This window comes from Aquarana catesbeiana, linkage group LG06 (genome assembly GCF_042186555.1).
Source record: "Aquarana catesbeiana isolate 2022-GZ linkage group LG06, ASM4218655v1, whole genome shotgun sequence".
In the NCBI taxonomy this organism is placed as follows: Eukaryota; Metazoa; Chordata; class Amphibia; order Anura; family Ranidae; genus Aquarana; species Aquarana catesbeiana.
In genome coordinates this window covers 23,494,965-23,551,139 of record NC_133329.1, presented here as the reverse complement: position 1 = coordinate 23,551,139, position 56,175 = coordinate 23,494,965, and the positions used below count along the sequence as shown (strand labels likewise).

At 42.5% G+C, this 56,175-nt stretch overlaps 1 protein-coding gene across 1 annotated transcript; it reads right to left on the bottom strand.

Annotated features, from left to right (window-relative positions):
- Positions 1 to 11,381: 11,381 nt before the first annotated feature.
- On the bottom strand, positions 11,382 to 55,783 carry LOC141148227 (uncharacterized). Its single transcript, XM_073635475.1, has 11 exons — positions 55,673 to 55,783; positions 50,698 to 50,727; positions 47,545 to 47,688; positions 44,053 to 44,312; positions 43,852 to 43,974; positions 39,426 to 39,603; positions 27,261 to 27,413; positions 22,752 to 22,766; positions 19,621 to 20,448; positions 19,385 to 19,516; positions 11,382 to 11,996 (listed from the first exon to the last, which is right to left on the bottom strand). Exons 1-11 carry the CDS (start codon positions 55,734 to 55,736, stop codon positions 11,968 to 11,970), a joined length of 1,956 nt encoding a protein of 651 aa, XP_073491576.1. The 5' UTR covers positions 55,737 to 55,783; the 3' UTR covers positions 11,382 to 11,967.
- Positions 55,784 to 56,175: the final 392 nt, after the last annotated feature.

Genomic DNA, 56,175 nt, shown 5'->3' with positions numbered 1-56,175 from the left:
GAGTTGGTTGGCCCCAAAAAAAAAAAAGAACAAATTCTTCAAATGCTCCTCTTTGTTACTGGTTAATGCAAGGTTAATAGATCTGTTAATAAAATGACTTCTAGCTGTCTTTCTCAATTACCCATGCCATATCCTATGAGTCGTTAACAATATGTATCATCTCAGTGTTCTACTCTGTCATGGATACCATCCCAAATGATATGATGAATGCACTGTATTGTAAACACAACTTCATTATTTCCACTAAAATTAAAAAATGTTGAAAATTAAAAAAAAAAAAAAAAAAGATTGCGGATGGAGTTCAGGGATGTCATTTTAAAAATTAATACTATGCACCTGAAGGGATCCAATTGAGAGGTGGGAGGTGGCATTATTATTATTAAAAGACTATTGCAATTTGTTGCAATTTATTGCAATTTTTTTTGCAATCTGTGTCCCATTGGGGAGATTTCCCTTCAATTGTCTCATAGCCAAAAAAGTGAGAGGAAATCCCTCCAAAGTGGGGGAAATCCCTGGTTGTCACCAGAACTAGAGTCCCCACCAAAGTATTCCTGTTCTGGCTACAACTGAACATTTGTGATTTTTCCTTCACTTTCAAGCTCGTGTTGAATTAGAGAGGGTTAATCTTCCTAACATGGACATAGAAAGAAATTAAAATCTGACAGTGGTTCTAATCCAAATCTAATCTAATCTAAAAAAAAAAATGTGTATTACTAGTTGTCAAAAAAGGTGATTGCATTGTTTTAATGGGCAATTAAAATCCCTTCTAAAATCCTAGGATCACCAGCAGGAGGAAGGAGGTCCTGATTCTTCTATATAGATCTTTAGTTATCACTAGTGGGATCACCAGCAGGAGGAAAGAGGTCCTGATTTCTCTATATTGATCTTTAGTTATCACTAGAGCAGGGGTAGGCAACCTTGGCCTTCCAGCTGTGGTGAAACTACAAATCCCATCATGCCTCTGCCTCTAGAAGTCATGCCTGTGATTGTCAGGGTTTTGCAATGTCTCATGGGACTTGTAGTTTCAAAACAGCTGGAGGGCTTTGGTTGCCTACCCCTGAACTAGAGGGATCACCAGCAGGAGGGAGGAGGTCCTGATTCCTCTATATAGATCTTTTGAACACTAGAGGGGTCACCAGCAGAATTAGGAAGGTCCTGATTCCTCGGTATAGATCTCTAGTTATCATTAAAGGGGTCACCAGCAGGAGGAAGGAGGTCCTGATTCCTCTATATAGATCTTTATATCACTAGAGGGGTCGCCAGCAGGAGGAAAGAGGTCCTATTTCCCCCATATTGATCTTTAGCTTTTACTAGAAGGATCCCCAGGAGAAGGAAGGAGATCCTACGTTAGATGGGTCACCAGCAGGATTAGGGAGGTCCCGCTTCCTCTGTATAGATCTTTAGTCGCTGGAGATATTTCACCAAACCCTGGGCCCCCTTTATTTAACTGTGCATAACACACAAATCACCCTACACCCTCTGGCAGTAGTCGCAATCTACACAATTTAGTCTCCATTCCTCTTCTTTCCAACGCCAGCCTCCCTCTCTCCTGCGCCCTCTGGAACGCCCGCTCTGTCTGCAACAAACTCACTGCTGTTCATGACCTCTTTGTCACTAATTCCTTTAATCTACTTGCTCTCACAGAAACCTGGCTCCACGAATATGACACCCCTTCTCCTGCTTCCCTCTCCCAGGGTGGCCTTCACTGGACCCACTCCCCCAGGCCTAATTGACGCAAGGGAGGTGAAGTGAGATTCCTCCTATCCCCCCAGAGCACCTTCCAGGTTATTTACCCTCCTCCCTCTTTTTCACTCTCATTATTCGAAGCCCACTGTATACGTCTATTCTCTCCTACTTCCCTAAGAATTGCTGTGATCTACCGGCCCCCTGGACCATTATCGACTTACCTTGATGAGTTTTCTGCCTGGCTACCCTACTTTCTCTCTTCGGATATTCCCACAATCCTTCTCGGTGATTTCAACATCCCTGCTAATACAAACACTCCTGCTACTTCTAAACTTCTTAGTCTAACCTCTTCATTTGACCTAAAGCAATGGGTACAGGCTTCTACTCACTCTGATGGCAACACCCTTGACCTTGTATTCTCTTACCTATGCACTCCATGCAACTTCTCAAACAATTCTTTTCCTCTCTCCAACCACCACCTTATTAGTTTCTCTCTCCCCCTGTCTTCCACCACCTTTCCCTCCAATCACCTAACCATCACCCGTAGAAACTTTCGCAACTTCAACTCCTCTCTCCTCTATTCTGCTACCGACCACCTCTATGACAAAATCTCTCCCCTGTCCTGCCCCAACCAAGCCATGTCCATCTACAATAAATCTCTGTCCTCCACCCTGGACAAGCTTGCTCCCCTCACTACACGCAGAATCAGGCCTTGACCCCTACAACCCTGGCAAACAGATGACACTAAAATTCTCAAAAAACGTAGTTGCGCTCTTGAGCGTCTGTGGCACAAGACTAAGTCTCTCAAAGACTTCAACCAATACAAATCTGCCCTCCAAAAATACTATTCTTTCCTCCACACTGCCAAGCAAACCTATTTTACAACTCTTATTAACACCTTCTCATCCAATCCCCGTAAACTCTTCTCTACCTTCAACTCTCTACTTTGTCCTCCACCGCCTCCACCCACTGACTCACTCACTGCCCAGGAAATTGCTAATCACTTCAAAAACAAGATTGATACAATCCGTGATGAAATCTCCACTCTACAGGTATCTCCCCCAGCTAAGACCCCATGTCAACAGGTACAACTGACACTCCCCCTATTCAAATCTGCTACTCCATACGAAGTTGCTAAACTCCTTTCTATCGCCCACCTAACCACCTGTTCCCTGGACCCTATTCCCTCTCAAATGCTACGGTCACCCTCTGACCCCATCCTACACTCTCTAACCCAGATCTTCAATTTCTCCTTCACCTCTGGGGTCTTCCCCGATGCTCTAAAACACTGGTCACTCCCATACTCAAAAAGCCATCCTTGGACCCTACCAATCTTAACAACCTACTCCCTATCTCCTTGCTCCCCTTTTCCTCTAAACTCCTTGAACGCCTGGTTTACAACCAACTGAGTGACCACCTCATTAAAAACAACCTTCTTGTTCCCCTTCAATCTGGATTTCGCCCTCAACACTCCACAGAAACTGCTCTTTTAAAACTCACAAATGACCTACTAACTGCAAAAACCAACAGACACTATTCTGTACTCCTACTTCTGGATCTTTCAGCTGCCTTTGACACGGTTGACCACCCCCTCCTCCTCGAAAAACTTTACTCCCTCGGTCTCCGTGACTGTGCTCTTCAGTGGCTCTCATCCTACCTATCCCAACGCACCTTCAGGGTCACTTACAATTCTACTTCCTCCACTCCTCTTCCTTTCTCTGTTGGGGTCCCCCAAGGTTCTGTTCTTGGACCTCTTTTATTTTCAATCTACACCTCTTCCCTGGGTCAGCTGATAGCCTCTCACGGCTTTCAATATCATTTATATGCTGATGACACACAAATCTATCTCTCCACCCCTCAGCTCACTCCATCAGTCTCTTCACGCATCACTAACTTACTAACCGACATATCTGTATGGATGTCACACCACTTCCTCAAACTCAACTTGTCCAAAACCGAGCTTATAATATTTCCTCCCCCACGTGCCTCTTCCCCTGACTTCTCTGTCAAGAGCAATGGCAAAACCATCCACCCATCCCCACATGTCAGGGTGCTAGGTGTTATCCTGGATTCTGAACTCTCCTTTCAGCCCCACATCCAATCACTTTCCAAAGCTTGCCGCCTCAACCTCCGCAACATCTCTAAACTACGTCCCTTTCTAACCAATGAAAGCACAAAGCTCCTGATTCACTCCCTGGTTATCTCTCGCCTTGACTACTGCAACTCACTCCTCATTGGCTTACCTTTAAATAGACTATCCCCCTTCAGTCCATCATGAATGCGGCTGCCAGACTCATCCACCTTACAAACCGCTCAGTGTCTGCTACCCCTCTCTGCCAATCCCTCCATTGGCTACCACTCGCCCAACAAATTAAATTCAAAATACTAACAATAAGTTACAAAGCCATCCACAACTCTGCCCCCAGCTACATCACTAACCTAGTCTCAAAATACCAACCTAAACGCCATCTCCGTTCCTCCCAAGATTTCCTGCTCTCTAGCTCCCTCATCACCTCCTCCCATATCCACCTCCAGGACTTCTCCCGAGCCACGCCCATCCTCTGGAATTCCCTACCCCAATCTGTCAGACTGTCTCCAAATGTATCCACTTTTAGGCGATCCCTGAAAACTTTCCTCTTCAGAGAAGCCTATCCTGCCTCCATCTAACAACTGCACTATTTTCTCCATTAGCTCATCCCCCACAGCTATTACCCTTTTGTATAACTTGACCCTCCCTCCTAGATTGTAAGCTCTAACGAGCAGGGCCCTCTGATTCCTCCTGTATTGAATTGTATTGTACTTGTACTGTCTGCCCTAATGTTGTAAAGCGCTGCATAAACTGTCGGCGCTATTTAAATCCTGTATAATAATAATTATAATAATAATAGTTATCATTAGAGGAGTCACCGGCAGGAGGAAGGAGGTCCTAATTCCTCTATATAGATGTTTATATCACTAGAGGAGTCACCAAAAGGAGGAAGGAGGTCCTATTTCCTCCATATTGATCTTTAGCTTTTACTAGAAGGATCCCCAGGAGAAGGAAGGAGATCCTAAGTTGTGCAGTACAATGCTGGTATGTACTGTGTATTACTGTAAAAATGCACAATCACAATGCCTTCAGGAACATTTGCCTTAGTTTTGCAGTGAGATGTTAAAGTCTTTGTTTTTTTTTCTGTTTTGATACCCATCCACATGCAGTGAAAGTTTCATGCTTGAAGTGGTAAGAGGGGTCAGTCCCCTAGTGGTAGTGCCCTGTTATACGGGGGTACAGGGATGTACCTTGATTGACCTTGATGGGGAAGTGTTGATTAGAGAACTGGTGTAGTTTTCTCTTGTCATTGTCAGATGTCCCCACTGCCCTTTGGAATAGCCCTGGCATTGGGAGTCTGCCTGGGGTTGCCAGGAAAACTTGCCCCTGTCAGCCAGGGAATCTTCTGGGAAGGGTATAAGTAGGTAAGAAAAACTGATAAAGTTACATTCACAGTTGCCCCTGTGGGACCAGGGTCCTAGATAATTTTCATTTCCTGAAGGGAATCGCCTCTCTCAAGTATTTAAAAAAAAAAGATTCAGCAAGTGCATTGTTGGTGTTGTTTGCACCTGCTCAGGTGGCAGGATTTGATAATTCCCCTACCGTGCAATCCGAGAATTGAAAAGGGCGCTATACTGTGGTAGGCAGTGCATGCTTGGCTTATTTGTCTAACACATGCAACATTCATTATAAAAAATTGAAATACAGTACATTGCCTGCCAGAATATGGTGCCTGCCCTATGAACAGCAAGGCTGGGGGTTATCGCTGCCTGTCTATGTAGCATTTTGGGATGTGTAGTTGACCAAACATGGATAAAGGAATGATTTGCACAGCTTCACCCACTGTTCTAAAATAAGGAATATACCCCAATATTTAGTGGATATGCAGTGGAAATGTGAAGGAATCTTCTGTTGTAACCCCTTGGAGTACAGCTCTGGAGTCCCTTTAACTGGGTCTTTATGTCTGGGGGCAGGAATTACTTCGCAATCATACCTTAGTCAGTCTGTCATAGTAGTCACATGATTGGGTTCCAGTCCTGCCAGCTCCTGATCATTACTAGAGACCGGGAGCTGTCTTTGACAGCTCGATCACTGTGCTGGGAGCACATGGTGAGAACGCTTTCAGCACAGAAATTTCTGCCACCCATGGACACATATGTGCAGCACATGGGCATTAAAGTCCATCATCTTTGATGTTACATATACATTATATGGACGGCAAGAGGCTAAGGAGCCTCTACAGCCCTGATGTCCAACCTGCTGCCCGAGCATTCATCCCCTTGGTTAATGATGTGCAGCCCTCAGACCTCAGCAGTCTGCAGTGGAAACATTGTTTAGGGTAATAGCATTGATCTCTACTAGACTCATGTAAGATGTTTCCAGTCTCATATTGTCTTCTGCAGCATATCTCCAGCCAAAAATGAATCCTGTCCACACTCTCTGATCCTCATTTCCTTTATTATGCCTGGTTCACACCTGTGCATTTTTTAGTGCATTTTCAGTTTTTCAGAAACACACTACAGTCCATTTAACCACTTCAGCCCCGGAAGAATTTACCCCCTTCCTGACCAGATCACTTTTTTCTATTCGGCACTGCGTCGTTTAACTGACAATTGCGCGGTCGTGTGACATGGCTCCCAAACAAAATTGGCGTCCTTTTCTTCCCATAAATAGAGCTTTCTTTTGGTGGTATTTGATCACCTCTGCGGTTTTTATTTTTTGCGCTATAAAAAAAATAGCTACAATTTTGAAAAAAAACACAGTTTTTTTTACTTTTTGCTATAATAAATATCCCCAAAAAATAAATATTTTTTTTTTCCCCTCAGTTTAGGCCGATACGTATTCTTCAACATATTTTTGGTAAAAAAAAATCTCAATAAACATTTATTGATTGGTTTGCACAAAAGTTATAGTTACATAGTTACATAGTAGGTGAGGTTGAAAAAAGATGCAAGTCCATCAAGTCCAACCTATGTGTGATTATAGCGTCTACAAAATGGGGGATAGTTTTATGGCATTTTTATAAATTTTTTTTTATACTAGTAATGTCGGCGATCAGCGATTTTTATCATGACTGCGACGACATGGTGGACACATCGGACAATTTTGACACATTTTTGGGATCATTGGCGTTAATACAGCGATCAATGCAATAAAATTGCATTGATTACTGTAAAAATGTTAATGGCAGTGTAGGGGTTAATCACTTGGTGGCACTGTAGGGGTTAAGTGTGTCCTAGGGAGTGATTCTAACTGTAGGGGGGGCTGTGTGTGACATGTCACTGATCACTGCTCCCGATTACAGGGAGCTGTGATCAGTGTCATTGTCATTAGGCAGAACGGGGAGATGCTTGTTTACATCAGCATCTCCCCGTTCCTCCTCACCGTAAGACGATCGCGGGTATGCCCGCGGACATTGAGTCACGGAGCTCCCGGCGGGTGCCAGCAAGCCGCCTCTCAAAGGGCAACGTACAGATACGTTAATCTGCCTGTACATGCCCTTCTGCCGCAGTATATCTGCGTGAGGCGGTCGGGAAGCGGTTAACATGGTTTCCTATGGGTCACATTCACATCTGTGCATTTTTAGAAAGGGCCAGGGGCATTTCTCTGGTTTTTTATACCATAGATTTCAATTGATTAAAAATGTGTATTGAAAAACGCAAAATGCACCTAGAATATGCAAACTTCAACTTGCATAGGTGTGAACCAAGCCTTAGGTCTGAAGTTTCTGACAGTCATCTCAAGCATTACGAATATTGAACATTGTGTCTGGCCCTATGATGATGTCAGCGGTTGGCTTTGAAGCCCCCTTTTGCTCCTAAGTTGACTACCACTGCTCTACAGTAGTCTCCAGTGTAAACCATAAGGTGATCTTTTGCAATTGAAACTTTAAATTTCTCCACATACTAACCTGGATTGGGTGACTGTCATCTGATGTTTATGGGGCCTTCATATGTATGGTAAAACCATCATTTTATATTTGTTTCTGTCTTCCAGGCACTGCTGAACCAACAACAAAACTTTAAATTTCGCTATTGTCTTCCTGCTGCTTTACACTTATGCCATTTTTCTGTATCATCATTATATATGTGTATATTGATGGAACATTTTGAGAGTAGTGTAACCATACATATGCGTACTGCTTGGCTCTTGAAGAAGAGGACATACCCCGAAAGCTTGTGCTGAAAAAATTGTATGCTAGTGCAAATAAAAAACATATCACAGACAGTACTTGTAACTGTAATTGTTTCTGCCGCAATGTCATTAATATGGCTACAAACACCTCATACATGTAGCCTGTCCTCAAGTACCCGCAACATGCCGTCTTTGCAGGTTTTCCTTTATCTTGCACAGGTGCTTTAAATTAGAGTCAATGGCTTGGTATTCCCAAATTCCCAAGAAATTCCAAAAACATGGCCTGTTGGGGGTCTTCGAGGACAGGTTTGAGAACCACTGCTTTATATTACCAAACCAGCATCTTCAAAGGCTACATATGGCCTGATTATACGGCCAAAGGCTCCGCTAATGGGCAAGTATCGGGGGTGGTGGCTGTGGGTGCATTGTTTGTCTCCTCCCAAAAAAAAAAAAACTACCACCAGCCGCCACTGCTTATGAACTTTTCCAAAATGTGACCTAAGTCACAGGTATTACTGTATATACAGTATAAGTCAGTTTGTGCGGTATGTGGCAATAAACCACTTGCCGCCTGCCATATAGCAATATGACAGTGGAAAAGTGGCTTAGTTATCCTGATCTGATGTCATATGACATAATCGGGATAACAAGCCGGCGCACGCCTGTGGAGGTGCGCATCGTTGCGATCGGGGGTACTGTGTGTCAGTCTGACACACCACAACTCCGATCGTGGTATGGAGCCTCTGACAGAGGCTTCTTACCACGTGATCAGCTGTGACCAATCACAGCTGATCATCGTATGAACCAGGAAGTGCCGGTAAACGGCTTTCTTCACGCTGACAGGGAGAGCCGATCGGTGATTTAGACATGAATGGCTGTGCGTTGAGTTATTTTTAGGGGACAGCAAATTTACACTGTTATACAAGCTGTACACTCACTACTTTACATTGTAGCAAAGTGTCATTTCTTCAGTGTTGTCAATATTCCTATCGCACACGTTCCCAGAAAGTATGGCTCTTGAAATGGTGGTGCTGTAGCGATTACCAGTCCTGGAAACATCAAGCAAGTGTACATATTCGCCAGCACACCATGGACCAACACTTCCGCCAAAAAGTTTTTTTTTATTGAGAGAGATCACATCACTCCCTCCTTTCATTTCTCTTTTTATTTTAGAGTGAATTGGAATTATGTTCTTTTTGACAGCCCAGTTGACATAACAATGCGCATCTTATTTTTCTCTTACAGTAGCTTTATGATTTAATTATATGATGAATATGATGTCAATTTAGTCCCTTTTTGCTTTTGTGGGTTTACTTGTTAATTTTGGCAACTTATTAAAATAATTGTGATGTACCCATACCTCCCAACTTTTTGAGATGGGAACGAGGGACACCTATTATCAAAAGTATGTAAGAATAGGACACACCACCTGTCACGCTCTTAAATGAGAGTTATGCAAAAAAAATTGGTTAAGCCCACAAGTGTTTTTTTTTATTTTTTTTTTACCACTACTATTCTTTTATACTGGCTTTTGAAATTTACAAATGCAGCAATTTAGAAATTGAATGAAAGGTTTAGCACTGGGAAACACTTTGTTTTTAAAGATAAAATGCATTTTATATACAACTATATAGATGAGGAGGACAGAGGGACAGAGGGACTTTGTTGCAAATTGGGGACAGTCCCTTGAAATCAGGGACAGTTGGGAGCTATGCCTTCCTCTTCACATAGGTTGGTAGATGGTGAGCAAAGAATCAGAGGCCTGGCTACATTTTACACTCAGGATATACCACAGCTGAATTAATTTGTGCCTCTAATTAAGAAGGCCAGCTCAGGGTGTGTTTGATTTTGTTTTTTATTCTGACTTGCAAGTGTGCCTAGTGAAAGATAGATCAAAAGCACTACATGGTAAACTGATTTTGCAGGGTAATGGCCAAACACATTATTCATATATATATAAAAAAAGGAAACAAAAAATTGTATTTCTCTAAATGGCCCAGAATCCTAGATGCCTACTAACCCTTCCAAAATTTCATGGTGGTCTGGCAGTCCCAGATATCCTGAAATACTATCAGGCCGCTCCCTTGGGGAAGGTGATAGACTGGTGCAGACATGGTGCCTTCAAACTCTGGACTCAACATGAACAACAATACAGTTCTGTCCCTCAAATGAGGGCACCTTGGTGCTATGCAGCCCTTCATATGATTCTTAAGACACACCGAATCATTGGTATCACCCTTCACATCTGTTCACAGACCATTCTCCCTTATTTCCCATCCTGGGCAATCCGAACTTCCCCCTGGGTCTAGAAGATAGGGCGTTTTACAGATTATCCTCTGCAGGCTGTTTTCAGGACCCTCAATTTCGGCCTTGATGCACTCAATGGGGCCTTTTGGCCTGGATTTCTGGAAAGCCCTGCAATTGCATAATTTCTTTCGCACATTAGGCCCTCTGACACAGTTTTGGCGCCCACACTGACATCGTTTGAGAGATATTGCATGGACAGCAATGCCCAACCCCACTCCCTTTCTAAAATGTACTCGCTCTTGGTGGCCCCACCGGACGACCTCACTCTACCTTGCATCTGTAAATGGAAGGCTGATCTTGATAGGACCTTCCCACCCAACCAGGTTCGAAGAATTATCCAATTCGCTCTGAAGTCATCCGTATGCACTTGCATCCAAGAGAGCAACTTCAAGTTGCTTACTAGATGGTATCGCACACCTTCAGTTGTGTGCCAATATTCCCCTGAAGCTTTGAATCATTGTTGGAGGTGCTGAGAGGCACGGGGGTCATTCCACCATACTTACTGGTCATTTCCAAGATTGTTCCATTTCTAGAGGGAGGTGTGAAGAATTGCCCAAAAGTTTACAGACTATGCAGTTCCAGAGGACCCTGCCTCCTTTCTTCTCCATTGCTTGGATATCCCTGTTAAAGTTTATAAGAAGTCGGTCCTTTGTCACTTACTGCTGGCAAAGCCTGCATTGCACTACGATGGAGAGACCCGAACCCTCCTCCCATCTCGCGATGGCTTCATCAAGTGGAGGATGTCAACAGAATAGAGAACCTGATGTTGACTGCTCAAGGTAGACGAGAACGGTACTAAAAAACATGGCTCCACTGGAACATGTTTGTATACTCTGATGAGGACATGGCCTTAATGGATGACCACTCTGGGGAGTGACTGTTCCTAGACCCACAACTGGCTCTGCTTATACTGGCCCAGCAATTTTCCTTCTTCCACCCTCCTTTTTTTTTTTCTTCTTAGTTCCCAGTTTTCCTCCATGTCCCTGACCCTTTCCCACTCTCTATTTATTATATAAAATGCTGTGTTCCCCCCGCATCTAGCCCTACATTTCCATCAGCATATGTTCTGTTCCTTGTTCATTATCATTTCTGGTATGGGGTACTTTGACCCTGCTGCTTACGCATCTTGTGGCATGTGATATTGCCGTTGAACATGTTTGGATGCGGTATGTTGGACACTATCCTGGTAAATAAAGAATTTGAAAAAAAAATGTTATTTGTCAAAAACACAACTTTTTTTTTTTTTAATTTGAATTAATGCAACAGTGTCAGATCAGTTTAGGACCTAAAATTAAAAAGGCAAAACATTCTCCCTATACATGTTTTTGTAATTCAGGGTGGAGTTTTCCTAAATAAAAATGGCAGCAAAGAATGGCTGATTTTGAAGGGCCCAAAAATGATTTATTAAATTTTTTATCAATAACAAAACATTTATCCCCTATACCAACACCGACACAAAATAAATGAACAAACAAAAATTATGAAGTAGATTGCAGTGTAAGGAGGTGTTTACAAAATCAAACAATATTTAGACAAGAACAATTTCCCATCACACAGAAATGCAAATTTGCAAAGCAATTGAAATGGTAAGTGTTGACAGTGAATGAACAAAAGGATGTGCAAAAATTAGCAAATTTATTTGGCTATTAAGCAGCGTTCAAACAAATAAATGTGCCTGTACTGTAAAGCAGTGACAAAAATCAAATTGGCGCTTATATAACACAGGACCCAGTGGAAGGAAGGAAAACAACGCATGCATATAGGAGCAAAAGTAGAACTTTGCTCTTCATGAAGTATTATTTTTCTTCTTTTTATTCTCTGGGACACCTCTTCAACTTCCCTAAAACAGAGAGCATATATAAATGGAAATGTAAAAGAATAAAAAATTTTATTTTTGATCTACATATGTAAAAAAATATGTTCTTATTCATTATTTGAATTTTTATAATTATTATGGTTGCTGCTGCTCCTAATGCCGGGTACAACTGCGGACCTGCTTTGTAATTTGTAATAATTGCTTACACGCTTCTGAAAAAAGCTTTGATAAGTTCCAGAAGGCCCAAGTGCAGAGCCTCTTTGGTTGTGGTGTATATGCACATAGGCTTTAGTAAATTGACCCCACTATCATGTTTATAAGGGTCCTTTCAGATGAGCTGTCTGATCAGGTCCACCTGTCAGTTTTTCAGGCAGACCTGATTGGACCTTGCAGTCTCCTCTATGGAGCGGTGGATGTCAGTGGATACCCGCCGCCATCTGGTCTGATCCTGTCTGCAAAAATTAGACGGATGGTGATCCTATTTTCAATCCAGCTGGTGGATCGTATCGGAATGGGTTTGATGGAAACAGACAGGCGGTCCATTTACGTCTGATTTCCCCATGGAGGAGAGCGAGACTGTGTCCATGTTTGCTCTGCACAGTGAGTGGACACGGGCCTGTCATCCACCTGCTCAGAGGAGATCAGCAGAGCGATCCCCCACCGAGCAAGTGGAATCTGCAACACAGAGGTGCCCATGAAAAGGGTTTGGAGGGTATATTACCATGCTTAGCATAACCTTTGCAGGAGCCACTTGGTATATTGGGTTCTTTGTTTTTTGGCCTTGAATCTGAGAACAACCTTGTCCCCTCTGACATACCTATATAACCGCTTGCCGACCAGCCGCTGCAGTTGTACTGCGGCAACATGGCTCGGCTGCGCGAATCACTGTCATGTTACATTGGTAACATATTAGGCCACTAGGGGGCGCGTGTGCACCGGCGCTCGCGATCACCGCTGGGCTCCCGCGATCGCTCGGGGCACACCGAGAACCGGGATCTGTGTGTGTAAACACACAGTTTCAGGTTCTCTGAGGGGAGAACAGACAGGTCGTCTGTTCATACAGAGTATGAACAATGATCTGTCATCTCGCCTGCACAGTCCCCTCCCCCCTTCAGTTAGAACACACAATAGGGAACATATTAACCCCTTGATCACCCCCTAGTGGTTAACCCATTTACTGACAGTGACATTTTTACAGTAATCAATGCATTTTTATTGCACTGATCGCTGTAAAAATGCCAATGGTCCCAAAAATGTGTCAAAATTGTCCGATGTGTCCGCCATAATGTTGCAGTCCTGATAAAAATCACAAAATGACATAAAACTATTCCCTATTTTGTAGACGCTATAACTTTTGCGAAAGCCAATCAATATACGCTTATTGTGATTTTCTTTACCAAAAATATGTAGAAGAATACATATCGGCCTAAACTTAGGAAAATTTTTTTTATATATTTTGGGGGGATATTTATTATAGCAAAAAGTAAAATATATTAAGTTTTTTTTCAAAATTGTCGCTCTTTTTTGTTTATAGCGCAAAAAATAAAAACTGCAGAGGTGATCAAATACCACCAAAAGAAAGCTCTATTTGTGAGGAAAAAAATGATCAAAATTTAATTTGGGTACAACGTTGCATGACTGCGCAATTGTCATTCAAATTGTAACAGCGCTGAAAGCTGAAAATTGGTCTGGGGAGAAAGGGGGTGAAAATGCCCGGTATTGAAGTGGTTAATGTTACGGAGGAGGTCTTCTTGTGTTAGTATTATTTCTCTCCCTCTGGTGTGTGTGGCGTGATGTAACGTGTATCGCAATTAATGTTTTCATGAGTGGGTGCCCGATGCATGCGTTTACGTTCACATATGTGGGGGGAATCAAAAAGTTTTTTGGGATGGGGATTTTTTGTTCTTGGGTGTAACTATATTTTTTTGCAAAAAAAAAAATCTTTTTACTTGTTTTTGTCCCCTATGTAATGATTTTAGGTGACAGGTTCCCTAAAAGACCCTGCATGTCTCCTCTGGGATCCACTGAATGTATTGCAATGCAGATCACATTGCAAAAACATCTTCTCCTGGCTAAACTAGCTGAGGACATGAGATCCTGACCGGGAAGTGAAGCCAGAGATGTTACTTTCTGGGTCACAACAAGAAGGGGAGGAGTGCCAGCCGCTGGCACCTGCCATCTTGCTCCTGGGACCGCAGATGGGCAAGCGGAGCCCGGAAAGCATGTCAGGGCACGGTGGTGGGGGCCTGTACTGGAGGTAGGCGTCTGCCTGTCACTTTTACACACAACCCCGGTGACCTGGCAGCGAAAGGGTTAAGTGAAAATTGTCACAAAAAAACTTTCGAGAGCACAAATATAAATATCTGACTAGTCAAGTAAGTGGGTGTAAGTGCATGTAAACTATGTGAGTATATTGTCACAAATTAAAGGTAATTGACTATCAAAACATAAATGAACAGGTAGAAAAATCAGCTTGGTCACAGTGAGCTAAGCAAAGCATTACTAGGTTATTGCAGCCTAGATCAGGATGCAGTACCAAATGAGAAAACTAAACCCAGCAATAAACAGTGTCAGCAGCAAACAGTATTAGCAATAATGACTAATCCCATAGTAACTCCTCTGCAACCAGTTGTCTATCGCCACTTCAGAGTGCACTCTATATAGATAGTTGTTTATCTATGTATGTCTCTAGCCACTTAAAGACCAGCCTCGTTTTGGATTTTAGGTGTTTACAAGTTTAAAACAGGTTTTTTTGCTAGAAAATTACTTAGAACCCCCAAACATTATATATTGTTTTTTTTCTAACATCCTAGAGAATACAATAGCGGTCATTGCAATACTTTTTTTTGCACCGTATTTGCGCAGCGGTCTTCTAAGCGCACTTTTTTTGGAAAAAATTCACTTTTTTGAAAAAAAAAATAAGACAACAGTAAAGTTAGCCCAATTTTTTTTTATATTGTGAAATATAATGTTACGCCAAGTAAAATGATACCCAACATGTCACGCTTCAAAATTGCGCCCGCTCGTGGAATAGCGTCAAACTTTTACCTTTAAAAATCTCCATAGGCGACGTTTAAAAAATTCTACAGATTGCATGTTTTGCGTTACAGAGGAGGTCTAGGGCTAGAATTATTGCTCTCACTCTACCGTTCGCGGCGATACCTCACATGTGTGGTTTGACCACCGTTTTCTTATGCGGGCGCTACTCACGTATGCGTTCGCTTCTGCGTGCGAGCTCGTCGGGACAGGGCGCTTTAAAAAATTTTTTTTTTTTTTTTAATTATTTATTTTATTTTATTTTATTTATTTTTTCACTGTTTTTAAAAAAAAAAAAATTTGGATCACTTTTATTCCTATTACAAGGAATGTAAACATCCCTTGTAATAGAAAAAAGCATGACAGGTCCTCTTAAATATGAGATCTGGGGGGTCAAAAAGTCCTCAGATCTCATATTTAGACTAAAATGCAAAAAAAAAAAAAAAAAAAAAAAAAAGTCGTTTAAAAAAATGACACTGAAAAAATTTGTGCCTTTAAGAGAGAGAGTGGGCGGAGCCGTCGTAATGACGTCGCTCCGGCCGTCACATGGTATGGAGACGGGTGGGCGCCATCTTGGCCTCACTTGTCTCCATACCTCGGCAGGGAAAGGACCCGATCGCCTCCGCCGCTACCGACGGCTCCGGTAAGCGGCGGAGGGTGCGGGAGAGCGGCGGGAGGGGGGGTGGCACCTCTCCCGCCGCCGATAACGGTGATATCGCGGTGAACCCGCCGCTGAGACCACCATTATCTTGTACAGAATCGCTCACTGTAAAGATGGATATCTCGGTTGTGGCAGCAGCTGCTGCCGTTACCGAGATATCCATCTTCAAAAAAATGACGTATATATACAGTGAGCGGGGCTGAAGTGGCTAGAGAGGTACCTCTGGCTGTTAGTGAATAAGGCAAAGTCCCTGTGAAGCAGCTAGTTGGTAGGTGGTTCATAGCTCTAAACCTTAAGCTAATGGTGGGGCCCAGTCTTTAAGGTGGTGTACATGAGTATAGCCCTTTTTAATTCTACATGCAGTGATAGAAGCCACTGAACAAATGGACAATCTTTCTATAGTCTCATTCTCTGCTAGCAGCGGTAAATCATTTGCAGCAGTGGCCTCTTAGCAGTCCCAGTGATAATGTAATTCTAAGTCTAGGTTCTCAGCTATCAGCAACCTTGGCAAATCTACACCTGGGAAACTCCAGTTACTGCACACAAGAACAGCAGTACACACTCTCCAGTCCCCTCGCAGCAAAAGCAAGTCCCCTGATTGACAGCCCGGTAAAAAAGCTCCTTTCTGCTTGTAGTCTCCCCGGCTGGCCTGAGGTATATAGTGTTAATTGATTTGGTATGATGGTGCAATGGGAGCACAGAGAGCAACTGCAGCACAGTGTCCTAACTTGCTCTCTCTTTCTTTCTCTAGCCAAGTACCTGGCTACTGTCAGGGCTGTGTTCTTAGGAGCTCTCTTCTCAGTGCTAAGGCTGCTCAGCTGTCAGATGAATGTCAGTACTCATTGTTTCCACAGTGGCTCACCTGGTTATCATTGCCTACTCATCAGTCCAGCCTACAGCCAGCCTCTTCCAGCTATTTAAACTGCCTTGTTCATTCCTTTTACGTGCTTTCGCCTTGGTCAACATATCCTGTGTGTCTCTGCTGAGTTCCTGTTAACCACTTGCCGACCGCCGCACACCGATGTACGTCGGCACAATGGCAGCGATGGGCAAAAGGGCGTACCTGTACGTCCCCTTTAATTGGCGGGGCTAGCAGGCGCGTACCCGCCGCGTACAGTGTGACTGTGCCCACGGGACCGGCGGACTCTATGTCTACCGGTCTCCCGGAGATCGTGTCGCAGAGCCGCAGAGCCGCAGAATGGGGATATGCCTATGTAAACAAGGCATTTCCCCGTTCTGCCTAGTGACATGACAGAGATCACTGCTCCCTGTCATCGGGAGCAGTGATTGCTATCATGTGAGTTGAAGCCCGTTCCCCGCCATAGTTAGAATCACTCCCTAGGACACACTTAACCCCTTGATCGCTCCCTAGTGGTTAACCCCTTCACTGCCAGTGTAATGTACACAGTAATCAGTGCATTTTAATAGCACTGATCGATGTATAAATGACAATGGTCCCAAAATAGTGTCAAAAGTGTCCGATGTGTCCGCCATAATGTCGCAGTCAAGATAAATATAGCAGATCGCCGCCATTACTAATAAAAAAAATTGATAATAAAAATGAGATAAAACTATCCCCTATTTTTGTAGACTCTATAACCAATCAATATACACTTATTGTGACTTTTTTTTACCAAAAATATGTAGAAGAATACATATCGGCCTAAACTGAGGGGAAAAAAAATTAGATATTTTTGGGGGATATTTATTATAGCAAAAAGAAAAAATATTGCTTTTTTTCAAAATTGTCGCTCTTTTTTTGTTTATAGTGTAAAAAATAAAAACCGCAGAGGTGATCAAATACTGCCAAAAGAAAGCTCTATTTGTGGGAAAAAAAGGACGTCAATTTCATTTGGGTGCAACGTTGCACAACTGCGCAATTGTTAGTTAAAGCAACGCAGTGCCGAATCACAAAAAGTGCTCTGGTCCAGGGCTGAAGCTGTTAAAGACTTTGCCCGGCTAAAGTCCCTTATGGTTCCTGATCCTGATCTTTGGCTTCCGATTATGCTGATCCCTGGCGTCCTGATCACCGGGTCTGATTATCCATTTTGGCTTCCAAACCCTGGCTTACAGTATGTTTTTGACAACGTTCCTGATCTGTACTTTTTTTTACTATTAGGTGTGATTTTCACTGCATTTTCTGTCTCAGTCTGACTCATGGTTCCTGATAGCTACATACATGGGATATCTATGGTAGCTTTTGTTTCGATATGTGAGTACTGTGCTACCCATATTTTATACTATTATTAGGCATGAGCCGAACACCCCCCGATTCGGTTCGCATCCAGAACATGCAAACAGGCAAAAAATTTGTTCGAACACGCGAACACCATCAAAGTCTATGGGACGCGAACATGAATAATCAAAAGTGCTAATTTTAAAGGCTTATATGCAAGTTATTGTCATAAAAAGTGTTTGGGGACCTGGGTACTGCCCCAGGGGACAGGTATCAATGCAAAAAGAAGTTTTAAAAACTAACGTTTTTTTGGGAGCAGTAATTTTAATAATGCTTAAAGTGAAACAATAAAAGCGTAATATTCCTTTAAATTTCATACCTGGGGGGTGTCTATAGTATGCCTGTAAAGGGGCGCATGTTTCCTGTGTTTAGAACAGTCTGACAGCAAAATGATATTTCTAAATGGAAAAAAAGTCATTTAAAAGTGCTAGAGCTAGTGTCGGATATAATGAATTGTTTCAATTGTTTAAAAAAATGGCGTGAGTTCCCCCAAAAATCCATACCAGACCCTTATCCGGGCACGCAACCTGGCAGGACACAGGAAAAGAGGGGGGGACGAGAAAGCGCCCCCCCCTGAACCATACCAGGCCACATGCCCTCAACATTGGGAGAGTGCTTTGGGGTAGCCCCCCTCTTTCCTGCGGCCTGCCAGGTTGCATGCTTGGATAAGGGTCTGGTATGGATTTTTGGGGGGACCCCATGCCATTTTATTTTTTAATTTTGGCGCGGGGTTCCCCTTAAAATCCATACCAGACCTGAAGGGTCTGGTATGGATTTTGAGGGGGACCCCCGCGCCATTTTTTTTATTTTGGCGTGGGGTTCCCATGGGAAACATGCGCCCCTTTACAGGCATACTATAGACACCCCCCAGGTATGAAATTTAAAGGAATATTACACTTTGTTTGTTTCACTTTAAGCATCATTAAATTCACTGCTCCTGAAAAAACTGCTATTTTTAAAACTTTTTTTTGCATTGATACATGTCCCCTGGGGCAGGACCCGGGTCCCCAAACACTTTTTATGACAATACCATGCATATAACCTTTAAAATGAGCACTTTTGATTTCTCCCATAGACTTTTAAAGGGTGTTCCATGGCTTTCGAATTTGCCGAGATGTTTGGCTTGTCTGAATATCTGTTCCGGTTCCTGAACTCTGGCTATGTTTTGACTATGCTTGTTCTATTTACTTTTATTATTAAACAAGTGTGATTTAACTGTACTTCTGTCTCGGTCTGATTTCATGGTTTCTGACAATATTCCTTTAGGATTCCAGACTCCATGGTTCCCTAAAAAGCTGTTTGACAGCTTACTGTACTGTTAAATAGGGAGAATGTGACCATGGGTTGCCAAATGAATGCCACTGACCACCACAAGAGCAAATGGCCCCAAAGGATTCACCTAGCAAATTTCCTAGTCATGAATAAACACCTTAGAAACGAGTCCCTTTGAATGGAAAACTTCATGATTCTATAACCTACCTTCTGCACTTCCCTGTTGCATCACATCGGTAGTATTTGATGAATCTCTACAGTAACAGCCATGAACACCGTCCACAATTCCACATTCCTCACCGGGAGTGCAGTCCAATCCTGAGCAGTTATGATTCGATTCTGGAAGAGAAGGAACACATAGGAGGTTTAACCATTTATGAATCTATAATACTTTTATTAATGAAGACAACCTTCTGAATTACTTTTTTTGTGTCAGTACTTACCTGTACAATAGGCAGAGTAGCAGATTGGTCTACTCTGTAGCTTATACACATAAAATCCTTCTGGGCACATTTTTACAGAAATATTATTAGGTATTGTACAGCATCCGGCATACCAGTTTGAACAAGCTGTCCGATTAACAATGCCGTCACTGACTGTAGGGTGGGAGCCGTTCATCCAGATGGGGAAATCAGCCCCACAGCTGTTTTCTGCTACACAATGCTCAGGGATTTGCTGATCATATTCTCCTTTAAACCGATACCAGCCGGATAGTTCATAGTCACAATGGTACCAGTCATACCAAGAATAACTAGAATTATATATATTAGAAGTGCTGCGCCAGGGGTCATTAAGTACGGTGTGGTTGGAACAAGGGTCATTACAGGAATATGATCCAATGTACTTTACACAGTCTTCATTAGAGCCACACGGTGTTCCTTGTTGGCATTCATTGACCTCACAGTGTCTTCCATCTCCGTAATATCCATAGGGACAAGTACAGGTGTAAGATCCATAATCAAAATTTTTACATATAGCTACTGGATCACAGTCATTAAGAGAGCTGTCCGCACACTCATCAATGTCAACACAGCCAAATTCTGATATATATTTATATCCTCTAGAACAATTACAGGTGTAAGATCCGATAGTGTTCACACAGGATCCACCATAATAATAATCACAATTGTTGGTGTAATCGTCCTGACATTCATCTATATCATTACAAGTTATTCCGTCTCCAGCAAATCCCTCTTTACAGGTGCACTCCCCGTATCCTCCAAACTCTGAACACGTGGCATTCGGGTGGCAGTCAGAATCCAAACAATTCCCTAAAAATAGAAAAGAAAGAAAACATTTTCTCTTAAGGGGGTGGTGGGTTTTCTACATAACAGAAACATAATCTGGAGTTATGTTTGGAAAACCATATTCTTATAGGTTGGATGCCATAAAGCACTTACAATAGGAGATGCTATACATTCTGTGCACTCCTTATCAACTCTTGTCATTTCACCTAACCGTCCCTCTGGCCCACCTGCCTTGTGAGCTACACACTAGGAAATGATCTTTCCTGTAGCTGTTGCAAAAGGTGTCTGGCCACAAGTTTAGCGTGTTGAATCTCCCTTGGGTTTAACTTGAAATGCCGTATCTAAACGAATGGAACTTAACACGTACTGCTTGGACCTTGAAGAAGGGGACATACCCTGAAAGCTTGCCCTGAAAAATTGTATGTTAGTGAAAATAAAAATAGTATCATGGACAGTACTCAGTATTCTCTTGGGTTTAAAATATCCATAGCTGAAAATGTGGTATACGAAAACCCTTTAACAAATTTTTCCAAATATTCGTAAATTTGAATATTAGAAAATTCGTAAAAATTTACAAATTCGTAAATTTGTAAATTTGAATACTCGAAAAATTTGGAAATTTTAAAATTTTTAAATTTGGAAATTTTTTAATTTGGAAATTCGAATATTAGAAAAATCGTAAATCCACAAATTTGTAAATTTTAATATTCGAAAATTCGGAAATTCGAACTTTCAAAAATTCATAAATTCATAAATTTGTAAATTTGAATATTCAAAATTTGTAAATTCATAAATTCGTAAATTTGAATACTCTAAAAGTTTGGAAATTTTTAAGTTTGAAAATTCGGAAATTTTTAACCACTTCCCACCTGGCCTATAACAGAATGACGGCCGGGAAGTGGTTCTGTTATTCTCACGGGGCGTCATATGACATGCAGCAGGATAACATGCCGGCACGCGCCCGCATCAGTCTGACACACCGTATCTCTGATCGTGATAAGAAGCCTCTGAGGCTTCTTACCAAGTGATCAGCTGTGACCAATCACAGCTGATCATCGCGAGAACCAGGAAGTGCCGTTAAACGCCATTCCTCGGTTCGCGCTGACAGGGATAGGGAAAGCACCATGAAGGGAAAGCATCATGAAGCATCATGAAGGCCAAGGAACACACCAGACAGGTCAGGGATAAAGTTGCGGAGAAGTATAAAGCGGGGTTAGGTTATAAAAAAATATCCCAAGCTTTGAACATCTCACAGAGCTCTGTTCAATTCATCATTGGAAAATTTAAAGAGTATGGCCCAACTGCAAACCTACCAAGACATGGCGTCCACCTAAACTGACAGGCCGGGCAAGGAGAGCATTCATCAGAGAAGCAGCCAAGAGGTCCATCGTAATTCTGGAGGAGCTGCAGAGATCCACAGCTCAGGTGGGGGAATCTGTCCACAGGACAACTATTAGACGTGCACTCCACAAATCTGGCCTTTATGGAAGAGTGGCAAGAAAAAAGCCATTGTTTAAACAAAGCCATAAGAAGTCCCATTTGCAGTTTGTGAGAAGCCATGTGGGGACACAGTAAACATGTGGAAGAAGGTGCTCTGGTCAGATGAGACCACAATTTAACTTTTTGGCCTAAAAACAAAACGCTATGTGTGGTGGAAAACTAACATTGCATATCACCCTGAACACACCATCCCCACCGTGAAACATGGTGGTGGCAGCATCATGTTGTGGCAATGCTTTTCTTCAGCAGGGACAGGGAAGCTGGTCAGAGTTGATGGGAAGTTGAATGAAGACAAATACAGGACAATCTTAGAAGAAAACCTGTTAGAGTCTGCAAAAGACTTGAGACTGGGGCGGAGGTTCACCTTCCAGCAGGACAATGCCCCTAAACATACAGCCAGAGCTACAATGGAATGGTTTACATCAAAGCATATTTATGTGTTAGAATGGCCCAGTCACAGTCCAGACCTAAATCTAATTCAGAATCTGTGGCAAGACTTGAAAATTGCTGTTCACAGACGCTCTCCATCCAATCTGACAGAGCTTGAGTTATTTTGCAAAGAAGAATGGGCAAAAATGTCCCTCTCTAGATGTGCAAAGCTGGTAGAGACATCCCCAAAAAGACTTGTAGCTGTAATTGCAGAGAAAGGTGGTTCTACAAAGTATTGACTATGTGCCACTTTGTGTTGGTCTATCACATAAAATCCCAATAAAATACATATAAGTTTTTTGTTTGTAACATGATAAAGTGTGGAAAATTTCAAGGGGTATGAATACTTTTTTAAGGCACTGTAAGGAAATCAAAATACCATCATGTGTCAGGCTTACCTGATTTGTCCAACCCTGCAAAAAAATGTAAAATAAGAACATTAGATTTCATTCCTCAGCATGTACAGTAACTCTTGCAATTAGCAAATTGTCATTCCATATGAGGAGGAAACGATTTGTGATCAGTATTATACAATTCTAATTTATACTCTTCAGACAAAACATTGCTGACGCTGTCCATGGTACTGTGTGTGGTTAGCATTTCATCCATTCAGGACTGACTGCCTGATTTTAAAATCATATACAAACTCTTATATAGAACGTTGGTATATTCAAACTATGAGGAACAGAATAGAATATAGGTCCATTGGTGTGGAAGTTGATGACTCTGAACAGAATATTAACAGTGGTGGCATAACTGTAGCCTCGGCTGCTGATAGGGGGGTGCAGGCAGTCATCTCATACTGGGCCACATTGGATCAGCAGGGGGTCCCAGCAGAGGGCTGCATGTGGCTCTCCCCTCTCCTCAGAGCTAGTTTGTACCCTGGGGCTCAAAATACCTCTATGGGCAGCTGGAGTAGATGTAACCGGGGTCAAGGTGTGGCTGCCTCCCCACTCTTTCCACAGGTGGCTGCTTTAGGATTCCACAGCTGAAGCAGAGATAGCAGCCCTGAAAATCTTCCATCTCCAGCCATGTGGTAAGTGACTGACTGTCCCGCCACTACATACTGCTCACTGACCTCCCTGCCACTTTGTACTGCTCAGTAACAACCCTGCCACTACTTACTGCTCACTGACCTCCCTGCCACTTTGTACTGCTCACTGACAACCCTGCCACTTTGTACTTCTCACTGACAACCTTGCCGCTGCATACTGCTCACTGACCACCCAGCCACTTTGTACTGCTCACTGACCACCCTGTCACTTCTTACTGATCACTGATCACCCATCAACTTCGTACTGCTCATTGAAAGCCCTGCCACTACATACTGTTCACTCCCAGCCACTTGGTACTGTTCACTGGCCACACTGCCTCTACATACTGCTTAATGACCGCCCTGCCACTTCACCCTGTTCACTGACTGCCCAACAACTTTGTACTGCTCACTGACCACCCCGTCACTTCATACTGCTCATTGATTGTTCAGCAACTTTGTACAGTTTACTGACCACCCTGCCACTACATACTGCTCACTGACCCTCACTGTCACTTCGTACTGCATACAGACCACCTTGTACCTTTGTACTGCTCAATGACCGCCCTACAAATTTGTACTGCCCATTGAAAGCCCTGTCACTACATACTGCTCAATGACCGCCCTGCTACTACAAACTGCTCAGTGATTGCCCTGCCACTTTGCACTGTTCACCAACAACCCTGCCACTACATACTGCTCACTGACCTCCCTACCACTTTGCACTGTTCACCAACAACCCTGCCACTACATACTGCTCACTGACCTCCCTGCCACTTTGCACTGTTAACTGACAACCCTGCCACTACATACTGTTTACTGACCTTCCTGCCACTTTGCACTGTTCAGTGACTATCATGCCATTATATTGTGCTCACTGACCACCCAGCCACTTTGTACTGTTCACTGACCAACCTGCCACTACATACTGCTCACTGACCACTCTGTCACTTCGTACTGTTCATTGCACTTTTTGATGTACTGCTCTGCGCTGACACTACAGTCACACAAAGCACGGGAAAGGGATGGGGGCCCAATGAGGTAGGCTGTATGCGACTCTCAGATTTCTAAAAGGTAGCCCTGACTATAGCCATAGCAGCCTGAATTACTGGGGCCTTGGGGCAGGAGAGGGACCTATTTGAGAGACTGTTGAGGCAAATTAAGTTATAAAGTCTTTAGTCTAGAAATATTTGACATTAGACCTGTGGGAGAAATCATTATAAACACTTGTCACAGACCTCCCTGTTTTATTCACTTTGTTCCAGCTCTCTTAGCAGGGTAAATGTATAACCCTCAGAATGTCTACTACAGCCCATTAATATGAAGTTTAACCCTTTATTCCTAATGCACTACTAAAATTCTAATCAAAGTTTGGGCCTGGCAAGTGGCAGAAGCACTGCTATTTCTAAGGGTTTTCTCACATGGTTAGTAAAGCTTACCGTCCTCTGGAAAGCGATCCATAGTGGATGGACTTTCAAAAGGCGGTATACGAGTGGTTGTCAAGCATTCAGGAGGCAATCCTGCTTTTTTTTTCAAGGGGCATTTTGTAGTAAAAAAAATTCTCACTGCATTGCATACAATAGTATCAACAGTCACAACGAGCAGGGGAGGGGAGCCTTTCAGATAGTCTGTATGGGGCCCCATGATCCATAAAGATGGCTCTGCATAGGTACATAGAATAAAAGGAGTTCCTCAAGAAATGGGACTTTAAACGGACCATAAAAAGTGGTTTAATGTACCAGGGATGTGGACCATAACCAGTCTAACCAGGTAGTTGTGCAAAAACCTTGCTGCATAGGTACATATGTAGCATGAGACTCTTATTTTAAAAATAGTTCCAGGGATTTTAAGATATTGCTCAGTGTCTTGAACTAGCAGGGGGCTGGAGCCTTCATATAAGAAGACAATAACAGCTTTAAGGCATTGGGGGCACATGTAAAAAAAAATGCCAAAACATCTGTGCTAAGGTGCAAAGGTGTCACTTTGTTTCGGTGAAATTTCCACAGCATGAGTGAGGCTTCTGTGACCATCAAAGTGAACCACGGCCACCACAACTGAATCCAAGGCTTATCAGAAGTAGGACCTAAAAGCCTAAAGGTCAATCTGAGCATGTGTATGGTAATCTTCATACATGAATAATTAATGGATCACATTGCCTCAACCGAAATGTCACATTTCGTAATTAAGGTTCACAAAAAGAGAACAACTTCAAAAGTGTAGTGATGAGGCTTTCCTTATTATAAAATCATATACGGTATAAGACCTCATATACATTTGGCGCACCCCACGTAGGAGCAGCTGGTGAATAGGGATCCCCCACCCTGCACAGCCAGGCATGCCAAAATTTCCACAGACACGCTTGAGACAGGAAACTCTTTTATTTAGGGGTTAATAAAACTGGATGGAGATGGAATGCTTAACATGGGATGCCAACTTGATTGGAACAAACTTCTTCAGGGACACTTCAACTATATACACAGTCTATTTACACTCCTTTCCTTCCTCCTGCACAAAACTTGCTTGTAGATCCCCTGTGGTGTCACCCTAAGAAAACGTCTGTAGCAATTACCCTTTACAGGTAGGGACCGTGGGCTCCTATATTTGAGAATCATGGGGTGATACCACTAGTACTTTCACTGCACTTCCTCCCATGGTCACTTAGCCCAGCACCACCTCTTCAGGCTCTGCCAGCCCGCCGGGCTGCAGCAGCCCATTTCACTAGCCCACCTGACTGCTTCCCACAGTCTCCTCTCAGACTGCACACTCACCAGCCCACCCAGCTGATTTCTCCTGGAGATCACTGGATTTGCTCACTGGCTCTTGCTGTCCTCACTCTTGCTCCTGTGCCTCTGGACAGGACTCCTCTGTGTGTGTTGTAAGAGGAACCTTCCAGCACTTGAGCCCCAGACCTGAGGTCACCCTCCAGATTAGGGGGTTACCCTCTAGGGCCACTGACAGCCTCCTCAGCACTCCGTCTCCACTTTCCACCCAAACTCCCCTCTGTTGGCATGACCCACTGTATTTAAGAGGTGCCCACCCCTTGCCAGCCCATTTGCTGGGGATTGGCTGGGGCCCTCCTCAATACTCCAGACAGCTCCTCCTAACCTCCATCCCATTCTTCTGGTAGCTTCCCCAAGGTCCCAGCAAGTGGGGGGTACCAGAGGTGCTGTCTGATGAGTCATCCAGCTTCCCTGAGTCACTCGCCCTGACCCAGATTCAACCCAGCCTGACTCTCAGCCAGGCTAAATTTACCTACGTTATCACTAACACTAGCACACTTAGCTACATAAAAAAACCTTCACATATGCAAAAATGTCATCTGAATAGGACATCCTCAGGGGCTTTTTTCCCTCCGACATCCCTTCTATCAGTAACAATCCTCTATTTACCACTTTCTCCTTCAGCCACAATGAAGAGAAATGAATGCTGGCAGGAGGCTCCTTTTCATACCAGAGGCATTAAAACATTTTTCAAAATCACTGATTCGTCCTATGGAGTTCACTTGGATCCCAGAAGAGAGAATCCATATTCAGATTTGGCCATCTAAATCCATGAAATGTGGTCTGAATTTAACCACAGCACTACCTACATGGAGTTTACAAGTTCTCCCTGTGCCTGCCTGGGTTTTCTCCGGGTTCTCCGATTTCCTCCCACACTCCAAAGACATGCTGGTAGGTTAATTGGCTCCTATCTAAATTGTCCATAGTATGTATGGGACCTTAGGGACTGATGTGAATGTATGCTATATGTAAAGCGCTGCGTAAATTGACAGTGCTATATAAGTACCTGAAAAAAATTAATAAATAAATAAAATAAACATTATCCAAATTTGTGGTTAAGAACTATTCATATACACTGAGGTGATGTAACTTACCAGTAAATCCCAATATTTGAACAGAAAGTAATGATTTCCCCTGAGCAGTCAGAATCCAGGATCCCACAGCTGGAGTTTTAATCAAACTGGAACTTCGAACATAATAATTATAGTAGCTGTAATAATAGGTATTGTCAATTGCAAACGTGTTTCCTAATTTAAAAAAAGGAAAATGAATACATGTGTAACTAAATAAGTATGTTGAAAAAAGGCAAATAAAATAAATGTAATATTCCAACAACGTAACACATTCCAGAGGGAGGGGCAGCAGAAATTGTTCTGGTTGAAGAATTTCAGATACAATGTTCTAGATTTGAGATAATAATTGTCAGAAATGTAAACATCTGAGCCCAACAATTGTACAATTTCTGCAATTTTTACATCATTCTCAAAATATTACCTCCATCGTAACACCAAGCTGGTTAGATGCCTTGATAATCACATAAGTAGGAAGGCCAGTATGGTGGCCTGAATTTATGGGAGGACCCCGGGGGGGTATTTAAGCAGCCCGCTCACCTGTGGTGCTTGTTGGTTTCCTGTGCGTGATACACGTCACTAGGCCGACTATTCGATATACCAGCGTCCGCAAGTTCTTGCCTCGCAAGTTCCCGTATTCGATATTCCGTACTCAAAACTTTCGAAGTCCGCGTTTTTCGTTCGTAGTTTGTACCACGCGTCTGGCTTGGCTGTCGCAGGTAAGGTCCCGTCGGACTTTGTTTTTCGTTTTCATATCATGTCACTAAACCGTGATTTCAAATTTTCGTTTCACTCGCATTTCACAACATAAACTGCAATGTATATCGCTCGTACTTTCGTTATGTTACCATTTCGACTTACCCGAGATAGCACCGCGACGCAGACGTTGCTTCATTTCTAGCATGTTGGTATTTTAAAATATGCGTCGGTAGACAGCCATAGCGAGTCGCAATTTGCAATTTATCGGATCAAGTCAGTTCGATACCAATCATTTCTCATTTCTGAAACATTTCTAAACTCATTTCTGACATTTCAAATCATTTCAAACATTTCTCATTTCAGTCACCTACCGCGCTCCGATTCGAATCCAGTCGCACCAAAAGATGCACCGATTCGTTCCGGTGTGCCCCAGTTATTACGGCCTCATTTCTATACATGCTCCAGAGTTACGTTATTATCAGTCATTCGTACCTCTGTCATGGTTATCATTTCATTTCCACGTATCACGTTCCGACATGAATTCAGTCGCATGGAAGTGCACCGATTCGTCTCGGCGTGCCCCAGGATTGGCCTCATTTCTATACATGCTCCAGAGTTACGTTATTATCAGACATTCGTACCTCTGTCATGGTTATCATTTCATTTCCACGTATCACGTTCCGACATGAATTCAGTCGCATGGAAGTGCACTGATTCGTCTCGGCGTGCCCCAGGATTGGCCTCATTTCTATACATGCTCCAGAGTTACGTTATCATCAGTCATCCGTACCTCTGTCATGGTTATCATTTCATTTCCACGTATCACGTTCCGACACGAATGCAGTCGCATGGAAATGCATCGATTCGTCTCGACGTGCCCCAGGATTGGCCACATTTCAGTACATGCTCCGGAGTCCGATTCGTAGTCAGTCGCTACAACAGCACGACCGATTCGAAGCCTCCGTCATGGCAAACGATATGTTACACCGCACTTACTGCGCTCCGCTTCGAATCCAGTTGCATCTTCCATGCATCAATTCGTTACGGCGTGCCCCAGGGCTCGGCCTCATTTCTGAAACATGCTCCAGAGTCCGGATCATAGCTAGTTGCAGATATCGGGTGACTGATCCGTATCTCTGTCATGCAATTACTACCATTTCACTCCCACAACGCATCACCGTTTCGAAACCAGTCGCATCTGAGATGCACCGAGTCGCCACGGAATGCCTCGCTTGTTTCAACCGTATCCATACCTATACCAGAGCTCGGTTAGTTGCCAGTCGTAGAACACGGCACAACCAATTCGAGCCTCGGTCAAGGTAATCATTTCTCTCATTCATTTCATACTGCGCTCCGATTCGAATCCAGATACATCAAACAGGCACCGATTCGTCCCGGTGTGCACCAATGTTTTCAGTTGCCTCATTTCAATACATGCTCCAGAGCCCGGTTCATGGTCGAATCAGTCACGACACGACCAGGCCGGACCTCTGTCAGGGAGTTCACTCATTTCATAATCAAGGCAAACATTTCGAATCATTTCATTGTCACAAAGATTGCAAACACCATACAAATCGTTGCTTCAAGTTAAGTTAGCAATCCCTTCACGAATTATCACCTTTCCATTTTCCTCAGGTCAGTCAAAGTTCAGTAGGTCCACCCTGCACCAGGTTGGACGATATCCCCCCAGGTTACAGTCAACCAGGAAACAAAGCTCAAGAGATTCTCACCAGAGCAACTATGTCCCAGGCCGGCAGCGAAGACTTCACGGCCCCTCTGTCACCTTCCCTGGTCTCAGAGAGCGGCAGCGTGCAGTCCCTCAGGGGATGGACTATCCCCAAACTGACGGCAGAGCTCAGACGCAGAGGTGTCCCCTTCCCCGCCACAGCGAGGAAAGGCGAGCTCTTCAAACTCCTCTTTCCCCCACCAGCAGCAGGACCCAGTTCCCAACAAGCATCCCTCCAGTCAATATCATCAGCCATCTCGCAATTACACACGATGGTGTCATCTCTATCCACCTCAGTTACAGACGTCCAAACCAGAGTTGCACTTCTGGAGGCCCGACCGGCCACGGCTGTCCCCGACCCAACTGCAACTCAAACCTTGACACCTCTTCCTGCAGGTACCTCAGGCTCGAGCCCCATTGTCTACCCCTCCCTTCTGGTCCCAACCAGTATCAGGAAGGACATTCTGGACGGCAAGGACGTCAACCTGGCCTCTCTCCTTATTTCCGTGCACGATTTGGCAGAAAATAAGGCCTACTCCTGGGGCGACATATCGGTGGTCCTTAAAGCCAAAGACCCCAGATTGAACCGCAAGCTATCAGTCCCAGAGTTTACCTTGGCCTTTGGCATGCTCAGAGATGTCCTGTGCTCAGCCACCCCTAGCAGGCGGCAAGAGCTGGACTTGTATCTCCATACTGTAGTAGACTTGGGCTACAAGTATGGAGGTTTTGCTTTTTACGACTATCATCGTTCCTTTTCAGCTAAGGCCGCCGCCAGACTCACACAATTCCAGACTACGACAGATTGGAGTTTCATGGACACAGAGCTCTTCTGCCGCCACTTTGCCGGCTTACGCTCACCTCTGTGTGCGATTTGTCAGTCTTCCACCCACACTGCCACCTGGTGCGCCAATGCGGCGATCAGACGGCCCTTCGAGTTCCCCTCTACCTCAGGTACAGTTCAGGGTCAGTCGATCCCTGAACCAACGCCTCAGGTGGACAAACTCGGACGCCCAGTCCGAACCGTGGGAGGGGCAGCCATCTGTAACAACTTTAACTATGGGTCCTGCAACTTCAGCCAGTGCCGTCTACTTCACATCTGCACCTTATGCCAAAGAGCACACCCTAGGAATTTGTGTGAAGTCAAACAGCACAAGAGGGCATGACTAAGCCGGATCAACCTCTTATGGTTAGGACTGTATCTCACTTCACATCCCACCCCTTCCCTGGCCACCTACCTTATCCAAGACTTCACAGCAGGCTTTCACACCGGCCTCATTTCACTACCCCACAGTACTCACGAATGTGCCAATCTTCGTTCGGCAGCCATTGACGAACAAGCCATAGATCAGCTCTTACAGGCAGAGGTAGATCGAGACTACGTGATAGGCCCTTTCACTTGCCCCCCTTTCAGCACATGGAGAGTCAGCCCTATTGGGCTTGTCAAGGGCAAGTTCTCAAATAAATTGCGTTTGGTGTACGACCTGTCTGCGCCTCATTCTTCCCACATACCCAGTCTCAATTCCCTGATCCCCTCCGAAGAGTTTTCCCTAAAATATTCCTCCGTTGACATGGCAATACAAGCGATCATCAAAGCAGGCACAGGTGCCTGGCTCTCCAAAGCCGACATCTCGGATGCTTTCAAGCTCCTGCCCATCCACCCATCCCTTTGGTGCTGGCATGGCATCAAATGGAAGGAAGCATATTATTTTGCTACAAAACTCACCTTCGGTTCGAAGAGTAGCCCGTGGCTCTTCGACACGTTCGCTCAGTCCCTCGTTTGGATACTATTACACAAGGGTCAATGCCATGAAGTCATCCATTATCTGGATGACTTCCTACTGATAGAACCGCCCAGCAAGCCCCCAGGAGATCTCGACAAACTTAGAGTGATTTTTGGAAACCTCAATGTTCCTATCGCCGAGCACAAAGTCGATGGCCCAGCAAACATCATCACCTTTCTCGGGGTCAGCTTGGATACCTGCGCGATGCAAGCCAGTCTCCCCCCCGACAAACTAACACGCATTAGGGCAGTCCTTCACGAGTTTACACACACCAAGGGCTGTACCAAAAAACAGTTGAAGTCTCTCCTGGGTATGCTCAACTTCGCTATGCGAATTATCCCACAAGGCCGCACATTTGTATCACGCCTGCTTAGATTTCTGTCAGAAACTCAAGACCCCGATCAGATTTTGAATCTAGACTCCGCAGCTATAGCGGACCTATCTATGTGGGAGGAATTCTTGTCCGCCTGGAATGGCATATCTCTATTTATACCTATGGTTTCGGTCCATTCACCCCAGGTGGTGACGGACGCTGCAGCCTCCACAGGTTTCGCGGCAATTTTTGGCCATCATTGGTTTTCAGGACCCTGGCCTCAACAGATACTGTTGATACCCGGCTTTTCCCAAACATCTGCCCTCTTTGAGCTTTATCCCATAGTGGCAGCTGCACAACTCTGGGGCCACCACTGGACAGGACAAACCGTAGTCTTCACCACCGACAACCAGGCCACGGCAGACATCATCAACAGAGGCAGGTCCAAGTCCCTAGCAGTCATGTCCTTCCTGCGCAGGTTGGTACAACTGTCTTTACAGCATCAGTTCAATATACACTGTGCATTTATTCCCGGCAGATACAACTCAGCAGCTGACGCACTGTCACGTTTCAATTATACCTCCTTTTTCAAACAGGTTCCCGATGCTGATCCAATGTCGGCCCCTATCCCTGTCTGGTCACAACTGACCCTGGACTAGTTCAACATCTACACGGAGCTACGCAACTCATAAATCATTCCCTCTCCCACAACACACTCAAAGCCTACCAGACAGCTTGGAAGGCCTTCAATAAATTCCTCACCTCCTGCCGTAAAGGACCAACAGATATCAAACAGGTACTGGCCTTCACTGCACACTGCCACACGCAGCTGGCCTTATCCTACAATACCATCCGGCTATACCTAGCCGGCATTCAACATTTCATGGCGCTTGAAGACCCCACGAAATCTTCACTGTTCTCATCACACGCTATACGAGCCATTCTAAGGGGAATTCAGAAACGACAACCAGTCATCAGCACTAAGCGCTTACCCATTACGGGGCCCATCTTTAGGGACATGTCAACTATTCTGGCTACTTCGCCATTCGGTCTGCTCCCCAGCACGGTCTTACAAGCAGCCGTATATTTAGCTTACTATGGGTTCTTGCGGCCTGGCGAATTCACCTCTAACAAACCCACAGACCAAGTACTATGCAGACGGCACTTGCTTCGATACCAAGACCATTTCATCCTACACCTCGAGGTCTCTAAAACCCAGCAAACGGGCTCAGGAGTGAACATTCACCTCTACAAAACCAACAACAGCTGGTGTCCAGTCGCTGTACTCAACCAACTCCTGTCACTCCTGCCTGAGCAACCAGACAGCAGTCCCCTTCTACCATTCCCAGTTAAACCCTTAAGCGCCTCTCAGTTCGTGAAACACATAAGGATACCGCAATCTTCACCTTAACCCTAGTCAGTATTCCGGACACTCTTTCCGCATCGGAGCAGCCTCCGCAGCGTCCCGCCACGGGGTTCCAGACCACATCATCAAAAGACTAGGCAGGTGGAAATCAGCCTGCTTCGCCCGGTATATCCCCAATCCGCAAACAGAGATGGCACAGGCATTCTCCAAATTGGCTCGATAAATAACTGAAAACCAATAAAAATTATAACCCTACCTGAATGTTTTTGCCCCCTTATTTTGGCATACCGGCCATTAGACCAAGGCACACTTTCAGGTCCATTTCATAAGGTAAGTCCACACTTTCAGGTCTATTTCCGATGGTAAGTCTTATCTTTACTATAAGTGTTATCTATGTCCATATCGGACATAGGGCTCCAACCATAAGTAGGAAGGCCAGTATGGTGGCCTGAATTTATGGGAGGAGCCCGGGGGGGTATTTAAGCAGCCCGCTCACCTGTGGTGCTTGTCGGTTTCCTGTGCGCGATACCCACCCTCCCATCCCCATTTCACAGCATTTCTCAAACTATTCATTTCATTCATTTCTCTTACAGAATAATCATTTCTTAAACCAGGGTATGCCCCCTTATTTTGGCATACCGGCCATTAGACCAAGGCACACTTTCAGGTCCATTTCATATGGTAAGTCCACACTTTCAGGTCTATTTTCGATGGTAAGTCTTATCTTTACTATAAGTGTTATCTATGTCCATATCGGACATAGGGCTCCAACCATAAATACTAATTATAAGATATAGTACCAATGATTTATGTGACAGACCCCCTACTCAAGAGAAGTATGTCTGGCGTATAACCTTCCTTTGCCCGGTAACAGCATGATCCAAGATACCTTAGCCCACCCGGTCACTTGTCGAGACATCAGTGTAGGGTGGTAAAAAACATAAGCCTGTTTATTCAAACACAGGTAAAAAGAGATATACCTCTGGGACAATCCCCCTTCTTTACATAATGACACAAGGAGGGGTAAACTACGTTCAGTAACAAGAGACACACAGACAGCCTTTAGGAAGAGCTGCAGGAGAAATTCCTCCCTCCCCTCTAGCAGGTAATCCACATATACATATACATCTCATAATAGGTTTCTCCCAAGGCAGACAGAAGCAATAGAACAATGGGATACAGCCATTTAACAATAAACACATAGCAACCCCCACCCCACCTCAAACGATCTGGTAAAAAGTCTGCAACAGTCTATGAGACCAAGCTCATACAATATTCTAGAAGTCTGAAAGGTGGAATTATTTATCTTCATATATTTCCAGAGGGAGATTGTTCAGAAATATTACTGTGAAAGTGAAAGAGCCCCTTCATTCTTTCAACACAAACCACACATATTGAACCCTGGAGTAAAAGGAAATGCTGAGTCCGTTGTGGTTGTAAGGTGAGTCTGGTTAAGACAGACCCGACTGGGCTTCTCAGTTGCCCTGTGCCCCTAATAGACACAGGGTAACTTATACATAAGAGGGGCTTTTGGAGCTGGACAAGGAGTTTCCCGACATCTCTAAGGTAAGCTGGGTTCCATAAGCCCTCCGCCCAAAGTGACTCCCGTCACAATCTATATACAGATTGCTGTATCTTTTAACTGCTTTTGGAGCACCCCCCCAATGTACTACGGACTGGTGGCCCATACAGGCACAGCAAGGTACCTGTACATCGCTGGACTCTTCCAGGTTTAGGGCACCCACATGCGCACCCCTGCACCAGCACCCATTATGATTGGGCACAGCAAGATTTTGTCAGCAAGTCCCGGCCAATGATTCATGGCCAGGACCTGCTGATTGGCTGTGTCCAATCACAGCCTAGATCCCTGTGTTGACAAACAACACAGGGTTCTGCACAGAGGGAACAATCTGTTTGTTCCTTTTCCCTGCAAAGCAGAGAAGGAACAAACAGCAATTTAATAAAAAAACAGCACATAATAATACACACATTACACATTGTTAGGCACTAGACATGTGCACACTGAAATATTTCATTTCGGAATTTCGTTTTCGTCCGAAAAATAAATTTATTTAGTTACTCCCGAAATTCGTTTTTATTTATTTCGTTTTTCGTTAAAAATTGCATTCGTCCGAAAATCCAAATTGAGGTTGAATCTGTCATTGAAGGCTTATGGTGTCTGTTGAATGTTCAAAGAAGATTCGACGGAGCAGCTAAACTGTACGATGCCGTATAGTTTACTTGCTCTGTCGAATCTTCTTAGAACTTTCAACAGACACCATAAGCCAAAGTACGTGTGTACTCAGTTCTAGCTATTTTACTGCTCCTCCTCTTTGGTTACAATCAGCCAATAACATTCATCATCATCATCATTATTTTTATTTACCTTTTCTCCCCTACCTCAAATCTTTTCTCCCCTACGTTGAATCTTTCCTCCCCTACGTTGAATCTTTTCTCCCCTACGTTGAATCTTTTTCTCCCCTACGTTGAATCTTTTCTCCCCCACGTTGAATCTTTTCTCTCTATGTCAAATCTTTTCTCTCTATGTAGAATAATCTTGGACTAATAGAGTTAAGGTCAGGCACATTCGCCCACAGGTTTGATGTACACAGATTGTTATTGTCATCATCATGTCAAATCTCCTATCTATATTGAACTGTTGTAGCAACGAAAACGAAAATAAAGCATTTGTTTATGTCGGATCTTTCGTTTTTCGGATTCTGCACTTTCGTTATCGTTTGTTAAAACGATAACGAAAATACCTGAAATTTGGACGAAAATGCATTCGGACGAACACGAATGCACATGTCTATTAGGCACACAATGTGATGTTAACCCCTTCCCAGCCAGTGTCATTAGTACCTTGACAATGTATAGTATTAACACTGACCACTGTATTAGTGTCACTGGTGATGTCAGTGTCAGTGTGTGGGCTCCATCGGACTTTTTCCATCTGAATTTCCGACACACAAAGTTTGAGAGCAGGATATAAAATTTTCCGACAACAAAATCCGACCGTTTAAATTCCGATCGTGTGTACACAAATCCGACGCACAAAGTGCCACGCATGCTCAGAATAAATTAAGAGACGAAAGCTATTGGCTACTGCCCCGTTTATAGTCCCGACGTACGTGTTTTACGTCACCGCGTTAAGAACGATCGGATTTTCTGACAACTTTGTGCGATCGTGTGTATGCAAGACAAGTTTGGCACAAAATCCGTTGGAAAAAATCCGACGGATTTTGTCGTCGGAATGTCCGATCAATGTCTGATCATGTGTACAGGGCATAAGTGTCAGATTGCCTGCCACTCTATCACGGTCCCATTATAAGTCGACGATCACCGCCATTACTAGTATAAAAAAATAATAAAGATTCCAGAATATATCCCACAGTTTGCAGATGCTATAATTTTCACACAAAACAGTAAATATATGCTTATTGGGATTTTTTTCTACCAAAGATATATAGCAGAATACATTTTGGCCTAAATTTATGAAGAAATTAGAATTACATTTTTTTTATTGCATATGGTTTATAGCAGAATGTAAAAAATATTTTTTTTTCAAAATCTTAGCATTTATTCATTTATATGATTAAAAATAAAAAACCCAGTGGTGATCAAACACCACCAAAAGAAAGCTCTATTTGTGTAAAAAAAATGATATAAATTTCATTTGTGTACAGTGTTGCATGACCGCACAATTGTCAGTCAAAACAGTGCAGTGCCGAATAGCAAAAAATGGCCTTGTCATGAAGGGGGTAAAACCTTCCAGAGTTCAAGTGGTTAAAGAGATAAGCACATCATTCAAAATAATTAACTGGGCACTGACTAGGTCTCATTTTTGAGTTCCCAAAATTCTGTGAAGTTTTTTTTTGACTAGCAAATGGAGAAAGGACAGGGGTTTTGCTAGGGTCCAAATAGGGATAGGGGATCCCTGGTCATCTACATTGAAAAATTGTGGGGTCTCCTATGTCTTTCATTTCTTCTATCCCTTCATTGTGGAATTCCAAGCTAGAAAACTAGGGCACTCAAACGCACAGCACGGGAAACATGCACCCCTTTAAGGCATACTATAGACACCCCCCAGGTACTAAATTTAAAGGAATATTACACTTTTATTGTTTCACTTTAAGCATTATGTTCCCGAAAAAACAGCCATTTTTAAAACTTTTTTTGCATTGATCCATGTCCCCCGGGTTCCCAAACACTTCTTTATGACAATAACTTGCATATGAGCCTTTAAAATTAGCACTTTTGATTATTCATATTCGAGTCCCATACACTTTAACGGTGTTAAAGTGTAATTTTTTACCTGTTCACATGTTCTGGTGCGAACCGAACAGGGGGGTGTTCGGCTCATCCCTAATCTCTAGGTACTTATTTAATCTGATGCCTGTGGGAGTGGACAAAGCAGGGATGCTTGATTAGTTACGTTGGGTTCGAATGGCGTTCGCTAATGATCTGCTGCATTTGTCTCATTATTCTTATAGGGCTCTGTGCACCTTTAATAGCTTGTATTTGGCTTTGAATAAGGAGTGTTCCCTAATTTCTTCTCGTAGACTAGTTACTCCTGCTTCCAGGACCTTATCTGGATGTGTTTTATGACGTATTTCGCAGTCGTGGAGTTTGGAAAGCAACCCAGACAGCATTTTCGCTCTGGCCACCTTGAGTCTTTGACCATGTTTAATAAACATTCCTCTAATGTAGCACTTATGTGCGGACCATATAAAAATAGGGTTGGGGACCGCATCTTTGTTACTCTCAAAAAAGTGGTCAAGCTCTCGCAGAATATCTACTATAATCTCAAAGTCCTGTATGAGGGATTCATTAAATCGCATAGTGGCTGAGCTAGGTGTTGGGTGCAATATGGCCAATCTGGGCACTAGAGACAATTGGCATCATGGGAGACCAGAAAAACATCTATCCTAAAGTACGAGCCATGAACCGGCGAGAAAAAGCTATAGTCTCTCCTGCGGGTGAAGGATATGCCAAATGTCAACTAGCTGATGGGAGTGAAACATTTCTCTGGGATAGGGCAGAGGAGCCCGTCAATGAATCTTTGTGGGGATCAATGGTGAGGTTGAGGTCTCCCCCTAACACAAGAGTACCCTCGGCAAAAGAAGCCAAGGAGGATAGGCATGTTTCAAGCACTGGGAGCTGATCCACATTTGGCAGAAACAGGTTAGCCAGGGTGAAGGTCTGTGACTGGAGTGTACCTTTTACAAAGAGGTATCTACCCTCTTGGTCGGTATGGAGGTCTAAGAGCTGCCAGGATACAGTTTTGGCTAGGAGGATTGGAATATTCAAAACCTTAATGTTAAACAATACCAGAATTCATTAGTTGGAGAGACCGTTCGCTCTGTGAGAGCCGAAGCCTGACGAGAGTGAGCTGTGGTTCCTTTGCCTGACCCCCCAGGAATGCTTGCTGTATACTGTTGCATGTATTAACCCAGGCAATAAAACATCCTATAGGCCCCAACATGGGGCGTTCCTGGGGGAGGATGTCCCCACTGCTAATTGATCTACGGCAGCTCAGGAGTGAACCAAATCAGGAAGTGCATGTGTTGCTGCAGCAGTCAACTGATCTCGCTACAACGGTGCCTTGGGGAAAAAAAACAAAGGGAAACCCCCGAGAATAACCTGGGACCAGATGCAGCAGAACACACACCACCGAGCGAAAACTCATTACAGTATATTGCATAAAATATATATATAGGCATAAAAAAAAAATGAATAAATAAATAAAATAAACCTTTTAAATACTCAAACATATAGGAGAGAGGGCACCCGGGGAGTCGGCGCCAAAGGGGCACCTGAAGCATGTCATAATGGCCTAAATATAATAGCTAAGGTATGTGCTCCTGACAACTCCCCAGGAGCCCCTCCTCAACCCCACAAGCTAGTCATTAATTCTAGTGAGGGAGAGATCAGTAACCTGATTGCTCTATTAATCATCCCCTAGCAGGTCAAGTCTGTATGTCATGTGGGGAACAAGTGGGTAGGGGGCCACCCAGAGAACACCCCAGGTGGTGCTCCATCCCCTGTCTGTTCCGAAAGGCCCAGCCGGGCTCGTCCTTTCTTGATGTCAACCTTAATGCGGAACACACAGGTAAGCCAATATTGTACCCTCACCCACCAGGTAAATCAACCCTGTATCCAAGACACTGTAAAGTCCCCACGGGGAGCAAAGACGTTTGTTATAGAAATTGAAGACATTGGATTTTTGTTCTTATGATTTATGGAAATAAGGCAGTATCAACATTAAGAAATTCTTACTGTAATTCTACAACCATGAACTTACCATTTGGATCAGTAAATTTTAAAATGACTCGTTCATCTCTTGTGATCAGTAAATATGATAAGGAAATTGGGACACTAAACACTTCAGTATATTCGTCAGTGACATTTAAGCAGATGTTTAGGAGGTGCAGAGTTGAATTTAGAGGCTTAGACAAAAGTAATACAGATGACCGCCATAGCTGCCCAAAAACAAATTAAAAAGAAGATTATATTATTTGAATCAAACACATAAAATTATAAAAGGATGAATGTGCTAATGAGCACATATACCCTGCTATAAGTCATTGAAACACACGTTTTTGAAATGCACCTTATTATAGGCTTACCTATAGGTACAAACATTAGTGGGAAGCTTACTTCCTTTTTAAAGGGCAAAATAAAAATTGATATATATGATGCACTCACTAGCATTAACACACCCTTTATTTTTCTAAGCTCCCCCCGTAACATTGTTTTGATAGCTATTGATCCAGTCAGTAGATTTGTTCTGTTTCCACTTCCTATAACAAGGTGACAACTCTGTTTGTATTGCAGTGGAATCACATAGCAGTGTTGTCACAGGGTAGACAGGGTTTTTTATAAGTCAAAACTAAAGCCAAACTAAAGCCAAACAAATAGGGACTCTGTTGTAAAGATGATTTCTTTGGCGGACCCTAATTTAGGGAAGGACTGTAATGTGGACTCTGTTATGAAGGGATACTGATGGGGACCATGATTTAAAGGGGACACTGATGGGTATTCTGATGTAAGGGGGATTCTGATGGGGACGATGATTTAAAGGGGACTCTGATGAGAAAGGTGCAGACTAAATTCATTTTTGTTTCACCTTTCTTTCAAGTTTAAAGAAGAATTCCAGGTATGGATATGTTACATATTGTTCCAGCTTGGACCAATGTAACTATCTATAAAACATATCCGTGGGATCCCTGTAGAAGCTAGAAAATACTGTAGTAGGGATGAGCCGAACCCCCCCCCCCCCGGTTCGGTTCGCAGCAGAACATGCGAAAAGGCAAAAAATTTGTGCGAACATGCAAACACTGTTAAAGTCTGTGGGACACGAACATGAAAAATCAAAAATGCTCATTTTAAAGGCTTTTATGCAAGTTATTGGCATAAAAAGTGTATGGGGACCTGGGTCCTGCCCCAGGGGACATGTATCAATGCAAAAAAAAAGTTTTAAAAAGGCCATCTTTTCAGGAGCAAATTAAATATTCCTTTAAATATCGTGCCTGGGGGTCCCCTTAGTATGCCTGTAATGTAGTGCATCTTGACATTTCTAAAGGAAAAAATGTAATTCAAAACTACTCATGGCTGTAATGTATTGTCTGATCCTGGCAATATACATAAAAATCATTGAAAAAAATGGCATGAGTTCCCCCCCGTCCATTACCAGGCCCTTCAGGTGAGGTATGGATATTAAGGGGAACCCCCAACAAAAAAAATTGCTTGGGGGTCCCCCCAAAATGCATACCAGGCCCTTCAGGTCTGGTATGGATATTAACCACTTATGGACCGCTCGCCGTCATTATACGGCGGCACTTTGAAGTGGAATACTGTTGTTATGGCAGCAGCTAGCTACCATAACCCCAGTATCCACTTCTTCAGTGGGCGGTCCGCTTCAAAATAAAAGTGGTCTCAACGGTGGATTCGCTGCAAGATCACTTTTATCAGTGGTGGGAGAGGCCCCCCTCCCGCCGCTATCTGGTGCTCTCCGCTGCCCTCCGCCGCTTACCGGAGCCTCTCTCCTGCTTGGCATGGAGCTGAGTGAGGGGAAGATGCCCCCCCGCTCTGCTCCATACAATTGCAGAGTGGAAGCAATGTCAAAAATTCACTTATGCCCATAGCTCTTAAAGGGACATTTTTTTTTCAAACAACTTTTTTTTGTTTTATTGCATTGTAGTGTAAATATGAGATCTGAGGTCTTTTTGACCACATATTTAAGAGGTACTGTCATGCTTTTTTTATATTTACATTCCCCTTAAAAGGAATAAAAGTGACATTTATTTTAAAAGAACAGTGTAAAAATAAAAAATAAAAAGTAAAATAAATAAGAAAAAAAAACATTTTTAACGAGTAGCGATCGGTAGAGCGAGAGCAATAATTGTAGCCCAGACCTCCTCTGTAAAAAATTTTAAATGTTGCATATGGTGAATTTTAACGATAAAAATTTATCGCTATTCCACGAGCGGGTGCAATTTTGAAGCGTGACATGTTGGGTAACAATTTAATCGGCTTAACATTATCTTTCACAATATAAAAAAAAATTTGGCTAACTTTACTGTTGTTTTTTCCAAAAAAAGTGCACTTGTAAGACCACTATACAAATACGTTGTGACAGAAATTATTGCAATGACCGCCATTTTATTCTTTAGGGTGTTAGAGAAAAAAAAAAAAAATATATATATATATATATATATATATATATATATATATATATATATATATATATATATATATATATAAAATGTTTGGGGGTTCTAAGTAATTTTCTAGCAAAAAAAATTATTTTAACTTGCAAACAAGTTTGAAAAAAAGGCCCGGTCTTAAAGTGGTTAAGGGGAACCCCATGTCAAGATTTTTTTTTAAAACTTGCATGGGGGTCCCCGCAAAATCCATACCAGGCCCACCATAATAAAAAAATGGCGCATCCATACCAGACCCTTATTCAAATACACAACCTGGCAGGCCACAGGAAAAGGGGGGACGAGAGAGCGCCCCCCCCCCTCCTGAACCATACCTGGCCACATGCCCTCAACATGGGGAGGGTGCTTTGGGGTTCCCCCCAGAAAACACCTTGTCCCCATGGACTGGCGGAGCTGTGATCGAAGATGGAGTAACATCATGGGGTATTTTTTTTTTTTTAATAAATGATTTGTCCAAAACTCTCTGCTGTCATTTTTACTTTTTTGACACTTTTTTTGGTGAATGGGTAAGGGGTACAATGTACCTGATACACATTCACATAGGGGGGCCGGGATCTGGGGTCCCCTTGTTAAAGGGGGCTTCCAGATTCTGATAAGCCCCCAGCCCACAGACCCCCCACAACCACGGGGCAAGGGTTGCAGGGATGAGGCCCTTGTCCCCATCAACATGAGGACAAGGTGTTTTGGGGGGACCCCAAAGCACCCTCCCCATGTTGAGGGCATGTGGCCTGGTAAGGTTCAGGAGGGAGGGGGCGCTCTCTCACATCCCCTTTCCTGCGGCCTGCCAGGTTGCGATCTCGCAGTGCATTGACGGTCTTGCTGTTCATTATGGGGCGTTCCACGGGCGCACAAATCTCCCGTGAACGCCCCATAATGTTCTAAATTCGATGAACGGCAAACACTCGATTTTCTAGTCGAACTTACGTTCACCTGGAACATCAGGCTCATCCCTATACTGTAGTAGACACTGCTACTACACCACTACTACAGTTATCTCCACTAACTTCCAGGTCCAGTTCTGAGAAGCTACCGTGCTGCTTACTGAACACTGGAGGTTGACTGCTCAGCACAGGCACCTTTTCAGAGAATGATTTTCATGCATGACATCACTGCCCTAACTCTCCACCTCATCCAATCAGAAGAACATTTTGCATTCATTCAAAAAATACTAAGCATTCTCTGAATGGCACCAATGCTATGCTGCTGCCCTTCTGTGTTCACAATGGCACTCGGCATGGGATCCAAAAGCAAATTGAGATCACTGAAGAAGCAGTGTAGTAGCATAGTAAAGACTAATACTAGCTACTAGTGTTTACCCACACCTATCCTGTATGGCCTGTATAAAAATATACGTGTACTTATTTACTTATTGGCTACCCAGTGTAAAGGAGCGCTTGACAATGGCTGTGAATTTTCCCAGTCCTGATGTCACCCATAGACCCCCCATTGCCCAGCCATTGTCAGAACTCCCTCCTCTCCCCTGTAGCAGCCATATACTGACATGCCCTGTGTGCATATATTAGAGAGGGGGCAATCATTGACCAAATTTGGCCATAACCAGATTTGGTCAATGTCATCGCCCAAAAATATTTCCAGTGTCCATATTGGAGCAGTGGTGTCACTGCTATCCTTGTCCCTTTGCTTAAAAGGGATGGTGATTTTCTGTAATGTAAGAGTCCCCCGGGAAATCCATACCAGACCCTTTGGGGGTCAATGTAACAAACAATGTAACTAGGTATAAAATATTACAGTGATTTCCAGCTTTTAGAGGGATCCCACAGGTATGGTCAATACCTAATTTATTTGTTTAAGCTGGAAACAATGTAACTAGGCATAAATTGTCCAAATCTGGAATTCTTCTTTAATTTCTTGTGTTATTACCTCTAAAGCAGTCTACAGTATACATTGTAACTGAAATTCAGCCAAGTACATAAAGTGTTCACCATCAAAATATTTTTACATTCACTAATACTATACTGTATATGCTTCTTTTTTGATTCTTACCTCATAATAATCAATCATTCTCATATCAATAAAGCCTCCATAACTAAGAGATGCAATTTCATTAAACACATCTTTCTGGGAAGCTTTGATTGTACGATACCAGGTGTACCACAGAAAATAAACCTGTAGAGAAAAAAACAATGTTTACCTAGGGATCAGAGATACGTGGATGATGTATGACTTTACATGGAGGGTTCTTACTTGGGACTTCTTCTCCTCCAGCAATGTGTAAACTTCAGACAGGAGCCGAGTGTCATTGTAATCTGCCATGCAGCCAAATGTATAAACCAAAATGAGGGACTCAGAAGGGGAAATCTCCAGAGCTCTCTTCAGCCCATAGAGGAGGGACTGATTGCAGATCAACATATGCTTATAGTAATAATAATAGGCATCATACCAAGACTTTCCTGTTATACTTTGTAAGAAGTCACTCTTGTTATTGGTGATGGTTTCATTTGTTTCTGAAAAAAATATAATTAATTGAAAAGCAGAAACTTAATGATAAAAGTGGTAGTAAAGACTGATACTAGCTACTAGTGTTTACCCACACCTATCCTGTATGGCCTGTATAAAAAGATACGTGTACTTGCAGGGGTGCAGGGAGTAGGGACCCATCAGGGGGAGCAACAGAAGTCACTTGATTCTCTGAACACAAGAGTCACTTGAGCACTTTGGACTTTTTTGATTTTTTGACTGGTCAGTTTGGAGCTTCACTAATATATTATATATATATTTTTTCTTATATATACTTTATATTTTTCATCTTTATGCTGATTTTTTAATTACGGTTTATGACTACACATATGTGCCACTGGACCTTGCTGGTTTTGGGTTTTATACATATATATATATATATATATATATATATATATATATATATATATTTTTTTTTGCACATAATGTGTATATATTTTTGATTTTGATTTTTTTGGACATTAGGTTTTTTGATGGGACATGGACCCCATGAGGCTTATTTTTCAATGTTATTCTTATGTACACATATATATGTCAGGTTTATTGGGATTCACTTAATATTTATTTTTATTTGTGTACCGTAAAATATTTTTTTATTTTTCCTTTCTTGCACATTGGGATGGATGCATAGAGCCTGTATTATCAGGGTAACTAACCCTCTCGTACACGCATTCACCACTGGCATGCATGCTTATATGATAGCCAGTAGGTAGCGCCACCAACCCCATACCTGCACATCACCATTGATCCTTTTTTAAGGCTTGATGAAGACTAATGTCTAAACACCTGCTTGCTCTATTCACAGGTTGTGCTCCATTTATAGAAGCTGTAGTGCAGCTTCTATGAATAGAAGAGCTGGTAGGGTGGGCATAGTTGGGTTCTCTTGATGAGCATCTGTGATAGTCTCTTGATCCCAATGGTACTCATAGCAAAATGACACTGCCCTGGGATGTCATCAGCTATATTAGAGAGGGGGCAAGGATAGATGTGACATCATTGACCAAATTTGGCCATAACCGGATTTGGTCAATGTCATCGCCCAAAAATATTTCTAGTGACCATATTGGAGCAGTGGTGTCACTGCTATCCTTGTCCCTTTGCTTAAAAGGGATGGTGATTTTCTGTAATGTAAGAGTCCCCCAGGAAATCCATACCAGACCCTTTGGGGGTCAATGTAACAAACAATGTAACTAGGTATAAAATATCCAAATCTGGAATTTTTCTTTAATTTCTTGGGTTATTACCTCTAAAATAGTCTACAGTATACATTATAACTGAAAAATTGTAAAAATACTGCACATAAAGTGCCCCTCCCTTTGGGTCTGGTATGGATTTTAAAGGGGGAATCCATGCAAAAAAAAGTGCGAAGTCCCCCTAAAAATCTATACCACAACCCTAATCTGAGTATGTAGCCTGGATGTCCAGGTGAGGGGGGGGGATAAGCATTCAACTCCCTGCATCATACCAGGCCATGTGCCCTCAACATGGGGAGGTGCCTTGTCCCCATGTTGGACAGTAGTTGTGGAGGTCTGTGGGCAGGGACTTATTGGAATATGGAATCCCCTTTAATATTAAGGGGGCCCCCAGATACATCCCCCCATGAGTATAGGGCACACAGTACCCCTATTCATTTACCCCCCAAAAATGGTAACCTAGAAATAACGACACCCACATGTTTGGCAAGTTCTTTATAAAAATAACTCCCCCTAATATTTTCCTGATTGAAAATTTATCATCAATAACAATACCCACCACTCACTGACTCACTAAAAAAAAATGCACACGACTGATCCCCATGGTGTTCATGGCCAAATGAAAGTGCCACGTCATCAGCTATACTAGAGAAGGGGTGGGGATAGTAGTGAAATATGACCAGTGGCCATATTGGAGCAGTGATGTAACTGCTATCCTTGGCCCTTTGTTTAAAAGGGGTGGGGATTCCCTGTAACATCAATGGTTTCCAGGGATGCCATGGGTGCAAGCATCAATGGCTTCATTAGGAACCAGTGACAAATATTTGGGCAGTGATGTCACAGTTATACCTGCCCCTTTGCTTCCTAGTGTCCTCAATGGTTCTTTGCACCAGCAACTTTCTTAGGAGCCAGTGACTGCAGGAAGCACAGCTCCTGCTGAAAAGGGGTTGAAACTGAGAGGGGCTGAACAGGTTAAAGTTTGGGTGTCCTCCTGAATGCCCGAACAGCCAAAGTTCAGTCCAAATTTAGGTTCAGACTAAACCATCAGCTCATCTCTAATAAGGGACTGAAACTAAGGAGGAGGGGGCTGAATGGGCTAAAGTTTGGCATCCTCCCAAATACCTGAACAGCCAAAGTTCGGTCCTGATTTCAGACCAGACCATCTGCTCACCCCTAATAAGGGGAATGGAGGAGCTCAGCTATGAGGGTCCATTCTATATTTTACACTATATTTTATATACATTCTTCATTCTAGAGAAGAGGCACATAAGAGGGGTTATGATTACAATGTACAAAATCATCATAGGTGATTTCAGTAATTTTTTTTTTTTTTTTTTTTTAAAGGAATATTCCCCCATTATTAGTGTTAGTGAGAGGAATAGTACCCTGTTATGGGTGTTAGTGGCAGAAACTATTTATTTATTTATTTATTTCAGGTACTTATATAGCGCCATCAATTTACGCAGCGCTTTTACATATACATTGTACATTCACATCAGTCCCTACCCTCAAGGAGCTTACAATCTAAGGTCCCTAACTCACACTCATACATACTAGGGACAATTTAGACAGGATCGAATTAACCTACCAGCATGTCTTTGGAGTGTGGGAGGAAACCGGAGTACCCGGAGGAAACCCACGGAGGCACAGGGAGAACATGCAAACTCCAGGCAGGTAGTGTCGTGGTGGGGATTCGAACCAGCGACCCTTCTTACTGCTAGGCGAAAGTGCTACCCACTGCACCACTGTGCCGCCCGTGATTTCAGTAATTGAAGTAAACTGTTTACTCCAAGGTCCCTGAAGAGGACAAACTGCCACAATTTGAGGTTAGAAAAAAAGGAGGTTTCAAATTAGATTGAGCAGTAACATGTGGCGTTCAACAACATAAAACATACTTTTAAGTGTCTTCCTTAGGAAGCGGATTATACAAAGCTAGGGGAATTGTTATGGTTTTTTCAATGACTATGTATCTATAAATTACAATGTTAAAATAAGAGAACTGTTAGTGTGCCGATTTTGTATTTACCTGTGCGGTCCAGAGTTATTGTGGTATATTGTCGTTTAATGCAGGGAAGTCTGGTTGATACAGAATTCAATACTTTCTTCAAACCGTATGAAAGACTACGATAGACCAGAGTTTTATCCTTCAATACAGTAAGGGAGGTCCCCTCTATAACACAAATTGTTCAGATAAAATAATGTTCTATTGATACTTTATAAAACACACTCAAGATCACTGATGATATTGTAACAAAATCTCTTGATTTATTTTTTGTGCTGAATTTGGAAAGTGTTAGCAAAATTAAAGCAGTTCTTTACCTTAGAAACAAAAAGATTAAAAGTCAGCAGCTACAAATACTGTAGCTGCTGACTTTTAATAAAAAGACACTTACCTGTCCAGGGATCCAAGGCCGTCCTCACCCGAGCCAGCTCTTCAGGTCCCCAGCGCTGGCATCTTTAATGTGGGAAGCCAACTGTGACACCTTGCGGCTTCACAGCCAGTTTCCCACTGCGCATGCGTGAGCCATGCTTTGCTTTGTGAATGGTCCTGCAGCTTTCTGGGTCCTGTGAAATGTCCCAAAAGGCTGTGGGGGAAGGGGGGCAAACTTCCCCTTGTATTGCCATGGTGATCTAACCAAAAGTGGAAGCTGGTACCTGTCAAAACCAGGTAACCCTCCCCCCTTACAAAGTCCCAAAACTTAAAGGGGGTAGGGAGAAGGCAGAGAAGCAGAACTTTCTTTTTGAGTTAAGTTCCATTTTAAGGCAGAAAAGACAACGCTGACATTTTTTTTTCTGTATAGACCCAGCAGTAGAGGAGTTGATAAGATCTGTATAAAATGGTTTTCCCATTGGCTGAATGTACTCTCAAAAGTTAAGGACAATTGAGTCAATTTTCTAAGAGAAGAGACAAAGAGAGATTATTCAGTTACAAAAGTTGAAAGTTTAGTTGGCAAAAACTTCAGCTACATAGTTTAGAAAATAAGGCAAAGCTGTGTACACTTTGAATGCCCAATCATGCGTAAGGCCAACTTAAAGCTGAACTCCAAACAATAAGCTAAATATAAAAATTATATACATATGTAGCCAGATCCAGCTGGAAGGTAGTGTGGTGCGATGCAGAGTTGAGCACTGTCCCTTGAGCTAGATTCTGTAGAGGCCTGCCGCGGATCCCTCACGCCACACAGAAGGTTGCTGGGATTGGTGAGCGGACATTTACCCATTCCTGTTACACCAAAGGACACTGCACGCAGTTACCATTGCCTTATTCACTTCACCAAGCTTGCAAGGGGACCCTTGTTACACTTCAATCCATACTGAGAGAATCTAGTGTACATGTTGTTTGCCAGGATACACTGTGCAAATCTTAAAGAGCTAGCTGAAGACTCCAGCTTTCCTCCAAGCCTTCTTCTTCCAAAGACTAAAGAGTATCCCCCCCCCCCACCCACCAGGGATAAGATCATCAGTTATCTACTAAGGCCCATACAGTATCCAAAGGCACATAACAGAGGAGAGTAAGAAAAGTACATAAATAGAAAGAAAGAGAGGTCAGATCATATTGGTCCCATAAAGAATGATGAAGGCAATCTGGTTACTAAGGATGGAGAGATGGCGAAGGTATTACATTTATTCTTCTCTCTCTCTTCACGAGGGAATCGGGGGGCTTAAGTAACCAAAACTGCAATGTTTATCCTCATGACACATCACAGGAAGCACCCTTAATGACTAACAGAGGACAGAATTAGAAATAGACTTGAAAAACTTAACATTAATAAGCCATCGGGACCGGATAGCTTGCACCCGAGGGTTCTTAATGAACTCAGTCAAGTAGTTGCCAGACCATTGTTCCTAATTTTTCCGAACAGTCTACTGACTGGAATGGTATCAGCTGATTGGAGAAGAGCCAATGTAGCACCAATATTTAAAAAATGGCCAAGATACATCCCTGGGAATTACAGACCAGTTGGCCTAACATCAATAGTATGCAAGCTCTTGGAGGGGATGATAAGGGACTATATACAAGATTTTAGTAATGACAACTGTATCATTAGCAGTAATCAGCATGGATTCATGAAGAATCATTCTTGCCAAACCAATCTATTAACCTTCTATGAGGAGGTGAGTTGCCATCTAGATAAAGGAAGGCTTGTAGACCTGGTGTATCTAGAATTTGCAAAAGCATTAGATACAGTTCCCCATGAACGTTTACTGTACAAAATAAGGTCCGTTGGCATGGACCATAGGGTGAGTACATGGATTGAAAACTGGCTACAAGGGCGAGTTAAGAGGGTAGTGACAAATGGGGAGTACTCAGAATGAGCAGGGGTGGGTAGTGGGGGTCCCCCAAGATTCTGTCCTGGGACCAATCCTATTTAATTTATTCATAAATGACCTGGAGGATGGGATAAACACTTCAATATCTGTATTTGCGGACAATACTAAGCTAAGCAGGGCAATAACTTCTCTGCAGGATGTGGAAACCTTTCAAGAAGATCTGAACAAATTAATGGGATGGGCAACTACATGGCAAATTAGGTTTAATGGGAAAAAATTTAAATAATGCATTTGGGGGGCAAAAATATGAATGCAATCTATACACTGGGGGGAGAACCTCTGGGGGAATCTAAGATGGGAAAGGACCTGGGGTTCCTAGTAGATGACAGGCTCAGAAATGGCATGCAATGCAAAGCTGCTACAAGCAAAGCAAAAAGAATATTGGCATGCATTAAAAAGGGGATTAACTCCAGAGATAAAATTATAATTCTCCCACTCTACAAGACTCTGGTCCGGCCTGGAATAATATGCCGTCCAGTTCTGGGCACCAGTCCTTAGGAAGGATGTGCTGGAGCTGGAGAGAGTCCAGAGAAAGGCAACAAAACTGATAAAGGGTCTGGAGGACATGAGTTATGAGGAAAGGGTTTGAGCACTGAACTTGGTTTCTCTGGAGAAGAGACCCTTGAGAGGGGATATGATTTCAATTTACAATGTCTCCTCCTTTGGAAAATCAACCCCAGTGATAGGATTTCTTGAGACCACATGTCTTCTGAAGACTTAAGATGGATCATTTCTACCCTAGACAGTCTATAGTTCTATTTGATTTATGGAGGCCAATCAAATCAATATGTAGGCCTCTTTGTCAGACAGAGTACTTATATCAGAGATTGTTTAGGTGGTGACTTACCTTTCTGCTTACAATGGTAGCCTTCATTACCTGAAAAGAAAAGAAAACTTATCATATTATCATCTTAACATTCTTAAATGTCAAAGGAGCAACAATCTAAACTTTTCTGTCTGCTTAAAGGTAACCCCCTCCCTAGAAAAGCATAAGACATCATACTGAGTAGTCCATATACTCTACAGTATATTGGTAAAAGTATGAATTATTAGATTTTTAAGGCACCGCCCATAGAAACTTGCACATATATTTCCTATAAAAATAATACAAGTTTTCATAACAATATTATTAAAAATACAGCAGTATAAAAAAGTATAAATATACGTGTTCCACATTTTTTATTTTACAACTCATCACTATCCACATTCATGTTAAGGGATAGTAATTATGGTAGTGGACAATGTATATAGTCCCCCATTAGCAACCTGCAGATGTTTAGAGGTGGCAATCTCTTTACGCATTTCACAGCTGATAATGCTGCCTTCTCAGGAGCTTATCATGGCTGAATCTACAATAAGCATACCATTTAGTAGAGATTATAGATGAATATATTAAAAATAAATGCAGTAAACAATTATTTACAGCCAGTAATATAGTGTTATGGTAACAAAAATCAATGTCAGTAAACTCTTACCACAACTTGTATTGGTTCGAGAACTACCTAGAATGCCAGATTAAGTTACTGGATGTATATAACTTTTCACCGGGTTTAATGCAAGTAATTGCAATCCAAAATTATAATAAAATAATAAAAAAACACATACATTTGTTTATATATTTCATACATTGTGTTTTTATTACAACTTCTACTCGAAAATTAGGCAAAACTTTTTTTAGTGGTGCGGAAATAGCTACCCCATCAGGTTTTTATTACTATGTATAAAAAAAGGATTATTATTATTTTTTTAAAACTGTATGCAATTAAAATTATTTTATGTTTCTTTGTTTATATTTCCCTTTATTGTACATGCAAACCAATCTGTCCATCAGTAGTGAGAGGGGGTTGGGGTAAACTATAATGCTTACAGGAGAGGCTATAACAGTCACCGTTTTTTCCCATGGTTTACTTTTTCTTTAAAGTTTCCTGCAGTCACTTTGGCAGTGTTAGAATTTGATTTGCCTCTTTTACTGTTACCACAAAGATTGACCTTCATTTCAATTATAATTAAAGATATGCTATCTAATTCTATCCTTATGCATATTATAAAGTACAAACATTTTGTAATATTTGCCATCGCTCTCATTTTACTTTTAGTGCTTTCATTATCTAGAAAAAAATCCTTTGGTTGAACTAGTTGGACTCTGTAATTTTTCAAGCTAAGTTGTTGCAATAAAGAGCTTCAGGTGTCTCTCCAAAATCATATATTATATATACGGTATATAGATCTATATATATATATATATATTTAAATATATATATATATATATTTAAATATATATATATATATATATATATATATATATATATATATATATATATATATATATATATATATATATATATATATACAGTATCTCACAAAAGTAAATACACCAGTATACAGTGTAAATTTGCTGTCCCCTCAAAATAACTCAACACACAGCCATTAATGTCTAAACCGCTGGCAACAAAAGTGAGTACACCCCTAAGTGAAAATGTCCAAATTGGGGAAAAGTGGCAATATTTTGTGTGGACATCATTATTTTCCAGCACTGCCTTAACCCTCTTGGGCATGGAGTTCACCAGAGCTTCACAGGTTGCCACTGGAGTCCTCTTCCACTCCTCCATGATGACATCACAGAGCTGGTGGATGTTAGAGACCTTGCACTCCTCCACTTTCCATTTTAGGATGCCCCACAGATGCTCAATAGGGTTTAGGTCTGGAGACATGCTTGGCCAGTCCATCACCTTTACCCTCCCACCACCATGCTTGACTGTAGGCAAGACACACTTGTCTTTGTACTCCTCACCTGGTTGCCGCCACACACGCCTGACACCATCTGAACCAAATACGTTTATCTTGGTCTCATCAGAGCACAGGACATGGTTCCAGTAATCCATGTCCTTAGTCTGCTTGTCTTCAGCAAACTGTTTGTGGGCTTCCTCGTACATCATCTTTAGAAGAGGCTTCCTTCTGGGACGACAGCCATGCAGACCAATTTGATGTGGTGTGCGGCGTATGGTCTGAGCACTGACAGGCTGACCCCCCACCCCTTCAACCTCTGCAGCAATGCTGGCAGCACTCATACGTCTATTTCCCAAAGACAACCTCTGGATTGACCATGGCGAGGCCTGTTCTTTGTGGAACCCGTCCTGTTAAACTGCTGTATAGTCTTGGCCACCATGCTGCAGCTCAGTTTCAGGGTCTTGGCAAACTTCTTATAGCCTTGGCCATCTTTATGTAGAGCAACAATTCTTTTTTTTCAGCTCCTCAGAGAGTTCTTCGCCATGAGGTGCCATGTTGAAATTCCAGTGACCATTATGAGAGAGTGATAACACCAAATTTAACACAACTGCTCCCCATTCACACCTGAGACCTTGTAACACTAACGTGTCAAATGACACCGGGGAGGGAAAAAAATGGGCCCAATTTGGACATTTTCACTTAGGGGTGTACTCACTTTTGTTGCCAGCGGCTTAGACATTAATGGCTGTGTTGAGTTATTTTGAGGGGACAGCAAATTTACACTGTTATACAAGCTGTACACTCACTACTTTACATTGTAGCAAAGTGTCATTTCTTCAGTGTTGTCACATGAAAAGTTAGAATAAAATATTTAAAAAAAAGTGAGGGGTGTACTCACCTTTGTGAGATACTGTATATAAAAATACTAAAAAAAAACCTCCACACCAAAATCCCCCCTCCACAAAATGATTTGGACCAGTGCACAAAGCAAGGCCCATAAAGACAGGGATGAGCAAGTTTGGGGTGGAGGAAACTGACTGACCTCCAACCGATAGAACACCTTTGGGATGAATTAGAGTAGAGACTGCCAGCCAGACCTTCTCGTCCAACATCAGTGCCTGACCTCACAAATGCGCTTCTGGTAGAATGCTCAAACATTCCCATAGATACACTCCTAAACCTTTGTGGACAGCCTTCTCATAAGAGTTGAAGCTGTTATAGCTGCAAAGGGTGGGCCAACTCAATATTGAACCCTACGTATTAACACTGGGATGCCATTAAAGCTCATGTGTATGTAAAGCTTGGTGTCCCAATACTTTTGGTAATATAGTGTATATATGAATATGTAGGACTATGTACAGAAATAGAAAACAGAAAGATGATTACATCCTGAGATCTCTTACCGAGGCTTGGAGAGTTGCTGGTTTCTAGAAAAAGAACAGAAAGTATGACTTGGTTATGCATGAATTGTAATTATCAAGAACCCAGTAATTATATTCACTTTGTTAGTCAGCACTTCTTCCTTGAGTGTTAGCTCCTTGTCCCTTCCATTGCTCATGGAGCAGAATGGTTAGCCCTGCAAAGCAAATCTTTAATCTGGAAAAAACACCCACATGGAGCAGATCAGAATCTGAGCTTAGACGGGGAAGATGATAAAATCCAGTTTTAAAAATGTTCTAACCAAAAGGTCCTCATAACCTTTAAAAATGGAAGGGTTTGCCAAACAAAGGTTCCTATGTTATTTATCATATATCCAAATGCAAAGTCACTGCATAAAAAAAAAAAATCCTCCATCGTACCTTCCCCGTATAGTAACATGTACTGCTATAGAGCATTTATGAGTTTACTTTTCAAATTAAGAATGTGGTTGGTATAGATTGTCCATGGAGTTTAAATAGTATTATATGGGAACTTTAAAAAGCAGGATTACGGATCCTCTCTATTTTATCCAAGCAATGCTAAAGGGAAGATCCTTCTGTGTAATAATTTAGATTGATCAGAAGTACCTTGTTATAGTTGGAAAACTACTTTAAAGGAGAATCAAACCTAAAAAGAAAAGTTTAAGTCACTGGTATAAGTGTTCATGGACTTAATTTTTGCCAATGTTATCATTTATGAATTGCCCAGGTAGGGCTGAAAATAATAAAAAAATATAAATGTGGACCAAGTGAAAGAAACAATAAGATGTCATACCAACTGGACATTAAATAATCTTAAGTACAAAAGGATTCTTAACAAAGTATTAATACACAACAAATACATTATAGAAGATAAGTATCAATAAAATAAATGTATTTGGTGAATTAGTATGACTGGATATTATGCTGCATATTACTAAAAGATACAAGTTTCATGTAGTTTAGGATTAAGCAGCTTTCTCAGATATATCTAAAGATAAGTGAAATTGCCCAGGAGAACTCCAAGGTGTTTCTCTATAACTCATTGGTTATTCCTCATTATTTATTGTCCATTATGTGAAAAGAACCTTTGTAATTCTCCACCGTATTAGAACTGGGAATTAATAGTTGAGTATAAGTAATCATTTTTGACTTTTAAAAATTGAAATAGGCTCCCAGGAAAAATTATTCTTTAGGTATTTGGATTCCTAAATTTGTATGCAATCAATGTATTGAGGGATCTATTTTCCGAAAGTTTAAAAAAATCGGTCAAAAGCAACCAACATAAGTTCCCCTATTGGAGGAATGTCTTCACAATTGGTGAAGGTTTACCAAAGTGAAGTAAACCCATATCCATGGTATGGAAACAAGTTAGAACAATTTCCTTTTTAAAATATGTTGTTTTGCGCCCCTTTATATGTCACTTATTTCAGTACTACACAGCGCTGCCAGATAAGAGGCTCCACAATAAGACCAGCATCATATCAACTCATGGCCTCCACCTTCTCCTGTACATGGGGCATTGTCTAGATGAATCTAGAGTTAAAAGCCTTCTTCCCAGTTATTTTACTTTCTTACTTTTGATTCTTATGGAAGGTGAGTAGCTAATGCTTCTCCAAAGAGCATACCCACCCCCTTCCCTCCCCGAACACACACAATTCAGGTATACATAGAGAAATTGTCAAGAGGAATACTTACGTGTCCATCCATTAGAAGCACACAGCAGGACCAGGAGGAAGGAGAGGGACATTCGGCCTCTCATTATGGAATTCTACTTTCTGTATTGATTCTTCCCTACCATAAACTGCCCCCAACACCCTCTGTTCACAGATGATATAGGTCAGCTTTTCTGTCTTCTTTTTATAACGTTTTTCTACAAATTAGAAAAACACAACGCTCCCTTTGGCACACGCCTGAGCAACTTTGAAATTTACTTTCTCATAATATTTTTTATCTATAATCCCATTAGAAAGGTCAACGATATTGCCTCAAACAAGAAGGGCTTATGCATATCCTTGCCAATCAAGTGTTTTTATCACATCTTTGATATACATAGAATAACAACCTAATCTTCTTAAATACAATGTGTGTATTGTGTTTTTGATATTGTTTTATTACTGATAGATATATATTTATGTTACTGCCAGGTATCACCTATCCCCATTGAGAGATGCAACAAACCTACACGAAATTGTAGGTAA

Excerpts from the sequence above, each read along its gene's own strand:
- LOC141148227 (XM_073635475.1), bottom strand. The coding sequence starts at position 55,736 with ATGAGAGGCCGAATGTCCCTCTCCTTCCTCCTGGTCCTGCTGTGTGCT. Across the intron at positions 50,728-55,672 it reads TGCTTCTAATGGATGGACAC|GTAATGAAGGCTACCATTGT; the intron begins GTAAGTATTCCT and ends TTTTCTTTTCAG. Across the intron at positions 27,414-39,425 it reads AAAATTTACTGATCCAAATG|GAAACACGTTTGCAATTGAC; the intron begins GTAAGTTCATGG and ends TTTTTAAATTAG.